This window comes from Triticum urartu, chromosome 5 (assembly GCF_003073215.2).
Source record: "Triticum urartu cultivar G1812 chromosome 5, Tu2.1, whole genome shotgun sequence".
NCBI lineage: Eukaryota > Viridiplantae > Streptophyta > Magnoliopsida > Poales > Poaceae > Triticum > Triticum urartu.
Window position 1 is genome coordinate 3523188 of NC_053026.1, and position 60948 is coordinate 3584135.

The window sequence follows — 60948 nt, forward strand, 5'->3', positions numbered from 1 at the left end:
AGTTTTAAGTAAGACTCTAAAAATAAAAGATTCACCCATGTGATCTGTCCCCCTCCCCCCACCCACGCACACACAAAGAAGAAGAGAAAAAGTCATATGGCGAGTTTTTTTTTGAGTGGGAAAGCCTCTCGTATGATTTATTGCTTTGTCAACAGGGTTACATCGTGTAAAACATAAGGCAATAAAAAGGATGGTGGATCAACTCTAATTGATTATCATAAGCATGTTTTGCAAGATGATGAGCCACATGATTAGCTTCCCTGGGACAAAACTCAAAAGAGATACCATCAATCGTCTGGGCTTTCGCAAAGCATTCCACCAAGGTTGCAGTATATGGACTGAACATATCAACCTCACCCTTGCATGCATATTTATCAATTCCAGCGAGTCGGATTCAATGAGAATATTTTTGCAACCCAACCTCTCGAGCAGCTCCAGCCCCTTCAACATTGCCAAAGCTTCTGCTGAGGTGGCATCAAGAGTAGAGCATTACTTTCATCTTTCTGTACCGCCTAATGAGCATTGATGTTGAGCGTATATACCGTGAGCATGAAAATGACGGAGTATGTTCACCGTTTGTTCGTTTGATCATCTTTGATTTATCTTAACTATTTTTTCTATGTATGTTACGGTGGTCGCCCTCAGATAAGTATGCCAAATTAGTGTGATGACACAAGGAAACACCTAAAATTTGTCGCAGAATCTGGATAGTCTAATCTCAGCATGAACTGCGAGGAGACCAAACAGTCGCGAGAATCATGCGGAGGCTAGCACAAAGGGATCACCCCCTTATGTGCTGCCATGCAAACCCTACACGCCCCGACCTGGACTACCTTGTGTATCACCCTCCTGTTTTAGGTGGTGCTAAGCGCCAACCAGCTGCAGGCAGAAAATACTAAGCCGTCTTCATACCCGTTTGATGCGCGCATGTATGACTCTTTGATCTCCTTTTACCTCGGCACTCTTGCCTCTTGTGGCACTGCTCCAGTCACGTGGCGCGCGCTACACCAGCGTCCCCTTCCCTTGCAACATTCACGCATGAACCATCCCACACTGATCACCTAGCACCACGCTCACGGCATCAGCCACCACGCCGTCCCATAGTCGTAGCACCGTCTGCAGCATCGCCACACTCATCGCATCATCACCTTGCAGTAGCAGCTTCACTCGTCCCCATCGCAGGAACAACTCCACCGCTTCCCTTGCAACATCGCCTTTGCCTTGTCATCGGCAGCCATCGTAGCTGCAACTCATCTGCTCCCTCACATCACCAGCAATGGTCATCGCAGCACCGCCTTACCACATCCCGATGACCGTCGATGGATCTCCAACGAATGCTGTCTTGCATGACCATCATAGATAACCTCCAGTGGCTTTGTAGCAATGTTCTCAAGGCGATGATTGAGAACATAAGAATTTTGGTGCATATTTTCTCTTGATTATAGTGATCATCTACGTCATTGCATATACTCCACAATTTCAACAGTTGCTAATTTGAGCAAACAAAAGATTCAGCAACCTTAAGCATAGGTCACACTAACTAAATCAAGCAAGTTCACCTCACACTTACTAACTAAAAAGATCTAGTAGACCTAAACATACCTCTGAGAAAAGACGGTCGTTCTAAACAAAGATTACTAGTATGCATAATTAAGCATAACTGCTGCCACACCGCCCTATTCCTTGCCTGATGAGATATTAACGACTTCTTTGGTCGGTGGGTCCTCTATGCTGAGCCCATTCTCGTCTCCAAGCACTACGTTGTTGTAATGCTTGAAGTAGTGGCGGTACCGTTGGTACTCCTACTCCAAATCCTCGATGACCCACTACAGGTCCTCGTGAGGAGCCACCCCCACACATCGTCCTGACACTCGGTCTCGAGGGAGGTGATGAAGGCTTCCAAAAACTATGACTCCTCGATCTCCATGTTGCGCTTGTCGATTTGTGGGGCCGGGAGAGACTTCTCCCTCGATTCCATCTGTGAGCACTGTCGTTCGGCTCCACCGATGTGCACTGTACACCAGAAGACATTAGTCCTTGGGCTTGTATGTAGGACATATCTGGTTCGCTGAGCCAGGGTGCCACACATTGCACACTGGAGGGTGGTGGGCGTGGATCGCAGTAGTGGTGGTGAGGATGAACATGCCAAAATGAAGGAGGGGACGGTGGCGATGGCAATGGTGGTGTAGCGGCCGAGGTAGCTAGGTATCACTAACGTAGGGGCCAAAGACGGTGGCGAGATTGCTTGAGCTAGAGAAGATGTTGAGGAGGGCGGTGGCGCTGACACTCGGCATGTGGTACACCGTCCTCAGGTACACAAACATTTTGGACAGTGTTTCGATCGTCCCTAGCTTCTCGGACGTCTTGTTCCCTGTGACAACAAATCCATATTCGCTTTGTTTTACCAGTTCAACATTAAATCCAACGAAATGGATGGTATTCATGTTTTGTGAAATTCAGTTGCCCCTTTCCAAATCGTTTCTATTCTCCATCTCATTGAAAATTAGACACATCAGCGCCTGTAGCTCAGTGGATAGAGCGTCCGTTTCCTAAGCGGAAGGCCGTAGGTTCGACCCCTACCTGGCGCGGTAATTTTTTACTCTAAATTCCAACAAAGCTCATCCGCTGCCGCCAGTCCTCCATAGGTCCATTTTGTGAAGGAGCCGCCCAGAAAAATGCAGCTAGCTGTAGCTGGATGCACATTATGGAGGGAGCCGGCATTTTCGGTTGTCGATTAATGAATCGACTCAATTCTAGTTCTTACCCATTGGTTTAACTTTTTCACATAAATTACCCCAATTGCATCTAGAGTACCCATTCTTTTTTGTTTGCGGGTGATCCAGAGTACCCATTCAGGAAGGTTTTCCGAGTTTTTACCCTATTTAATGAAAAGTTTTCTCAGTTCTTGCCCCATTTAGCGATCTATCATATGATTCTTAGCCGTCAGAAACACGCGGCATGCCACGTCATAATTTTCCATATCTTGTCTTATAGCCAAACACAATTTTTCTGTTCTATAATGGTCGTCGGGTATACACACACCGCTTCGACTTGATGTGCTTTTTTCTTCATCACGCAACCCTTTGTTTATTGGTTCCACCTCATTCTTCATCATATTTGTTGTGAGATGTTGCATCGACAATTTTTCTAGCAAACTATTGGGGGAGGGGGCTACAGTAGAGACTCTTTGACTCTCTCATAAAAACGAGGACGATGTCTCTACACATACACTGCACATGGTTGAAACAAAACCAGCCATGCATAATATTTTTGCAAAGGTGTGATTCGCTTAATAAAAATAAATAAAATAAAGATAAAAATAAAAATAATACGCAACGGAGTCTAGGCCACGCCAAGTGTCCAAAGTCACAAGTCACAGGAAAATTCAAGCTAGCGCACACGCTTAATTAGGTCCAATGCATGCGCGTGCTCTCTCTCTCTACGCGCATGCTCCTAGCATTTCTAAAGTAATGGGAGGCTCCCCCATATATGTTGGTCCCATCCTCACACTCCTAGCGGTATGGTAATAAAATTGACGATGTCCAGCACTAGGGGTATTCCAGGACGCCGAAAGTCGGCTCGAGGCCCCCTGGGCCATTGCATGGCCTAGGCCCACAACCTGGCCTCGGAACCCTCTAAAAGGAAGGCGCCAACTATACTTGATGTTCAAGACAAGGAGGTCCGATGTGAGGAGGACTTTCTGACCGCCTTAGAACTGACGAGTACTCTCTAAACCTACGACCTCGGTATCCTCTATAAGTCAAGGTCGGGCCAGTCGATGGAGACATTATTCGTCATCCCTCGGTGTAGCTGTGATCGCTGAGATCATCCTTGTACTCTGTGCACCCCATCTAGTCAATACAACACGAGCATGAGTGGGCCTTAACCTAGCTAAATTTGTCTCATGTTTTCCCTCTGGGCTTTCCGGCATGTCTCATCACCCTACCGAGGGGTATGCTGGATTTAACACCGACAGTGGTGCACTAGGCACAGGTCGTGCTTGCGAAAACCGAGATGTTGAGGCATATCTCTCTCGATGCGGTTTTGGTGATTGCTGACAACATGTTTGCGGACTAATCGTGTGCTTTGAGCATATCAGATATTCATCCTTAGCACGAGACGATTTCTTCCCCTCGGAGTGTCATTCAAGACGGTGTAGCTCTTTCGTTTCTCTTTCGGTGGTCTAGTTGCGTAGAGGGCACCGTACTATCAAGAGGGGGTCCGCTGTGGTATTGCTTGGGTGGAATCAACACATACACTTCCGCTTCTCTCCCTCCGGGCCCTTCCGCTTCAATGGAGAGATCTTTTCTCTACTTGTGTGTCTTGTCTGGGTCCCAGCGGTAGTACCGCTGAGGGGTCACAAGCGGCAGTACCGCTCCGCAGCGGTAGTACCGCCGGTGACTCCGCAGCTGTACTACCGCTGGCTTGCCATGTTCCTACCGCCTCGACTCGAGGGCTCTTTTTCTCGTGTCGGGTTTTGCGGCAATAGAGGCGGTAGTACCGCTTCTCAGCGGTAGTACCGCCCCTACCACCGCGGTAGTACCGCTCTGGGTCCAGATCCCTGCTTCTCTCCTTTGTGCGGCAGCACCGCTAGGTGGAACGGCAGTACCGCTGGATCAGCGGTAGTACCGCCCACCCAAGCGGTACTACCGCCCACCCAAGCGGTACTACCGCCCTCTGCGGGGCTGTTTAGTGGGGCAACGGTTGGATTTTTGCCCCCACTATAAAAGGGGGGTCCCCTTCTTCCCCCGTTGACCTACCTCTTCCCTCTCAAGCTCCATTAATGCTCCAAGCTCCATTTTCGCCCGATCTATCTCTCTAGCCAATCAAATTTGTTGATTTGCTCGAGAGTGGTTGAGAAGGCCCCGATCTACACTTCCACCAAGATATTTTCGATTCCCCCACCTATCCCTAGCGGATCTTGTTACTCTTGGGTGTTTGAGCACCCTAGACGGTTGAGGTCACCACGGAGCCACAGTCCATTGTGGTGAAGCTTTGTGGTATTGTTGGGAGCCTCCGATTCAAGTTGTGGAGATTGCCCCAACCTTGTTTGTAAAGGTCCGGTCGCCGCCTTCAAGGGCACCAATAGTGGAATCACGACATCTCGCATTGTGTGAGGGCGTGAGGAGAATACGGTGGCCCTAGTGGCTTCTTGGGGAGCATTGTGCCTCCACACCGCTCTAACGGAGACGTACTTCCCCTCAAAAGGAAGGAACTTCGGTAACACATCCTCGTCTTCACCGGATCCACTCTTGGTTATTTCTTACCTTTACCTGTGCAAGCTCTTTAGTGTTACTTCTCTTGCTTGCTTGTTTGTTTGTTGTTATTGCATCATATAGGTTGCTCACCTAGTTGCACATCTGGACAACCTACTTTGATGCAAAGTTTAATTTGGTGAAGAAAAGTTAAAAATTGTTAGTTGCCTATTCACCCTCCTCTAGTCAACCATATCGATCCTTTCAATTGGTATCAGAGCCTCGTCTCTTTATTAAGGACTTTACCGTCTAAAGAGTATGGTTGATACCGTAGATGGTGTGGAGGAACACTTCGGTGTGAATCCGATCTCGTCTACGGGCGATGGGGAAACCTCGGTCTCTCGTGAGGAGTTCAATGTGGCCTTGGAGACATTGAAAACCTCCATGACGACCGAGGTTGAAAGCATGTTTACTAAATTCCTTGAAGGGCTTAAACTATCCACCGCACCGTTGAAAGTGGGTAATCCCACCGACAAGGTGACGGATGCTACCTCCGATAAGGGGGAAGCTAGTAGTGAAAAGGCTCCTTCTAGTGGTAAGAATGGCACCGGCATCTTTGCTCATGTGGAACCACCACTTGTTTATGGTGGACCGGTTCCTTCCACTCATTTGAATCATGCCGGTCCTCCCCCTAAGATTGTGAAAAATGAGGACTTTGATTCTTGGGTTTACCGCTTTAAACATCATTTAAATCATGTGAACACTAATCTTTGGAGAATCATTGAAGAAGGTTTCTATCCGCATGATCCAAGCAACTTCACTCCTCGAGAAGCCGTGGATAATCAATTCAATGAGAATGCTCTCTTCATCATTCAAGATGCAATTCCACCCGAAGATCTACCTCATCTTCGGCCCTTCGCCTTGGCCAAAGACGCATGGCTTTGTGTTGTCTCACTCTACCGGGGAAGCGCAAGCATTCAACGCTCCAACTATGAAGTGGTGCAAGATGAGGCCGATGAGTTTGCAATGAAAGAAGATGAAGAACCTCGTGAGCTTTATCGGAGAGTAACCAAACTCGCGGTCTCACTCCGAGATCACGGGAGCAAGGACACGGATGACAAAGCGCAAATTCCTCAAGGCAATGATGCCTTACCACAAGGCCATGTCCTCCGTCATTCGTCAAAGGCCGGACTTCCACACTTTGACCTCAAGCAAAGTGTTGGATGAGTTTGTGGCCATGAACATTTTGGACAAGACCGCCGACAATGCAGTGCTTCGTTCTCAAAGGGCAAAGAAGCCCAACCTTGCTTTGAAGGCCAAGCTCTGCGTTGAAGAAGAAGAAGAGGAAGAAGAGGAGAGCAACCCCGAAGATACAAAGTATGCATATCATGAACACATGGCACTTGCTTCAAGGCAATTTTGGAGTAAGAAAAACTCAAGGCCAAACTTTAACAAAAGCAACTCAAGTGGCACGAAGAGCAAGCAACGTGTAAGGACTTGCTACAATTGTGGTAATCTCTGTTGGAAAAGGCAGTGCCTAGGAGGCGCTTAGGCATGCCTAGGCGCTAGGAAGTGGCCAAACGCCTCGCCTAGGGCATAAATGGAGGTCTAGACAGGGCAAGCAAGGAATTATCTACCCTAGTAAGAAATCATGCCACATACCGCACTAATATGCAAAACGGGTTATATTCCAATGGCAGTAGATGGTAATCAACTTATTTATATGCCCTAAACTAATATCAACACCCATATAATAATCACAAAGACACTATGAGTAAAAATTATATTACCGCCTAGGCCACGCCTAGGGCGCTTGGGCATTGCCTAGGCACTAGGCGAAGGCCAACCACCTCGCTTACGCCTACCGCTTTTTCCAACCTTGGTGGTAATGTGAGTCATTTTGTTGCGGAGTGCCCGTATGAGAAGAGGGAAGACAATGGTGGCAAGCTCATCCGAAAGGACAAGGCCAAGTCATTCCCCAACAAGAGCAACTTCACCAAGACGACTCCTCCCAAGGCATTGGTGGTACAAGAAGAGTACAATGAGGATGATGACGATGATGAAGATGGCGAGTCGGTTGCCATGGCCTCAGTTGCCATTGCGATGACTCCACGGGTGTCTATCTTCGACTCACCCAATGAGAGCATCACCGCCAAGTGCCTCATGGCTAAAGCCACCAACAAGGTAACCTCCAACATCAAAACTACCATCATTAATCATCCTTCTTTGACGGATAGCATTGATGAAAATGAGGGAGCTAATGTGGAAGTGAATGAGTTTGATGCCTTTATGGGCAAACTTAAGGGTAAATCCAAGAAGCACTTTGTTGCTCTCTTGGAACAACTTGGTGAAGCCAATGACATGATCGAGGCTCACGAAGATACCATCTCTAAGATGGAAGGGCATAGTCGTGACTATGCCGATGAGATCTTGAATCTTTCCAATGCTCTTGAGGAAGATCGTGGTCTTCGTTTGGCTCTTGAGGAGTCACACAACGTTGATCATGCTAAGTTAAAGAAATATTTTGATCATGTTCTCATTGTTTCTCGTGTGCTAAACTCCGAGAAGGCCGAACTTGAGGTTGATCTTGCTAGACTCAAAGAGGAGTTTGATCTACTTGACAAGGCTCACAAGGTCTTGAAGGGTGCTCATGCTAGCCTCAAAGAGTCTCATGACCAACTTCAAGTAAAGCTAACCAAGGAAAAAGCCACTTTTCCTCGTATGATGTTAATTGATAATGCAAATGCTACTAACCCGTGTTGTGAGCATGTGCATCTTGTTGAGGAGAACGCTAAGCTAAAGGTGCAACTTGAGAAAGGTCTTACGACTTGCATACAAGGCAAGAAGAATCTCAACGGCCTCTTGACCAACCAAAAGGGAGTTGTGGCCAAGGAAGGGGTTGGGTACGTGCCCGAGTCCAAGAACAAGAAGAAGAATGACAAGACCAACCGACCTCCTCCTCTCATGCAAACCTTTGTGAAGGAGGGAGAGAGTGCTTCCAAGGAGAATAAGAACAATGCGAAGGGTGGCGGTGTCAAAAAGGGCAATGCCACCCCTTCCATCAAAGCCGACTACTTTAATCCTTCTTATGTGTTATGTCGTGCTAGTGATGGGCATGTCTATGCCAAATTTGTTGGTTCTCCTCATGAGTATATTGAATGGTCTATTTGGGTTCCAAAGACCCTTGTTACTAACATCAAAGGACCCATTACAAAATGGGTACCTAAAATCAAGCATTGATCTCTTGTAGGTGTTTACTTCCGGTGGGGGATCATGGTTGCTCGATAGCAGAGCTACAAATCATATGACCGGAAGCAAGGACTTGATGGTGGACGTGCACAAGATTCCATCTATGCCCACCAATGTCGAGTGGGGTGACACCTCATCTTCTAAGGTATTGGGACTTGGCAAGGTAGTCATCTCTCATGATCTCACGATCGAGAAGGTCATGCTTAGTTGAGTCCCTTGCGTACAATTTACTTTTCGTCCGTCAACTTGCAATCATGGGCTTTGCCACTTTCTTTGATATTGATACCGTGGCCCTCTTGTGGAGCAAGACTCTTAAAGTAGCCTTTGTTGGGCATGTCGAGAACGGTCTATATGTGATTAACTTTTTGGAGCGACCCACTAAGACCGTGACATGCCTAATGGCTAAAGTTGATGTGGGATGGCTTTGGCATCGCCGTCTAGCCCATGTCAATATGAGATCTTTGCAAAGTCTTCTCAAGGGGGACCATGTCCGTGGACTAACGAATGTTAGTTTTGCTAAAGATCGTGCTTGCAGTGCTTGTATCGAGGGAAAGCTACATGAGAAGGCTCACCCTCCCACGACTATCATTTACTCAAAGAGGCCTTTGGAGCTCCTTCACTTGGATCTCTTTGGGCCTCCATCCTTCGATAGTCTTGGGGGTAGGAAGTATTGCTTGGTGATTGTGGATGACTACTCAAGATACACTTAGGTGTATTTCTTCAAGAGGAAGAGCGAGACCCAACAAACCGTCATTGACTTTGCAAATGAAGCACAACGTCAACACAATGCAAAGATCTTGACAATAAGAAGTGACAACGGCACCGAGTTCAAGAACTACACCTTGGATGAGTTTCTTAGTGATGAGGGGATCAAGCATCAATATTCCGCACCTTACACCCCTCAACAAAACGGTGTTACGGAGAGGAAGAACCGGACATTGATGGATGCGGCAAGGACCATGATGGCGGAGTTCAAGTCTCCATACAACTTTTGGGCCGAAGCCATCAACATCGCGTGTCATGCATCCAATTGGATCTACCTCCGCAAGGTCTTGAACAAGACTCCATATGAGATACCCACTGGTAACAAGCCCAACCTCAAGTACTTTCGGGTGTTCGGGTGTAAGTGTTTCATTCTCAAGAAAGGTGTTCGGTTGTCTAAATTTGAGGCTAGAGCTTATGAGGGCATATTTGTTGGTTATGCTACAAACTCTCATGCTTACCGTGTCCTCAATAAATCCACGGGACTTATTGAGGAGACATGTAACGTGGAGTTTGATGAGAATAACGGCTCCCAAGTGGAGCAAAGTGGCACTTGTGATGTAGGTGATGAAATTCCTCCTCAAGCCATAAGAAGAATGGGTGTTGGTTTTATCCTACCCATTGAGGAACCCCTTGTGGCCTAAGGAGAAGGACAATGCTCCACTCAAGTGGAGCCATCACCAACCCAAGGCCCAAACGCTTCCGAAGAACAACGTGAAGGCCCTCATCCTCAAGAACAAGACCAAGGGCAAGATCATGCTCAAGACGGTGTTGACACACCAAGTGATGCCCAAGGTCAAGTTCTCTCCTCCGAGCAAGTTCAAGAACAAGAACAAGCTCAAGACGACGCTCACGATGATCAAGTGACCACTCCTCGTCTCACCCCCGAGGAGGAATTGGAGCGTCGTGCCGCCAAGGTTGCTTCCAAGCTCTCCACCAAGGATCATCTCATGACGAATGTGCTTGGAAGCTTAAGAAAGGGGGTAAGCACTCGTAGACAATTAGCAAACTATTGTGAACATCATGCGTTTCTCTCTTGTGTCGAACCCCACCAGGTCTATGAGGCGCTCAAAGATCCGGATTGGCTCAATGCCATGCATGAAGAACTCAACAACTTCGAGCACAACAAAGTGTGGAGATTGGTGCCAAGACCGACGGGGAAGCACAATGTCATTGGAACCAAGTGGATATTTAAGAACAAGCAAGATGCCCATGGGATTATCATTTGCAACAAGGCTCGTTTGGTAGCACAAGGCTACTCCCAAGTCGAGGGTATCGACTACGGTGAAACCTTTGCTCCCGTTGCTTGTCTTGAATCCATTCGCATGTAGATTGCATATGCTTATCATCATAACTTTAAGTTACAACAAATGGATGTGAAGAGTGCTTTTCTTAATGGTCCTATTAATGAATTGGTTTATGTCAAGCAACCTCCCGGGTTCGAGGATCCCTACTTTCCCGATCATGTGTATCAACTCGATAAGGCACTCTATGGCCTTAAACAAGCCCCACGTGCGTGGTATGACCACCTTACCGAGTTGTTACAAGACCGTGGTTTTGAAGTTGGGCTAATCGACCCCACTCTTTTTACTAAGAAGGTCAAAGGGGAGTTGTTTGTGTGCCAATTATATATTGATGATATTATCTTTGGTTCCCCTAACAAAGCTTTCAATGAGGAATTTGCCTCTCTCATGACCTCAAAGTTCGAGATGTCTTCCATAGGAGAGTTGAAGTTCTTTCTAGGGTTCGAAGTGAAGCAAAGAAGAGAAGGAACCTTCATCAACCAAGCCAAATACACTCAAGACATGCTCAAGAGATTCAAGCTAAGTGATGTCAAGCCGGCTTCCACTCCAATGCCCACCAAGTGCCAACTTGACATAGATCCCAATGGTAAAGCGGTGGATCAAAAGGTATATCGCTCCATGATTGGATCCTTGCTTTACCTTTGTGCATCTAGACCGGATATCATGTTGAGTGTGGGAATTTGTGCACGGTTTCAAGCCGCACCTAAGGAAAGCCACTATGTGGTGGTCAAACGAATCTTTTGATATTTGGCTCATACCCCAAACTTTGGCTTATGGTACCCAAGAGGAGCAAACTTCAAGCTTGTAGGGTATTCAGATTCCGATTGGGCGGGAGACAAAGTGGATAGGAAGTCCACTTCCGGAGGGTGCCAATTCCTTGGTTGCTCTTTGGTAAGTTGGTCTTTTAAAAAGCAAAGTTGTGTGTCTCTCTCGTCCACCGAAGCGGAGTATGTAGCGGCCGGTAGTTGTTGTGCACAACTCTTATGGATGAGGCAAACTTTAAAGGATTACGGTGTCATTTGTGACAAAGTTCCTCTTTGGTGTGACAATGAAAATGCCATCAAGATCTCTCTAAATCCGGTTCAACACTTCAAGACGAAGCATATTGAGATTCGGTATCACTTCATCCGGGATCACATTAGGAGAGGAGAGATCGAGCTCAACTATGTCAACACTCATGATAACCTTGCAGATATTTTCACGAAGCCCTTGGATGAAGCAAGATTTCGCGAGTTAAGGCATGAGCTAAATATCATTGATTCGAGCAATGTGACTTGAACCTTTGCACACCCCACCACACTCAGTTTGTTGTCTAGTTTAGATGTAGGCATGGACATAGGGGGAGTGTTGTTCTCTCAATGAACTCTCCCTCCCCCCATTATGCATAAATTGATCAAGTCTTTCACATTAGCCATTGTTGATGGTTCTTGTGCTTCAAAGACGAGTGTTGGTCATGGGCCCAAGGTTAAAATCTTCGCGGCGCCATACCTCTTGACTCAAACATAGGTGGCCTCAGCCACCGCCCTCTCTTTAAGAGGTGTGTCTTGGCCTCTTGCTAGTGTGTTCTCTCTTCTTCTTGCCTTTTGTTTTTCTTTCGAGCTAAGCCGTGTTGTTTAGTTGTCGTGGCGTGCGGGGCGGTACTACCGCTGGTGGTGCGCGGTACTACTGCTTATAAGCGGTACTACCGCCCCCCAGCGCGGTACTACCGCTGAGGGGCGGGACCAGGGGGTTATATCGGGGCAGGGGGAGGTTTCTTCTCCCCCATACCCATTCGCTTCGCCCCCTCGTTCCTCTTCCTCTCTCCAGCCACGCATCCCCACGGGAGGGCTCTGGCGGATCTTCGTCTCCGGGGCGTCCCTCTCCATTTCCTTCGGTGGAGTCGATCCCCACCTCGTTCTCTTGCCATGGATGCCGGTATTGCCCCCGTTCCTTCTCTCCTTTTGTCTCGTTTTTAGATCTTGCGTCTTAGGGGCAATGGTGGTTGCATCTCTAGATTTTTGGCTAAATCTAGGCTTGAGTAGGTTGGAGAAGGCAACTAGACTATCTAGATTAGGTTTGATAGGAATATTTTTGAATTTGGCAGGCCGGTAGTGCCGGATCTGACCACGGTAGTAGGGAACTGCTGTTTCCCCGCTTCGAGCGGTACTACCGCTCTCTTCGGAGCGGTACTGCCGCGTGCATGTCGCGGTACTACCGCTGCCTGCCAAGTTCCATCATGTTCCTGCCATACCTTGATCCTTTTGTTGTGTTTGTTGGCTTATGCTTGTTCTTTCTGGGTTTTTTGCGTGTTCTTGTGTTTGGTTCCAGGTGATGATCATCATGAGCAGCAGGTCCGCCGTGTCAACCCTGGGTGTGCAACGTCAAAGCGCTACCGCACCTCTGAGCCAGCACGTGGTTCCTCTAGCAATCAACCGCCACCAGCAGGCGCATCCGCAAGTGCTCCTCCACCACCTCAGCAGTCGAAGAGATCCGCCAACAAGCCAAAGGGAAAGACTGTGACTGAGATGACTGCCAAGGAGTTTTGGGAAAAGCGTCGTCGCAACCCCTATGAGGCGGACCAAGATCCCACTTTGGTCAACCGCCCGTTCTGGAACCGCTTTCAGTTTGCCGTCTATTTTGATGTGATCAAGTCCAAGAAGAATATCTATGTTGATGTTCGCTCCATCGACACTGATGCCATGGAGAAGGACCCTGAGTACTTTGGCGAAGCCCTTCAGATGTGTACTCAGCTGAACATTCTCAGGATCATGCAGTTCAACAAGGATTTCGATGCAGATTTGGTGGCTCAATTCTTTGCTACCGTTCATCTTGGAACTGATGCCGACAGGACTCTGACTTGGATGACCAATGGCAAGTTGCTTTCCGTCAAGTGGAAGGCCTTCATGGAGTTACTTGATGTGGAAGATCAAGGGCTTGAGACTCCAGTAGGCTTTCGCCCTCACCGCAATGCTACATCCACTCACAAGCAAGCCCTTTGGCCCTACTGCACCGTGAAGGTTCACCCAGTGACTAAGAACGAAACCTATGAGCTGTCTACATTTCTGGACATTCTTCATCGTGTCTTCCGTGAGACTCTCTTCCCTCGCATCGGGAATCTGGATCAGGTCCACTCCTATCTCGTGGACATGCTTCTTTTCTGCCAGCATGAGAAGGAAGCAAACACTGGAGAGAGCCTGGACATTTCTCATGTTATGTGGTCTGAACTTCTCTCTGCCGTTTCTGAGCGCAAGTGCCCGATATATGGTCCATTCATCATGAGGCTCATTGAGAAGGCCTGGGCACGTGTTTATCCCAGAGTGATGTTGGAAACTGGAGACTTGGTTTCTCATGAGATCAAGCATCTGAGGAAGAAGGACAATTGGGGCACCCCAGCACCTAAACCCGGGGGTCCATCTACTGCTGCTGCTGCCATGGAGGCTGAGGGTGAGGCTGAAACTGATGATCACGAGGAGGACTTTGGGCCCGCTAGTGCAGAACCTTCTTGGGCAAAGAAGCTTAAACGCAAGATTAAGAAGCTTTTCTGCATGGAGTCTCATGGTTAGTATATGACTCATGTGGCTGAGAAGCAGGCCAGGGTGCGCCACAAGGAGCTCATGCGTCACCTGGGTGCGACCGTTGTCAGCGGTTCTGAGGGACAGATCACTCAAGAGGAGGAATGGATTCACCAGCATTGCCCTTGGACTGATTCAGACGCCGAGCAGTTTCCGACCAACGACGGAGATGCAGATGATCACGATGAGATGTGATGTTCGAGATCCTCATCTTGCCATCACCTGGAGCCGTAGCAATGCTCTTTGCCCTTTTGGTGTCTCGATGCCAAAGGGGGGGAGAGTTTAGGGATTTGGGTTGTTGATGTGTTGCGAGCGTGTCTTTGTGTCTTGTGTTTTCTCGTGTGTTTTCTAGTTGTCTTTGCTTGGTTTGGTTTGGTGCCAGTGAGACCTAAGTTCTAGACATATGGTGTGAGACATATGCTCCCTATCGCTACCTTATTACTTATGTCTTTCAGTACTGTAGTATCTTATGAGTTGCATGCTTATCCTGTTTTATACCCTTCTCTCATATATCCTGTGCTTAGAATTGTTGGACTATAAAATATAGGGGGAGTGTTGATCCGAATGTGTGTGTCTTGCATTCCAAAGGCTCCACTAACTAGGTGCACACATTCAGGGGGAGCCCGTCTATATTTTGTAGTTCTAAGTATTCTTACTTTTATATCTTTTCCTTGTGCAAATCCCTAGTTGTCATCAATCCACCAAAAAGGGGGAGATTGTTGAGGCATATCTCTCTCGATGTGGTTTTGGTGATTGATGACCACGTGTTTGTGGACTAATTGTGTGCTTTGAGCATATCAGAGATTCATCCTTGGCACGAGATGATTTCTTCCCCTCGGAGTGTCATTCAAGATGGTGTAGCTCTTTCGTTTCTCTTTCGGTGGTCTAGTTGCGTAGAGGGCACCGTACTATCAAGAGGGGGGTCCGTTGTGGGATTTCTTGGGTGGAATCAACACGTACACTTCCGCTTCTCTCCCTCCGAGCCCTTCCGCTTCGATGGAGATATCTTTTCTCTACTTGTGTGTCTTGTCTGGGTCCCAGCAGTAGTACCGTGCTACCCAGCGGTAGTACCGCTGAGGGGTCACAAGCGGCAGTACCGCTCCGCAGCGGAAGTACCACCGGTGACTCCGCATCTGTACTATCGCTGGCTTGCCAGATTCCTACCGCCTCGACTCGAGGGCTCTTTTTCTCGTGTCGGGTTTTGCGGCACTAGTTGTGGCAGTAGAGGCGGTAGTACCGCTTCTCAGCGGTAGTACCGCCCCTACCACCGCGGTAGTACCGCTCTGGGTCCAGGTCCCTGCTTCTCTCCTTTGCGCGGCAGTACCGCTAGGTGGAACGTCAGTACTACTGGATCAGCGGTAGTACCGCCCACCCAAGCGGTACTACCGCCCTCTGCGGGGCTGTTTAGTGGGGCAACGGTTGGATTGTTGCCCCCACTATAAAAGGGGGTCCCCTTCTTCCTCGTTGACCTACTTCTTCCCTCTCAAGCTCCATTAATGCTCCAAGCTCCATTTTCGCCCGATCTATCTCTCTAGCCAATCAAACTTGTTGATTTGCTCGGGAGTGGTTGAGAAGGCCCCGATCTACACTTCCATCAAGAGATTTTCGATTCCCCCACCTATCCCTAGCGGATCTTGTTACTCTTGGGTGTTTGAGCACCCTAGACTGTTGAGGTCACCATGGAGCCACAGTCCATTGTGGTGAAGCTTCGTGGTATTGTTGGGAGCCTCTGATTAAGTTGTGGAGATTGCCCCAACCTTATTTGTAAAGGTCCGGTCGCCGCCTTCAAGGGCACCAATAGTGGAATCATGGCATCTCGCATTGTGTGAGGGCGTGAGGAGAATACGGTGGCCCTAGTGGCTTCTTGGGGAGCATTGTGCCTCCACACCGCTCTAACGGAGATGTACTTCCCCTCAAAAGGAAGGAACTTCGGTAACACATCCTCGTCTTCACCGGATCCACTCTTGGTTATTTCTTACCTTTACTTGTGCAACCTCTTTAGTGTTACTTCTCTTGCTTGCTTGCTTGTTTGTTGTTATTGCGTCATATAGGTTGCTCACCTAGTTGCACATCTAGACAACCTACTTTGATGCAAAGTTTAATTTGGTAAAGAAAAGTTAAAAATTGTTAGTTGCCTATTCACCCCCCCCCCTCTAGTCAACCACATCGATCCTTTCACGAGATTCAAATGGGATCTAACTTCAACCATGCCATCTTCCCTCACCTCCAGATCTTTGCATTTGAGCGATGAATTTCATCCCCAACTCGGCGAGGAAGATCTGAGGCATTGACACCTACAGTCCAGGCCATCTTCTCTTCTTCAGGGAGTTGGAATTCATCGTTGATTCAAGCGGCGAGCTCTCCCTCTACAACTCGACGCCACGTGGAGCACATGAGCTGATTTTCGTCAACCCACCCACTGCCCACTTCGTATTCAATGTGGAATCTCTTTACGACGTCCTCGAGGAGGGTGAAGTGGAGGAAGAGGAGAGCGACAACAGTTCTCCAGCGGCCATCCCGACCCACTCCCAGCCTTAGCGGGCAACTTCTTGCTACATGGTTGATAATCTCAACAGCGAAGGGGATAATGCCAATGTCGAGAATGTAGTCGTCGCCGCCATAGGCAAGGATGATCTAGCCCTGCTCGCCACAACCATGATGGGCAATGACGAAACTTCTAAGAAATTCGAACAAAACCAAAAAAAAGATGCAATGCCTACACTTGTGCCAGGAGCGGAAGCGCGAACGCCTTCTCCGAGAGCAGGCCTAGGTTTTGGCTCCCATGGAGCCGATCTGAAACCACAATGAGGGCCATGTACCAACTGAAAATGACATGCCTTTGACCGCACTAACTAAGAACTAATCAAAATTATGTGCTCACCTTTTATTTGTAAATTCATTGCTTAATTAATAACTAGTAGCAAACGTTACTTATTGAACATAACATAACTCAACAAAGTACATGCTTGTTCCTTGCAATAGTGACACATCAGTGAACCATCAGCCCTCCATCCATCAATCCCTCCAAAGGCCGGAAAATCATGGACCACCTATACCTGGGTTCAGGCATCCAGCCAAACCTTTCCCAGCAAAAAAATTCTCGCGCCAGCTACCGTACAAAATCCTCTCTCGCTTCACCAAACAATATGGGGAAATGGACGGAACTGAAATTTTACCGAGGATCATGTTGAGTATTCTGCCTAGTGTCCAAAAGACGATGCTTCGTAAATTAGTTCTGTACCGAGTGTCCATAGAATGACATGTTAATAACACACATGGATTTACTACTCAGGATCTCACAATTCGATTATAGAAGGATACATGGAGAGAGAGAGAGAGAGAGAGAGTTCATAGGAAGAAGGTAGATGATGTCAGGGAAAGAGCTTTCTAATGGTTCCACCACCTCGCATGGTCCCTAACGAGCCAATGGGAGAAGGAAAATAGTTCAAAATAAAAGAATGAGTGTATGACAACACATAGAGCTTCTCAATACACGAGGGGCATTCCACTCATTTTTTGGATTTTGCATGGCTCACATTTATAAGCCAGGCCCAATGACGTGCTGATCCGGTGGAATGAGAGTAGGACAATGTTCGAAAAATGTTAAATGTGTATAGAAAAAATGTTTCTCATGGATACAGATAATGTATACAAACAATATACAATGTGTATGAAAAAAAATGTTGATCACATATTTGAAACATATTAATCAAGCATTTGAAAAAAATCAAGTATTTGAAAAATGTTAATCAAGAATTTAAAAACATTAAGTGTGTATAATAAAAAATGGTTTCCATGTATACGAATAATGTATACAAAACATATACAATGTGTATGAAAAAACGTTGATCATGTATTTAAAAAATGTTAAACGTGCATAAAAACTATTCCTGACGTATACAAAAAAAATGTACAACATACATTAAATAAATTAACATAAAAACATATATATATTTTTAAAATTTTAATTCTGTATTTAAAAAATGTTCACCATGTATTTGTAAACTGTTGACCATGTATTCAAAAAACTGTTGAAAACTTGTATTTTAAGGGAAAATATACACCGTGTATTAAAAAAATGTTCAACGTGTGGCAACAAAAATGTTTCACATGTACACTAAAAATATATGTTGTGTACTGAGAAAAGTAGTCATGTGTTGAATAAAAAATAATTGATGAAAACCGACAAAGAAACAAAGAAGAAAATAAGAGAATAAAAAAAGGAAAATAAAAACAGATGAAAACCATTGCAAAAAGAGAGAAAATGGTAAAAACCGAGAATGAACAAAGAGAGACAAAAAGAAGCAAAGAAAACAAAACCAAAACCAATGCCAAATAATGAAAACCGAGAAAGAAAAAAACAAAAAAAACCAATGAAAACGAACTAGAAACAAACAAAAGAAAAGAAAAAATGAAGACAAAAGAAAGGAAAAAAAGCTAGCAAAAACCGAGAAGGATACAATGAAATGCAGAGAAAATAGAAACAAAAATAATAAACTTCAAGAAAGAAACAAAGAAAACCAGTGAGAAGAAAAGGAAAAGAATTTTAAAACCCTAAAAACCGATGAAGAAAATAAAGATAATCATAAAAGGAAAACAACAGAAATAAAACCGATAAAACTAGAGAGTCTGGTGACGACCCAACAGAGTAACAACTACATGAAATAAAAAAAAAGCGCGACTATGACAATTGAACGAACACATCAAGCAACTACCTAGGCAAAGTAGACAAGCTACCCATACAAAGTTGCCATGTATAGCTTTATAACTAATAAACAAATTCGCCTGTTTTATACACGATCGTTTTTTAGCCATGAGCCACGAGTCTATGTGTTTTGAGAAAAAAGGGGAAATGAAAATCATGCGCTACTATTGAACTAGATGGTGTTCTATGTAGAAATAGCAAAGTTCTTACATTTATATTTGCAAAGGATTTTATTGCTTATTTTTGTCATACATATAACAAGTTATTTCACCAACTCGGTACATTAAGCATGTGGACCTTTGATCATTGGGCTGTGTGGGCTTACAGAGCTATGCATTTTTTATCATATTCTAGGGCGACAGCCCCACAATACTGGGCACCTCATTGTCCCGCTTCACGAGGGAACCTTCACCAGGCACGAGATGGGCCGGCCTAGCCACACGAGACGACACAACCTCGTTTTTTGCATGTTTTTTATGTTTGTTTATTTCTTTCTGTTCTACTTTTGTTTATACTTCCCAACAAATAAATATATTACCAAAATCACTTTACCTAAAACATTTGAAAAAATGTTATCCAAGCATTTGAAAATGTTAAATGTGTATAGAGAAAATCTTTCTCATGTATACAAAACAAACATAATGTGTATGAAAAAAGTTGATCATGTATTTAAAAAATGTTTATCAAGTATTTGAAAAATCTTAAAAAGTATTTGGAAAATGTTAATCAAGTGTTTGAAAAATGTTCAATGTGTATAGAAAAATGCTGACAATGTACTAAAAATGTTAAACAAGTATTTAAATTTTTTAATAAATACTTTGAAAAATAATTAAATGTGTATAGAAAAAAGGTTGACCATGTATTCAAAAATTCTTTATCGTGTATTTGAAAAATGATAATCAAAAATTTGAAAACGTTAAATGTGTATAGAAAAATATTGACCATGTATTAAAGAAATGTTAATATTGTATTTTCTAAAATGTAATCAAGCTATTGAAAAATACTAAACGTGTGTATATAAAAATGTTAACCGTTTATTTAAAAATTGTTAACCTTGTATTGTAAAAGTGTTAAACATGTATTAGATACATACAAAAAATGTACAATGTGTATGGAAAAAAGTAGACCGAAAAAAAATATAAGTTTTCAAAAAATGTGAATTATGCATTTCAAAATCTTAAGCATGCATATAAAAAAAATCGATTGATATGAATAGTGTAGAATTTGTACCAAAAAAGTTCACATGTGTTGAATAACAAAGAAACCTATGAAAAACGACAAAGAAACTAAGAAAACCGAAGATATCCAATAAAACCACAAATAAAAAAAATAAAAAAATCGAAAAAAAGAAAATGAAAATGAAAGAAAACCAATGCAAAAGAATGGGAGTAGAGAAAGCCGAGAAAGAAACACGAAAAAAACAGATGAAAACAAGGAAAGAAACAAATGAAAAACAAAGAAAGCAAGAAAAGAAAACAAACAGTGCAAACGGAAAAACAAACAAATAAAAACGAATAAAAAAAGGAAAAACTAGTGAAAACCATGAAGAAAAGGAAGAAAAACAGAAAAATAAAAATCCGACCAAGAAAATATAAAACCAAAACATACAAAAATAAAAAAGTACCAAATCTGAAAAACGTTAATGAAGCATTTGAAAACGTTAAATGTCAAAAATAAAGCGGTCAGTAAAAAAAGGGGCCGGCCCAGCTACAATAAGAAGAAAGATTCGCGAACATTCTTAAAAATTCCAAAGGTAGTCGGCTTTCATTGGAAAACCGACTCAAAACCAATCGGTCCAACATCCTCTCGGTGCAAAACGGACCAACAGTAAGGGAAACTAATAACAGGGCCGGCCCAGAGCACCCATGCCAGGTGCACATTTTGGTGGCTGACGAGGGACTTGCCCATCGGGGAGGCCTACGATGACATGCGGCACAGCTAAAGGCCTAGGCCCATGCAGATCGATTACAAAACATGGGACGGCCGACGAGGGTCACTTTCAAGTGCAAGTCAGGCCTCCGGTCAGGCAACTTTCCTCTACTCGTGCGAGGATCTTCAGTCGGTTCCGAGGATCTTCAGTCGCCCACGATCTCCGCTACACATTAAACACATGTGTTACCCAATGAAAGCATTGCTCGTTAAGACTAGTCATAATTTATTAGCTCATAGACTCATTTTGTCTTGGAAAGCGCTATGTTACATTAACATATTATGTTATCACGAGCATCTCTTTTCTTGTTAAATACTTGCCACATAAATAAAATTGTCTTGGAATGTGTTAAATTACTACCTAAGTTACCCCCACTATGGCTAGCCTAAGACTAGCCATAGTGGGAGTAACTTTAACAGTAACATCGAGTCCAACTCAGCAAATTTGCTTATGTGGCAATGAGTTAATGAGGAGAGAGGTAGTTGTAGTAACTTAGCTAGTTACTGTAATATCACATGTCCCAATGCAATATGAGTCTATAACTTAATAAATGGATCATTGCATGTTACCACACTTAAGTTACTACCCACTATGAAAGTAGTAACATAGTCTAGGGATACGTGTATGTTACTAGTGTGTGTTACTCTCCATTGTGGCTAGTCTAAGATTAGTCATAAGTTAGGTAGTAACATAGCGCATTTCAAGAAAATTTTACTTATATGGCATGTACTTAATGAGGAGAGAGGTGCTTAGAGTAACATAACATGTTACTAGTCGAGTAATGCTGCGAAAACAATAGACATAAGGTATTATGTTGTGAAAGATAAAATCCAAGATCACACTATAAGTCTCGTTTTTGAAGTCTCTCGTTATTAAAAACTTGGTGAAAGAAAAGCACGGTATAAATGTTTTGTATGGAAGAAGGCATGAGAGCAATATAAATATTGTTATTAAATAAGAGTAAGCCATTTGGCATTTGGCAAGCACTGATGGAGAGGAGTCGGCAGCGGTTGCTTTGATTCAGGTGTTGAAGGTGATATATTTGAAGCCCATGGCATTAGTTTTTGTCAGACGACCAGTAATGATTTATGTCTAGGAAATCTGAACATATGGATAGCATGCAGATATGCCGGTCACAAAACCTGCCTAAAACAGTTGTAAGGCACGATGAATGGATAGATTATTACCAATAATGTCTACATTCTTTTTATTGAACAAAGTAATATGTGTGCACAATTCGAAATAGTAGACATGTAAGTGATCACAAGTATCATGGTATCAGTTCAAGAAAGTGTGCATGTTGTAATCATATTAAACCTGCAACCAGCAAAAAGAATGTGTTAAAATGGGCTTCGGAATCACAATGAAACGCCATTTAGCAATGTCTCTCATTTCATCTGGAGTATGCTAGTTACAGAACACACCCGCTTCATTTATTCAGAGTTGTAATTTTCCTCAAGTATGCTATTGGAGGATCTCCAAAAGTAAATCACAGAAAAGCGCTTATATCATATAAAATTTACTGGGTGCTATTAAGAATTTTGGGAACTTGTTTTAGATGGAAATTAAGAAAATTTGTTACCTGAATTTCAGAATTACCATCTGCCACACCTTGGAGAATGTACGTATTTGAGGCGAATCAATATGGTGGCTCTCCAAATAATGCTTACTGTATCAAGAAAAAAGGAGTTTGCTCAATCATTTGCAATAGAATTCTGTTAACAGTGGATCCTAGCAAAGAAAGAATCCAACAAATCAGTGTATATTATCTGTACTTAAACCTCTATCAAACTCTTTAATCCAGTATTGCTAGAATAATTCCATAAGCACGTATTGAAAAAAGCATAAGAGCACATGCGGCAGAGGGGAGGAGGACGGGTAAAAGGAGCAAACCTATGGGAACAATCGGGTTGCCTTGCAGCCACTCAATTCTAACATGCCGCATGCATCAGAATGCTCTTAATAATTTGTTGCCTATCCGAATCGATGTAGCCTCGCTTGTTTCGACGGGTGGGCTACCTCCCTGGCCTGTCCATCTGCCATCGGCATGTGGTTCAAGATGGCAACAAGCTCCGAAACTCGTGTCCCTGTGGTTTTTACCCTATTAGGGGACGGGAACGAGCATCTTTCTAACCCCACGGGTTACTAATGGGTACATTATAAAACCCAACATGTTTGACGGGTTTAAACCCGTTTGAGTAGTACCGGACCCAAAACCCGACATACCCGTCTCAGAGTACGTCCATGTACTGATCCAAGCTCGAGGCCCACCTTGTTGAACCATGTATGGCTGAAATTTGCTCATGTTTGTTGCTGAAATATACTCCTTTTAGCTACTGTTATTGTTGAAATGCTGATGAAACATACTATTGTATTGTACTAAAATATGCTCCTTTTTCATGCTGAAATATACTATGTTTGATGCTGAAATACTATCCCTTTGTTGCTACTATTTACCTTAGAGCATCTCTAGCCGTTGCCCCCCCAGGGGGATTGAAAAATCGCCGCCTGGGGGAGAGCCGGCACTAAAATCGGCTTGGTGGCGATTCGGTTCCCAGTCGCCGCCCCCAGGCGCTGATATCGGCCCAATTTTGACGCAAATTTGCCCGTTTTTCAGCCCACTTTCGGTGCAAAATCGGCCCGCTATCGGCACAAATCAGCACATATTCGTCATGCTTCAGCGCAAATTCAACGGAAGTTATTTTTTATCACATAGTTCATCATAGAAAATTAATAGAAATCAAATAGTTCAACCAATAGTTCAATACAAACTATATAGTTCAACAAATAAAAACTGATATTTCATGACACGTCGAGCTAGGCATTGCCCTTGAGCCTCCATAGGTGCTCCACAATATCCTGCTGCGGTTGTTGATGCACCTGTGGGTCTCGGATCTCCTGACGCATATTGAGAAAGGGATTCCAGGTTGCCGGTAGCTGGTGATCAACTTGGGCAAGAGGACCCTGCCTGTAATATGGTTCATGTCAAACACTGGCTCTCCCTGCTCGCTCTCAATGATCATGTTGTGCAAGATGACACAGCAAGTCATGATCTCCCACATTTGATATTTCGACCAGGTCTGAGCGGGGTACCGTACAATAGAAAATCGAGATTGGAGCACACCAAATGCCCGCTCGACATCCTTCCTGCAAGCCTCCTGAACCTTCGCAAAGTGGGAGTTCTTGCCTTCTAGCATAAGGTTTGAGATAGTCTTCACAAATGTAGACCATCTCAGATAGATGCCATCTGCTAGGTAGTATCCCTTGTTGTAGTGCTGCCCATTGACCTCGAAATTCACTAGAGGAGAATGACATTCAACAAGCTTGGCAAAGACAGGGGAGCACTGCAGCACGTTGATGTCATTGTGAGTTCCTGGCATACCAAAGGAGTGCCAAATCCAGAGGTCCTATATGGCCACTGCCTCAAGTACCACACTGCAACCGCCTTTGGCGCCTTTGTACATCCCCTGCCAAGCAAATGGACAGTTTTTCCATTTCCAATGCATGCAGTCGATGCTTCCAAGCATCCCAGGAAATCCTCTTGCTGCATTCTGTGCTAGGATCCGAGCGGTGTCTTCAGCATTATTGGGTGATCGCAAGTATTGCGGTCCAAACACTGCCACCATCCTCATAGAAATACTCAATGGTCGTGGACTCGTCCATGCGCCCATAGTCGTCGAGTGAATCACCAGGAGCTTCGTATGCAACCATCCTCATAGATGTCGTGCACTTCTGGATTGAGGTGAATCCAAGTTTGCCGATGCAATCCTTCTTGCACTTGAAGTAGTTGTCGAACTCCCGGATGGAATTCACAATCCCGAGAAAAAGCTTTTGGCTCATCCGATAACGGCGCCAAAACACTTTGTCATTGTGCAGTGGAGCGTCCGCGAAGTAGTTAGAGTAGAGCATGCAATAGTCTTCCAGACAATGACAGATCTTTGCTTTAAGTTGCACCGGCGCCGCTAGCTGATACGTCCATTTTGCATCATGCTTTTATATCGATATTTATTGCATTGTGGGCTGTTATTACACATTATGTCACAATATTTATGCCTATTCTCTCTTATTTTACAAGGTTTACATAAAGAGGGAGAATGCCGGCAGCTGGGATTCTGGGCTGGAAAAGGAGCAAATATTAGAGACCTATTCTACACAGCTCCAAAAGTCCTAAAACTTTACGGAAGACATTTTCAGAATATATAATAAATACTGAGCGCAAGAAGTTCACCAAGGGGGCCACACCCTGCCCACGAGGGTGGGGGCGCCACACCCTGCCCACCAAGGGGGCCACGCCTCGTGTTCACAAAGCATATTCATGTTCAGATCCTATATGCATATTAATACCCCTCTGATTATGAACATGAATATGCTTTGTGAGTAGTTACGTTAGTTCCCGAGGACATGGGAGAAGTCTTGCTATTAGTAGTCATGTGAATTTGGTATTCGTTCGATATTTTGATGAGATGTATGTTGTCTCTCCTCTATTGGTGTTATGTGAACGTCGACTGCATGACACTTCACCATTATTTGGGCCTAGAGGAAGGCATTGGGAAGTAATAAGTAGATGCTGGGTTGCTAGAGTGACAGAAGCTTAAACCCTAGTTTATGCGTTGCTTCGTAAGGGGCTGATTTGGATCCATATGTTTCATGCTATGGTTAGGTTTACCTTAATACTCTTGTTGTAGTTGCGGATGCTTGCAATAGAGGTTAATCATAAGTGGGATGCTTGTCCAAGTAAGGACAATACCCAAGCACCGGTCCACCCACATACCAAATTATCAAAGTACCGAACGCGAATCATATGAGCGTGATGAAAACTAGCTCGACGATATTCCCATGTGTCCTCGGGAGCGCTTTTCTCTATATAAGAGTTTGTCCAGGCTTGTTCTTTGCTCCAAAAAGGATTGGGCCACCTTACTCCACTTTAAACCATGAGTAGGGCAATTACGTATCATTAGTTTCATTCTCTCCCAAGCTTGTGCAACATGTTCATGATCAAGTTGCTTAAAATTCATAATATCGTTTCCAAGAGAGATGATCTTAGCGGGAGGAAAATACTTAGAGATAAAAGCATCTTTGCACTTGTTCCATGAATCAATACTATTTTTAGGCAAAGACGAAAACCAAGCTTTAGCACGATCTCTAAGCGAAGAAGGAAATAGCTTCAATTTAACAATATCATTATCCACATCTTTCTTCTTTTGCATATCACACAAATCAACGAAGCTATTTAGATGGGTAGCGGCATCTTCACTAGGAAGGCCTGAAAACGGATCTTTCATAACAAGATTCAGCAAAGCAGTATTAATTTCACAAGATTCAGCATCGGTAAGAGGAGCAATCGGAGTGCTAATAAAATCATTGTTGTTGGTATTGGTGAAGTCACACAATTTAGTGTTATCTTGAGCCATCATGACAAACAAGCAAACTAACACACAAGCAAACAAAAAGCAAGCGGGCAAAAAGAGGCAAATAGAGAAAGAGAGGGAGGATAGAGAGAGAGAGGGCGAATAAAACGGCAAGGGTGAAGTGGGGGAGAGGAAAACGAGAGGCAAATGGAAAATAATGTAATGCGAGAGATAAGGGTATGTGATGGGTACTTGGTATATTGACTTTTGCGTAGACCTCCCCGACAACGGCGCCAGAAATCCTTCTTGCTACCTCTTGAGCACTGCGTTGGTTTTCCCCGAAGAGGAAGGGATGATGCAGCAAAGTAGCGTAAGTATTTCCCTCAGTTTTTGAGAACCAAGATATCAATCCAGTAGGAGGCTACACGCGAGTCCCTCGCACCTGCACAAAACAAATAAATCCTTGCAACCAACGCGATAAGGGGTTGTCAATCCCTACACGGCCACTTACGAGAGTGAGATCTTATAGATATGATAAGATAATATTTTTGGTATTTTTGTGATAAAGATGCAAAGTAAGATAAAAGCAAAGTAAAAAGCAAAGGAAATAACTAACTATTGGGAGATTAATATGATGAAGATAGACCCGGGGGCCATAGGTTTCACTAGTGGCTTCTCTCGAGAGCATAAGTATTCTACGGTGGGTGAACAAATTACTGTTGAGCAATTGACAGAATTGAGCATAGTTATGAGAATATCTAGGTATGATCATTTATATAGGCATCACGTCCGAGACAAGTAGACCGACTCCTACCTGCATCTACTACTATTACTCCACTCATCGACCGCTATCCAGCATGCATCTAGAGTATTAAGTTTATGAAAACAGAGTAACGCCTTAAGCAAGATGACATGATGTAGAGGGATAAACTCATGCAATATGATGAAACCCCCATCTTGTTATCCTCGATGGCAACAATACAATACGTGCCTTGCTGCCCCTACTGTCACTGGGAAAGGACACCGCAAGATTGAACACAAAGCTAAGCACTTCTCCCATTGCAAGAAAGATCAATCTAGTAGGCCAAATCAAACTGATAATTCGAAGAGACTTGCAAAGATAACCAATCATACATAAAATAATTCAGAGAAGATTCAAATATTGTTCATAGATAGACTTGATCATAAACCCGCAATTCATCGGTCTCAACAAACACACCACAAAAAGAAGATTACATCGAATAGATCTCCACAAGAGAGGGGGAGAACATTGTATTGAGATCCAAAAAGAGAGAAGAAGCCATCTAGCTACTAACTATGGACCCATAGGTCTGAGGTGAACTACTCACACTTCATCGGAGGGGCTATGGTGTTGATGTAGAAGCCCTTCGTGATCGATGCCCCCTCCGGCGGAGCTCCGGAACAGGCCCCAAGATGGAATCTTGTGGATACAGAAAGTTGCAGCGGTGGAATTAGGGTTTTGGCTCCGTATCTGATAGTTTGGGGGTACGTAGGTATATATAGGAGGAAGGAGTACGTCGGTGGAGCAACAGGGGGCCCACGAGGGTGGAGGGCGCGCCTGGGGGGGGGGGGGGGGGGCGCGCCCCCTATCTCGTGGCCTCCTCTTTCGTGTCTTGACGTAGGGTCCAAGTCTCCTGGGTTTTGTTCATTGAGAAAATCACGTTCCCGAAGGTTTCATTCCGTTTGGACTCCATTTGATATTCCTTTTCTTCGAAACCCTAAGCAGGCAAAAAACAACAATTCTGGGCTGGGCCTCCGGTTAATAGGTTAGTCCCAAAAATAATATAAAAGTGGATAATAAAGCCCAATAATGTCCAAAACAGTAGATAATATAGCACGGAGCAATCAAAAATTATAGATACGTTGGAGACGTATCAGTACCCGGAGATGTTATTAAGAAGAAGGTCTTCCCTTTATCTTTGAAGGAAGATGCATTGACATGGTATAGGCTATGTGATGATACTGGGTCATGGAACTACAAACAATTGAAATTGGAATTTCATCAGAAGTTTTATCCTATGCATCTTGTTCATCGTGATCGCAATTATATATATAATTTCTGGTATATTCATGCCCCAATCACGAGCTCTTGAGAGAAATGATTATTCAAAATTTATATGCTCGGCTTTCTGATAACAATCGCACCATGCTCGATACTTCTTGTGCTGGCTCTTTTATGACGAAGACTATTGAATTCAAATGGGATTTATTGGAAAGAATTAAACACAACTCTGAAGATTGGGACCTCGACGAAGGTAAGGAGTCAGGTATGACACCTAAATTTGATTGTGTTAAATATTTTATGGATACCGATGTTTTTCGTAAATTTAGCACTAAATATGGACTTGACTCTGAGATAGTAGCTTCTTTCTATGAATCCTTTGCTACTCATGTTGATCTCCCTAGGGATAAGTGGTTTAAATATCATCCTCCCATAGAAGTAAAAGTAGATGCACCTATTAAAGTTGAAGAAAAGACCATCACTTATAATGATCCTATTGTTCCTACTTCTTATGTTGAGAAACCACCTTTTCCTGTTAGGATAAAAGATCATGCTAAAGCTTCAACTGTGGTTCGTAAAAGCAATATTAGAACTTATACACCTCCTGAGCAAATTAAAGTTGAACCTAATATTGCTATTTTTAAAGATCTCTTGTCTGATAATATTGATGGGCATGTTATTCATTTCCGTGATGAGACTGCTAGAATTGCTAAACCTTGTGCTAAAGATAAACCTAGATCTTTGGTAGGCATGCCTGTTATTTCTGTTAAAATAGGAGATCATTGTTATCATGGCTTATGTGATATGGGTGCCAGTGCTAGTGCTATACCTCATGACTTATACAAAGAAATTATGCATGATATTGCACCTGCTGAGATAGAAGATATTGATGTCACAATTAAACTTGCCAATAGAGATACTATTTCACCAATTGGAATTGTTAGAGATGTTGAAGTCTTGTGTGGGAAAACTAAATATCCTGCTGATTTTCTTGTCCTTGGTTCCCCACAAGATAGCTTTTGTCCCAGTATATTTGGTAGACCCTTCTTGAACACTGTTAATGCTAAGATAGACTGCGAAAAGGATGTTGTTACTATTGGTTTAGGTGATATGTCTCATGAGTTTAATTTCTTTAAATTTCGTAGACAACACCGTGAAGAGGAATTGCCTAGTGAAGATGAAATTATTGGTCTTGCTTCTATTGCCGTACCTCCTAGTGATCCTTTAGAACAATATTTGCTAGACCATGAAAATGATATGTTTATGAATGAAAGAAGGGAAATAGATGAAGTATTCTTTAAACAGGAACCCATCCTGAAACACAATTTGCCTGTTGAATTCCTAGGGGATCCTCCTCCACCCAAGGGTGATCCCGTGTTTGAGCTTAAACCGTTACCTGATACTCTTAAATATGCTTATCTTGATAAGAAAAAGATATATCCTGTTATTATTAGTGCTAAACTTTCAGAGCATGAAGAAGAGAGATTATTGAAAACTCTGAAGAAGCACCATGCTGCTATTGGATATACTCTCGATGATCTTAAGGGCATTAATTAGTCTCACTCTATGTCAACACAAAATAAATTTGGAGGAAGATGCCAAACCAGTTCGTGATCATCAACGACGGCTGAATCCTAAGATGAAGGAAGTGGTAAGAAAGGAAATACTAAAGCTTCTTGAGGCAGGTATAATTTATCCCGTTGCTGATAGTCAGTGGGTAAGTCATGTCCATTGTGTCCCTAAGAAGGGAGGTAGTAATGTCGTTCCTAATGATAAAGATGAGTTGATCCCGCAAAGAATTATTACATATTATAGGATGGTAATTGATTTTCGCAAATTAAATAAAGCTACTAAAAAGGATCATTACCCCTTACCTTTTATCGATCAAATGCTAGAAAGATTATCCAAACATACTCATTTTTGCTTTCTAGATGGTTATTCTGGTTTCTTTCAAATACCTGTGTCAGCCAATGATCAATAAGAGACTACTTTCACTTGCCCTTTTGGTACTTTTGCTTATAGACGTATGCCTTTTGGTTTATGTAATGCACCTGCTACCTTTCAAAGATGCATGATGGCTATATTCTCTGATTTTTGTGAAAAGATTTGTGAGGTGTTCATGGACGATTTTTCCGTCTATGGATCCTCTTTTGATGATTGCTTAAGCAACCTTGACCGAGTTTTGTAGAGATGTGAAGAAACTAATCTTGTCTTGAATTGGGAAATGTGCCACTTTATGGTTAATGAAGGTATTGTCTTGGGGCATAAAGTTTCTGAAAGAGGTATTGAAGTTGATAAAGCCAAAGTTGATGCTATTGAAAAGATGCCATGTCCCAAGGACATCAAAGGTATAAGAAGTTTCCTTGGTCATGCCGGTTTTTATAGGCGGTTCATTAAGGACTTCTCAAAAATTTCTTGGCCTCTGACTAATTTATTACAAAAAGATATACCATTTGTTTTTGATGATGATTGTGTAGAAGCATTTGAAATACTTAAGAAAGCATTGATCTCTGCACCTATTGTTCAGCCACCTGATTGGAATTTACCCTTTGAAATTATGTGTGATGCTAGTGATTATGTTGTAGGTGCTGTTCTAGGGCAAAGAGTTGATAAGAAATTAAATGTTATTCAATATGCTAGTAAAACTCTAGACAATGCTCAGAGAAATTATGCTACTACTGAAAACGAATTCTTAGCAGATGTATTTGCTTGTGATAAGTTCAGACCTTATATTGTTGATTCTAAAGTAACTATCCACACTGATCATGCTGCTATTAAATATCTCATGGAAAAGAAAGTTGCTAAACCTAGACTTATTAGATGGGTTCTCTTTCTACAAGAATTTGATTTGCATATTATTGATAGAAAGGGAGCTGAGAACCCCGTTGCAGACAACTTGTCTAGGTTAGAAAATGTGCTTGATGACCCACTACCTATTGATGATAGCTTTCCTGATGAACAACTAAATGTCATAAATGCTTCTCATACTGCTCCATGGTATGCTGATTATGCTAATTACATTGTTGCTAAATTTATACCACCTAGATTCACATACCAGCAAAAGAAAATGTTCTTTTATGATTTGAGACATTACTTTTGGGATGACCCACATCTTTATAGAGAAGGAGTAAATGATGTTATTAGACGTTGTGTACCTGAGCATGAACAGGAACAGATCCTACGCAAGTGTCACTCCGAGGCTTATGGAGGACGCCATGCTGGAGATAGAACTGCAGATAAGGTATTGCAATCCGGTTTTTATTGGCCTACTCTCTTCAAGGATGCACGTAAGTTTGTCTTATCTTGTGATGAATATCAAAGAATTGGTAATATTAGTAGACGTCAAGAAATGCCTATGAATTATTCGCTTGTTATTGAACCATTTGATGTTTGGGGCTTTGATTATATGGGACCTTTTCCTGCCTCTAATGGATATACACATATTTTAGTTGCTGTTGATTACGTTACTAAGTGGGTAGAAGCTATTCCAACTAGTAGTGCTGATCATAACACTTCCATTAAAATGATTAAAGAAGTTATTTTTCCAAGGTTTGGAGTCCCTAGATATTTAATGACTGATGGTGGTTCACATTTTATTCATGGTGCTTTCCGTAAAATGCTTGCTAAATATGATGTTAATCATAGAATTGCATCTCCTTATCACCCACAGTCTAGTGGTCAAGTAGAATTGAGCAACAGAGAAATCAAATTAATTTTGCAAAAGACTGTTAATAGATCTAGAAAGAATTGGTCCAAGAAACTTGATGATGCATTATGAGCCTATAGAACTGCATATAAAATCCTATGGGTATGTCTCCGTATAAAATGGTTTATGGAAAAGCATGTCACTTACCTCTCGAACTAGAACATAAGGCTTATTGGGCTATTAAAGAGCTCAATTATGATTTCAAACTTGCCGGTGAGAAGAGGTTATTTGACATTAGCTCACTTGATGAATGGAGAACCCAAGCCTATGAGAATGCCAAATTATTTAAAGAAAAAGTTAAAATATGGCATGAAAAAAGAATACAAAAGCGTGAGTTTAATGTAGGTGATTATGTATTGCTATACAACTCTCGTTTAAGATTTTTTGCAGGAAAACTTCTCTCTAAATGGGAAGGTCCTTACGTTATCGAGGAGGTCTGTCGTTCCGGTGCCATAAAAATCAACAAATTCGAAGACACAAATCCGAAGGTGGTGAACGGTCAAAGAATTAAACATTATATCTCAGGTAATCCTATAAATGTTCAAACCAATGTTATTGAAACCGTAACCCTGGAGGAATACATAAGGGCACTTTCCGGAACGTTTCAGACTCCGAAAAGGAATAGGTATGTGGTACGGTAAGTAAACCGACTCCAAAACAGTTCTAATGGCAATTTTCTTCCGTTTTGGAATATCTAGAAAAATAGAAAAATAAGAAGCAGTCCGGGAAGGACACGAGGGCTCCACGAGGGCGGAGGGCGCGCACTACCCCCTGGGCGCGCCCCCCTACCTCGTGGGCACCTCGTGTGCTCTCCGGACTCCGTTTTCTTACACGACACGTATTTTGGTCAGTAAAAATTCATTATATAACCTCCCGAAGGTTTTGACCACCGCATCACGCAAAAATCTCCTGTCTTTGTTTCGAGCTGTTTTTCTGACAGATCCAGGTCATCATGTCGTCTTCAAGTGCCCCCAAGGACCAGTTCTTCAAGAAGGTCATCAAGCCCTACCTCATAGAAGTGCCGCAATACCCTCAAACCATTGAGATGCGTGAGGGGTTGTTGCACATCCGCGATGCTGAGGGACCAAGGAAGACCGGAAGCACGGAGGCAAGGCTCGAGGCATTGGAGCAAGAAGTTTTCAAGTGTCAGGAGATGGTGGAGCGTGGACTTGATTCCAATCACATTATGATCACGGAGTTCACCAACAACCACAAGCTGGACGTCAGGGACATTGGGGAGGCCATATGAAGGAAATATGCCCTAGAGGCAATAATAAAGTTATTATTTATTTCCTTATATCATGATAAATGTTTATTATTCATGCTAGAATTGTATTAACCGGAAACATAATACATGTGTGAATACATAGACAAACAGAGTGTCACTAGTATGCCTCTACTTGACTAGCTCGTTGATCAAAGATGGTTATGTTTCCTAATCATAAACATGAGTTGTCATTTGATTAACGAGATCACATCATCAGGAGAATGATGTGATTGACTTGACCCATTCCGTTAGCTTAGCACTTGATCGTTTAGTTTGTTGCTATTGCTTTATTCATGACTTATACATGTTCCTATGACTATGAGATTATGCAACTCCCGTTTACAAAGGTGCTCTACAGGTGTCTCCGAAGGTACTTGTTGGGTTGGCGTATTTCGAGATTAGGATTTGTCACTCCGATTGTCGGAGAGGTATCTCTGGGCCCTCTCGGTAATGCACATCACTTAAAGCCTTGCAAGCATTGCAACTAATGAGTTAGTTGCGGGATGATGTGTTACGGAACGAGTAAAGAGACTTGCCGGTAACGAGATTGAACTAGGTATTGAGATACCGACGATCGAATCTCGGGCAAGTAACATACCGATGACAAAGGGAACAACGTATGTTGTTATGCGGTCTGACCGATAAAGATCTTCGTAGAATATGTGGGAGCCAATATGAGCATCCAAGTTCCGCTATTGGTTATTGACCGGAGACGTGTCTCGGTCATGTCTACATTGTTCTCGAACCCGTAGGGTCCGCACGCTTAAGGTTTCGATGACAGTTATATTATGAGTTTATGAGTTTTGATGTACCTAAGGAGTTCGGAGTCCCAGATGAGATCGGGGACATGACGAGGAGTCTCGAAATGGTCGAGACATAAAGATCGATATATTGGATGACTATATTCGGATATCGGAAAGGTTCCGAGTGATTCGGGTATTTTTCGGAGTACCGGAGAGTTACGGGAATACGTATTGGGCCTTATTGGGCCATACGGGAAAGAAGGAAAAGGGCCCCAAGGGTGGCCGCACCCCTCCCCTTGGTCTGGTCCGAATTGGACTAGGGAAGGGGGGCACCCCCTTCCTTCCTTCTCCTTTTCCCTTCCTCTTTTCCTATTCCATATGGGAGGTGGAATCCTACTAGGACTAGGGAGTCCTAGTAGGACTCCACACTTGGCGCGCCCCCTCCTAGGGCCGGCCTCCTCCTCCCTTGCTCCTTTATATACGGGTGCAGGGGGGCACCCCAAAGACACAACAATTGATCATTGATCTCTTAGCCGTGTGCGGTGCCCCCTTCCATCATAATCCTCGATAATATTGTAGCGGTGCTTAGGCGAAGCCCTGCGACAGTAGAACATCAAGATCGTCACCATGCCGTCGTGCTGACGGAACTCTTCCCCGACATTCTGCTGGATCGGAGTCCGGGGATCGTCATCGAGCTGAACGTGTGCTAGAACTCGGAGGTGCCGTAGTTTCAGTGCTTGATCGGTCGGGCCGTGAAGACGTACGACTACATCAACCGCGTTGTGCTAACGCTTCCGCTTCCGGTCTACGAGGGTATGTAGACAACACTCGCCCCTCTCGTTGCTATTCATCACCATGATCTTGCGTGTGCGTAGGAAATTTTTTGAAATTACTACGTTCCCCAACAGTGGCATCCGAGCCTAGGTTTTATGCGTAGATGTTGTGCACGAGTAGAACACAAGTGAGTTGTGGGCGATATAAGTCATACTGCTTACTGAAGGAAATATGCCCTAGAGGCAATAATAAAGTTGTTATTTATTTCCTTATAATCATGATAAATGTCTATTATTCATGCTAGAATTGTATTAACCGGAAACATAGTACATGTGTGAATACATAGACAAACAAAGTGTCACTAGTATGCCTCTACTTGACTAGCTCGTTAATCAAAGATGGTTATGTTTCCTGACCATGAACAATGAGTTGTTATTTGATTAACGAGGTCACATCATTAGTTGAATGATCTGATTGACATGACCCATTCCATTAGCTTAGCACCCGATCGTTTAGTATGTTGCTATTGCTTTCTTCATGACTTATACATGTTCCTATGACTATGAGATTATGCAACTCCCGTTTACCGGAGGAACACTTTGGGTGCTACCAAACGTCACAACGTAACTGGGTGATTATAAAGGAGCATTACAGGTGTCTCCAAAGGTAGATGTTGGGTTGGCGTATTTCGAGATTAGGATTTGTCACTCCGATTGTCGGAGAGGTATCTCTGGGCCCTCTCGGTAATACACATCACGTAAGCCTTGCAAGCATTACAACTAATATGTTAGTTGTGAGATGATGTATTACGGAACGAGTGAAGAGACTTGCCGGTAACGAGATTGAACTAGGTATTGGATACCGACGATCGAATCTCGGGCAAGTAACATACCGATGACAAAGGGAACAACGTATGTTGTTATGCGGTCTGACCGATAAAGATCTTCGTAGAATATGTAGGAGCCAATATGGGCATCTAGGTCCCGCTATTGGTTATTGATCGGAGACGTGTCTCGGTCATGTCTACATTGTTCTCGAACCCGTAGGGTCCGCACGCTTAAGGTTACGATGACAGTTATATTATGAGTTTATGCATTTTGATGTACCGAAGGTTGTTCAGAGTCCCGGATGTGATCACGGACATGACGAGGAGTCTCGAAATGGTCGAGACGTAAAGATTGATATATTGGAAGCCTATATTTGGATATCGGAAGTGTTCCGGGTGAAATCGGGATTTTACCGGAGTACCGGGAGGGTTACCGGAACCCCCCGGGAGCTATATGGACCATAGTGAGCCTTAGTGGAAAAGAGAAGGGGCTGCCCTAGATGGGCTGCGCGCCTCCCCCCTTCCCCTAGTCCTATTAGGACTAGGAGAGGTGGCCGGCCCCCTCCTCCTCTTTTCCCCCTCCGCGAATCCTATTCCAACTAGGATTGGGGGGGGGGGAATCCTACTCCCAGAGGGAGTAGGACTCTCCTGGCGCATCAAGCTTGGCCGGCCAGCCTCCCCCCCTCTACTCCTTTATATACAGAGGCAGGGGGCACCTCTAGACACAGAAGTTGATCCACGTGATCTATTCCTTAGCCGTGTGCGGTGCCCCCTGCCACCATATTCCTCGATAATACTGTAGCGGAGTTTAGGCGAAGCCCTGCTGCTGTAGTTCATCAAGATCGTCACCACGCCGTCGTGCTGACGGAACTCTTCCCCGACACTTTGCTGGATCAGAGTCCGGGGATCGTCATCGAGCTGAACGTGTGCTCGAACTCGGAGGTGCCGTAGTTTCGGTGCTTGATCGGTTGGATCGTGAAGACGTACGACTACTTCCTCTACGTTGTGTCATCGCTTCCGCAGTCGGTCTGCGTTGGGTACGTAGACAACACTCTCCCCCTCATTGCTATGCATCACATGATCTTGCGTGTGGGTAGGAAATTTTTTTGAAATTACTACGAAACCCAACACTTACCATCATGTCATACTTTGGTTCGGCGGTATTGTTGGATGAAGCGGCCCGGACCGACATTACGCGTACGCTTACGCGAGACTGGTTCTACTGACGTGCTTTGCACGCAGGTGGCTAGCGGGTGTCAGTTTCTCCAACTTTAGTTGAACCAAGTGTGGCTACGCCCGGTCCTTGCGAAGGTTAAAACAACACCAACTTGACAAACTATCGTTGTGGTTTTGATGCGTAGGTAAGAACAGTTCTTGCTAAGCCCGTAGCAGCCACGTAAAACTTGCAACAACAAAGTAGAGGACGTCTAACTTGTTTTTGCAGGGCATGTTGTGATGTGATATGGTCAAGACATGATGCTAAATTTTATTGTATGAGATGATCATGTTTTGTAACCGAGTTATCGGCAACTGGCAGGAGCCATATGGTTGTCGCTTTATTGTATGCAATGCAATTGCGCTGTAATGCTTTACTTTATCACTAAGCGGTAGCGATATTCGTGGAAGCATAAGATTGGCGAGACGACAATGATGCTACGATGGTGATCAAGGTGTCGCGCCGGTGACGATGGTGATCATGACGGTGCTTCGAAGATGGAGATCACAAGCACAAGATGATGATGGCCATATCATATCACTTATATTGATTGCATGTGATGTTTATCTTTTATGCATCTTATCTTGCTTTGATTCACAGTAGCATTATAAGATGATCCCTCACTAAATTATCAAAGTATAAGTGTTCTCCCTGAGTATGCACCATTGTGAAAGTTCTTCGTGCTGAGACACCACGTGATGATCGGGTGTAATAGGCTCTACGTTCAAATACAACGGGTGCAAAACAGTTGCACACGCGGAATACTCAGGTTTAACTTGACGAGCCTAGCATATAACAGATATGGCCTCGGAACACGGAGACCGAAAGTTCGAGCGTGAATCATATAGTAGATATGATCAACATAGTGATGTTCACCATTGAAACTACTCCATCTCACGTGATGATCGGACATGGTTTAGTTGATATGGATCACGTGATTAGTTAGAAGATTAGAGGGATGTCTGTCTAAGTGGGAGTTCTTAAGTAATATGATTAATTGAACATTAATTTATCATGAACTTAGTCCTGATAGTATTAGCATATCTATGTCGTAGACCAATAGCTCGCGATGTTGCTCCCAGTTTATTGTGTTCCTAGAGAAAAATTATGTTGAAAAATGTTAGTAGCAATGATGCGGATTGGATCTGTGATCTGAGGATTATCCTCATTGCTGCACAGAAGAATTATGTCTTTGATGCACCGCTAGGTGACATACATATTGCAGGAGTAGATGCAGACGTTATGAACGTTTGGCTAGCTCAATATGATGACTACTTGATAGTTTAGTGCACCATGCTTAACGGCTTAGAATCGGGACTTCAAAGACGTTTTGAATGTCATGGACCATATGAGATGTTCCAGGAGTTGAAGTTAATATTACAAGCAAATACCCGAGTTGAGAGATATGAAGTCTCCAACAAGTTCTATAGCTAAAAAGATGGAGGAGAATAGCTCAAGCAGTGAGCATGTGCTCAGATTGTCTGGGTACTACAATCGCTTGAATCAAGTGGGAATTAATCTTCCAGATAAGATAGTGATTGATAGAATTCTCTAGTCACCATCACCAAGTTAGTAGAACTTCGTGATGAACTATGATATGCAAGGGATAACGGAAACGATTCCCAAGCTCTTCGTAATGCTGAAATCAACGAAGGTAGAAATCAAGAAAAATATCAAGTGTTGATGGTAGACAAGACCACCAGTTTCAAGAAAAAGGCAAAGGGAAGAAGGGGAACTTCAAGAAGAACGGCAAGCAAGTTGCTGCTCAAGTGAAGAAGCCCAAGTCTGGTCCTAATCCTGAGACTAAGTGCTTCTACTATAAAGGGACTGGTCACTAGAAGCGGAACTGCCCCAAGTATTTGGCGGATAAGAAGGATGGCAAAGTGAACAAAGGTATATTTGATATACAGATTATTGATGTGTATTTTACTAGTGTTCGTATCAACAACTCGGTATTTGATACTGGTTCAGTTGCTAAGAGTAGTAACTCGAAACGGGAGTTGCAGAATGAACAGAGACTAGTTAAGGGTGAAGTGACGATGTGTGTTGGAAGTGGTTCCAAGATTGATATGATCATCATCGCACACTCCCTATACTTTCGGGATTAGTGTTGAACCTAAATAAGTGTTATTTGGTGTTTGCGTTGAGCATGAATATGATTTGATCATGTTTATTGCAATACGGTTATTCATTTAAGTAAGAGAATAAATTGTTGTTCTATTTACATGAATAAAACCTTATATGGTTACACACCCAATGAAAATGGTTCGTTGGATCTCGATCGTAGTGATACACATATTCATAATATTGAAACCAAAAGATGCAAAGTTAATAATGATAGTGCAACTTATTTGTGGCACTGCCGTTTAGGTCATATTGGTGTAAAGCGCATGAAGAAACTCCATGCTGATGGACTTTTGGAATCACTTGATTATGAATCACTTGATGCTTGCGAACCATGCCTCATGGGAAAGATGACTAAGACTCCGTTCTCCGGAACAATGAAGCGAGCAACAGATTTGTTGGAAATCATACATACTGATGTATGTGGTCTGATGAATATTGAGGCTCACGGTATGTATCATTATTTTCTAATCTTCACAGATGATTTCAGCAGATATGAGTATATCTACTTGATGAAACATAAGTCTGAAACATTTGAAAAGTTCAAAGAACTTCAGAGTGAAGTGGAAAGTCATTGTGACAAGAAAATAAAGTTTCTACGATCTGATCGCCGAGACAAATATTTGAGCTACGAGTTTGGTCTTCAATTAAAACAATGTGGAATAGTTTCACAAAATCATGCCACCTGGAACACCACAGTGTAATGGTGTGCCCGAACATCGTAACCGTACTTTATTAGATATGGTGCGATCTATGATGTCTCTTACCGATTTACCACTATCGTTTTGGGGTTATGCATTAGAGATAGCTACATTCACATTAAATAGGGCACCATCTAAATCCATTGAGACGACACCGTATGAACTATGGTTTGGCAAGAAACCTAAGCTGTCGTTTCTTAAAGTTTGAGGTTGCAATGCTTATGTGAAAAAGTTTCAACCTGATAAGCTCAAACCCAAATCAGAGAAGTGCGTCTTCATAGGATACCCAAAAGAAAATGTTGGGTACACCTTCTATCACAGATCCGAAGGCAAGATATTCGTTGCTGAGAATGGATCCTTTCTAGAGAAGGAGTTTCTCTCGAAAGAAGTGAGTGGGAGGAAAGTAGAACTTGATGAGGTAACTGTACCTGCTCCCTTATTGGAAAGTAGTTCATCACAGAAATATGTTCCTGTGACTACTACACCAATTAGTGAGGAAGCTAATGATGATGATCATGTAACTTCAGATCAAGTTACTACCGAACCTCGTAGGTAAACCAGAGTGAGAGCCGCACCAGAGTGGTACGGTAATCCTATTCTGGGGGTCATGTTACTTGACCATGACGAGACCTACGAACTATGAGGAAGCGATGATGAGCCCGGATTCTGCGAAATGGCTTGAGGCCATGAAATCTGAGATGAGATCCATGTATGAGAACAAAGTATGGACTTTGATTGACTTGCCCAATGATCGGCAAGCCATTGAGATTAAATGGATCTTCAAGAGGAAGACGGACGCTGGTAGTAGTGTTACTATCTACAAAGCTAGAATTGTCGCAAAAAGGTTTTCGACAAGTTCAAGGTGTTGACTACGATGAGAGTTTCTCACTCGTATCTATGCTTAAGTCTGTCCGAATCATGTTAGCAATTGCCGCATTTTATGAAATCTGGCAAATGGATAAACAAAACTGCATTCCTTAATGGATTTATTAAAGAAGAGTTGTATATGATGCAACCAGAAGGTTTTGTCAATCCTAAAGGTACTAACAAAATATGCAAGCTCCAGCGATCCATCTATGGACTAGTGCAAGCATCTCGGAGTTGGAATATATGCTTTGATAAGTTGATCAAAGCATATAGTTTTATACAGACTTGCGGTGAAGCCTAGATTTACAAGAAAGTGAGTGGGAGCACTACAGCAGTTCTGATAAGTATATGTGAAAGACATATTGTTGATCGGAGATAATGTAGAATTATTCTGCAAAGAATAAAGGAATGTTTGAAAGGAGTTTTTCAAAGAAAGACCTCGGTGAAGCTGCTTACATATTGGGCATCAAGATCTATAGAGATAGATCAAGACGCTTGATAAGTTTTTCAATGAGTACATACCTTGACAAGATTTTGAAGTAGTTCAAAATGGAACAGTCAAAGAAGGAGTTCTTGCCTGTGTTACAAGGTGTGAAGTTGAGTAAGACTCAAAACCCGACCACGGCAGAAGATAGAGAGAGAATGAAAGTCATTCCCTATGCCTCAGCCATAGGTTCTATAAAGTATGTCATGCTATGTACCAGACCTATTGTATACCCTGCCCTGAGTTTGGCAAGGGAGTACAATAGTGATCTAGGAGTAGATCACTGGACATTGGTCAAAATTATCCTTAATGGAATAAGGATATGTTTCTCGATTATGGAGGTGACAAAAGGTTCATCGTAAAGGTTACGTCGATGCAAGTTTTGACACTGATCCAGATGACTCTAAGTCTCAATCTGAATACATATTGAAAGTGGGAGCAATTAGCTAGAGTAGCTCCATGCAGAGCATTGTTGACATAGAAATTTGCAAAATACTTATGGATCTGAATGTGGCAGACCCGTTAACTAAACTTCTCTCACAAGAAAAACATGATCACACCTCAGTATTCTTTGGGTGTTAATCACATAGCGATGTGAACTAGATTATTGACTCTAGTAAACCCTTTGGGTGTTGATCACATGTCGATGTGAACTATGTGTGTTAATCACATGGTGATGTGAACTATTGATGTTAAATCACATGGCGATGTGAACTAGATTATTGACTCTAGTGCAAGTGGGAGACTGAAGGAAATATGCCCTAGATGCAATAATAAAGTTATTATTTATTTCCTTATAACATGATAAATGTTTATTATTCATGCTAGAATTGTATTAACCGGAAACATAATACATGTGTGAATACATAGACAAACAGAGTGTCACTAGTATGCCTCTACTTAACTAGCTCGTTGATCAAAGATGGTTATGTTTCCTAACCATAGACATGAGTTGTCATTTGATTAACGAGATCACATCATTAGGAGAATGATGTGATTGACTTGACCCATTTCGTTAGCTTAGCACTTGATCGTTTAGTTTGTTGCTATTGCTTTCTTCATGACTTATACATGTTCCTATGACTATGAGATTATGCAACTCCCGTTTACCGGAGGAACACTTTGTGTGCTACCAAACGTTACAACGTAACTGGGTGATTATAAAGGTGCTCTACAGGTGTCTCCAAAGGTACTTGTTGGGTTGGCGTATTTCGAGATTAGGATTTGTCACTCTGATTGTTGGAGAGGTATCTCTGGGCCCTCTCGGTAATGCACATCACTTAAAGCCTTGCAAGCATTGCAACTAATGAGTTAGTTGTGGGATGATGTGTTACGGAACGAGTAAAGAGACTTGCCGGTAACGAGATTGAACTAGGTATTGAGATACCGATGATCGAATCTCGGGCAAGTAACATACCGATGACAAAGGGAACAACGTATGTTGTTATGCGGTCTGACCGATAAAGATCTTCGTAGAATATGTGGGAGCCAATATGAGCATCCAGGTTCCGCTATTGGTTATTGACCGGAGACGTGTCTCGGTCATGTCTATATTGTTCTCGAACCCATAGGGTCCGCACGCTTAAGGTTTCAATGACAGTTATATTATGAGTTTATGAGTTTTGATGTACCGAAGGAGTTCGGAGTCCCGGATGAGATCGGGGACATGACGAGGAGTCTCGAAATGGTCGATACGTAAAGATCGATATATTGGACGACTATATTCAGACGTCGGAAAGGTTCCGAGTGATTCGGGTATTTTTTGGAGTACCGGAGAGTTACGGGAATACGTATTGGGCCTTATTGGGCCATACGGGAAAGAAGAAAAAGGGCCTCAAGGGTGGCCGCACCCCTCCCCTTGGTCTGGTCCGAATTGGACTAGGGAAGGGGGGCGCCCCCTTCCTTCCTTCTCCTTTTCCCTTCCTCTTTTCCTATTCCATATGGGAGGTGGAATCCTACTGGGACTAGGGAGTCCTAGTAGGACTCCACACTTGGCGCGCCCCCTCCTAGGCCGGCCTCCTCCTCCCTTGCTTCTTTATATACGGGTGCGGGGGGCACCCCAAAGACACAACAATTGATCATTGATCTCTTAGCCGTGTGCGGTGCCCCCTTCCACCATAATCCTCGATAATATTGTAGCAATGCTTAGGCGAAGCCCTGCGACGGTAGAACATCAAGATCGTCACCACATCGTCGTGCTGATGGAACTCTTCCCCAACATTCTGCTGGATCAGAGTCCGGGGATCGTCATCGAGCTGAACGTGTGCTAGAACTCGGAGGTGCCGTAGTTTCGGTGCTTGATCGGTCGGGCCGTGAAGACGTACGACTACATCAACCGCGTTGTGCTAACGCTTCCGCTTTCGGTCTACGAGGGTACGTCGACAACACTCTCCCCTCTCATTGCTATGCATCACCATGATCTTGCATGTGCGTAGGAATTTTTTTGAAATTACTACGTTCCCCAACACCATCTTCAAGCTTCATGAGAAAATCGAGCACCTCCAAGCCCAGATCTATGACCTGCAAAATCAAAACTATGAGTATGAATATAGATTCAAGAGGATGAGTTTGGCTGTAGATTTGAGGTTTTAGGAGACTCGATCATCCTTCTATGATGGTGAGCCTATGCCTTGGAAGAAGGACGACAAGGCTACGCCATCAACAAACCGTCAACTTCTTCACCAATAAAGGAGACATAATCACATGGGTATGGGCACTCCCCTTGGCAACTGCCAAGCTTGGGGGAGTGCCCCGATATCGTATCACCATCACTTTTATCTTTACCATTTTTCTTAGTTTGATCCTTTTGGTAATATCTTAATCTAGTAGTATAAAGCTTTTAGTATGATCTAGTTGTGAGTTTTGCTTTATGATCCTTCTATGTAATCGAGTCCGTGAGCTATATAATAAAGATTAGTGTTGAGTCAAGGGCTTGATTATTTTGCCATGATCTTGAGTGAATAAAAGAAAAGAGAAAGAATAAAAGTAATAGAAGAGATCATATGGATCTTATGGAGAGTAATGAGCTCACATAGAAAGAGTATGATGATTAAAAGTTGCTGAGAGTTGACAAACATAGTTTTGGTCATCGTTGCAATTAATAGGTAGTAATAAAGAAAGAGAGGTCTTCACATATAAATATACTATCTTGGACATCTTTTATGATTGTGAGCACTCATTAAAATATGACATGCTAAAGAATTGGCGTTGGACAAGGAAGACAACGTAATGGGTTATGTTTTCCTACATCTGAGATAAATTATATTGTCATGGATCATCCAACATGATTGAGCTTGCCTTCCCCCCTCACGCTAGCCAAATTCATCGCACCAAGTAGAGATACTACTTGTGCTTCCAAACACCCTTAAACCAGTTTTGCCATGAGAGTCCACCATACCTACCTATGGATTGAGTAAGGTCCTCCAAGTAAGTTGTCATCGGTGTAAGCAATAAAAATTGCTCTCTAAATATGTACGACTTATTAGTGTGGGAGAAAATGAGCTTTATACGATCGTGTGATATGGAAGAAATAAAAGCGACAGACTGCATAATAAAGGTCCATATCACAAGTGGCAATATAAAGTGATGCTCTTTCACATTAAGATTTTGTGCATCCAACCATAAAAGCGCATGACAAACTGTGTTTCCCTCTGCGAAGGGCCTATCTTTTACTTTTATCTCCTGCCTTACATAAGAATCATGGTGATCTTCACCCTTCCTTTTTACATTTTATCTTTTGGCAAGCACAACATGTTGGAAAGATCCTTGTATATATGGCTAACTGGATGTGAGTTTTCATGAACTATTATTGTTGACATTACCCTTGAGGTAAAACATTGGGAGACAAAACTATAAGCCCCTATCTTTCTCTGTGTCCGACTAAAACTCCATACCCATAAGTATTGCGCGAGTGTTAGCAATTGTGAAAGACTATATGATAGTTGAGTATGTGGACTTGCTGAAAAGCTCTTATATTGACTCTTTCCTATGTTATGATAAATTGCAATTGCTCCAATGACTGAGATAATAGTTTGTTAGTTTTCAATGAAGTTTATGATTCATACTTGAAATTGTGACTGAATTGTTACTTTAGCATAAGAGATCATATGACAAGAATTATATAAGTTGCTATTCTAAGAATGATCATGATGCCCTCATGTCCGTATTTTATTTTATCGACACCTCTATCTCTAAACATGTGGACATATTTTTCGATTTCGGCTTTCGCTTGAGGACAAGCGAGGTCTAAGCTTGGGGGAGTTGATACGTCCATTTTGCATCATGCTTTTATATCAATATTTATTGCATTATGGGATGTTATTACACATTATGTCAGAATACTTATGCATATTCTCTCTTATTTTACAAGGTTTACATAAAGAGGGAGAATGCCGGCAGCTGGGATTCTGGGCTGGAAAAGGAGCAAATATTAGAGACCTATTCTGCACAGCTCCAAAAGTCCTGAAACTTCACGGAAGACATTTTCAGAATATATAATAAATACTAAGCGCAAGAAGTTCACTAGGGGGGCCACACCCTGCCCACGAGGGTGGGGGGCACGCCCTACCCCGCTGGGCGCCCCCCTACCTCATGGGCCCCCTGGTGGCCCTCCGATGGCCATCTTCTGCTATATGGAGTCTTTCGATGAGAAAAAAAATCATAAGCCATCTTCCCGGACGAGACTCCGCCGCCACGAGGCGGAACCTTGGCGGAACCAATCTAGGGCTCTGGCGGAGCTGTTCTGCTGGGGAAACTTCCCCCCGGGGGGGGGGGGGTCATCACCATCGTTATCACCAATGCTCCTCTCATCGGGAGAGGGCAATCTCCATCAACATCTTCACCAGCACCATCTCCTCTCAAAACCCTAGTTCATCTCTTGTATCCAATTCTTGTCTCCAAGTCCGGGATTGGTACATGTGGGTTGCTAGTAGTGTTAATTACTCCTTGTAGTTGATGCTAGTTGGTTTATTTGGTGGAAGATCATATGTTCAGATCCTATATGCATATTAATACCCCTCTGATTATGAACATGAATATGCTTTGTGAGTAGTTACGTTTGTTCCTGAGGACATGGGAGAAGTCTTGCTATTAGTAGTCATGTGAATTTGGTATTCGTTAGATATTTTGATGAGATGTATGTTATCTCTCCTCTAGTGGTGTTATGTGAACGTCGACTACATGACACTTCACCATTATTTGGGCCTAGAGGAAGGCATTGGGAAGTAATAAGTAGATGATGGGTTGCTAGAGTGACGGAAGCTTAAACCCTTGTTTATGCGTTGCTTCGTAAGGGGCTGATTTGGATCCATATGTTTCATGCTATGGTTAGGTTTACCTTAATACTTTTGTTGTAGTTGCGGATGCTTGCAATAGAGGTTAATCATAAGTGGGATGCTTGTCCAAGTAAGGACAATACCCAAGCACCGGTCCACCCACATGCCAAATTATCAAAGTACCGAACGCGAATCATATGAACGTGATGAAACCTAGCTTGACGATATTCCCATGTGTCCTCGGGAGCGCTTTACATTATATAAGAACTTGTCCAGGCTTGTCCTTTGCTACAAAAAGGATTGACCCACCTTGCTGCACTTTATTTACTTTTGTTACTTGTTGCTCGTTACCAATTATCTTATCATAAAACTACCTGTTACCTATAATTTCAGTGCTTGCAGAGAATACCTTGCTGAAAACCGATTATCATTTCCTTTTGCTCCTCGTTGGGTTCGACACTCTTACTTATCGAAAGGACTACGATAGAACCCCTATACTTGTGGGTCATCACCAGCTCGCCGCGACTTTGCATTGCTCGCGAGCAGGCCGGCCTGGCCGGCGAGGACCATGAGATGCTCTTCGTCCTGGACGTCGGCATCGGCTTCCTCCTCCAGCAGCGCCACAAGAGCCTCCTCCTCGTCCGAGTCCATCGCCGGGCAGACCAATCGTCAAACACCTGGCGGGCGTGGTGGGCGCACAGCCGCCGGTATCCCGCCCTGCGCGGCTGGAGCGCCGAAAAACTCGCCCAAGGAAGGTGGTGGAGAGGTTTCCACGGTGAAACCATCTCTCTTTTCCGGCGGAGAATGGCCTATCTAGCGGCGGTGGGCAGCACCGGGATCGGCAGGGTGGCGGCAGGGCGCGCGGGGGTGGGCGAATCTGGACGATTGTCTTGACTTTTGGCCTGACAGTGTGGCCCAGACGTGGGTTTCCCTTCCGCCGGAGCCCCTGAGCGCCCCCCCCCCCTCAGTGTGCTTGGTTCGGCCTGGGATCATTGGGCCCAAAACGGGCCGAGTCGGCGGATTTCGGCATCTTGGGGGCGCGACTGCGGGTTTTTTTCGGTGCCGGCGTGAAAAAAGTCGCCCTGGGGGGCCTGTTGGGGGCGCGGCTGGAGATGCTCTTATGTTGCTGCTGCAAATATACTATGTTTGTTGCTTAATATGCTGATTTTTCCTGCTGCTATTGTTGTAATATGCTCATTTTTTCTATCAAAAGCTGAGGTTTTCACTGACTACTCGCGGGGACGGGTCCCCGTGGGTTTTGTAAACCCGATGGGCTTAGGGGGCGGGCAAAAACTGCCCCCGTGCACGGGAACGGGGACGGGCTTGCGATTTTCTCGTGGGGACGGGTTTGGAAAAGCAAAACTCGATGGGTTTCGTCCCCGTTGTCATCTTGATGTGTGGTACACTTCCTTTCCAATTATTAAATTGCACGTAGAAATTGTTGATTTACTCCTTGTCTGAACGATAAGGATGAACCCAAGCGACCAGCCCCCTCCCCCCCCCCTCCCCTCCCCTTCACTCGCATCAGTCGCTTCCACTCATGCTCATCCCCTCGCGCTAGCCAGCGTAGGCTGGATCCCACTGCAGGTCGCCCGCTTCGCCTGAATCGAGCGGCCGCCGCATACTCTATCTTTCGACCAGCCCCCATTCGTTCTTGTGTCGAGCGATTTCTCTCTTCTCTCACATTTTTCTTTGAGGGGTGAGCGATTTTTTCTTGAGATATTCCATCAGAATTCTCTTTTATGTGGTTAGTCACTAGTAATTTAAAAATATAATACTGCCTCCATTCCTAATATAAGTCCTAATAGAGATTTTAATATGGATTACATATAGATGTATATAGACATAGTTTAGAGTGTAGATTCACTTATTTTGCACCGTATGTGGTCCATATTGGAACCTCTAAAAATACTTATATTTAGGAATGGATGGAGTAGATTAACTGTGATGTGAGTCAAAACAACTGTTTTTTCTTTGGTCATAATATTTGTTGCATGCACTTTATTATGTCTTTTTCTAGAGGTCAATTGATGACTTGTTGAACCTTGACATCATCTATCCCTTTGACCACAGTGTGGACCACCTGCTGGTATGCGGTCAAGATGTCTTAATGGAGAAGTTTTATTTCTCTTTGACTCTATATATACGATACGTCGTTCCTTCTCCTGTAACATTATATATCATTCCTTGGGCCTCGCCGGGTGTGGAATTCAAGAATGGACAAGCAGTCTGTCACAGCTTGTTTTGTGGTGATACTTGTGCTCTTAGGAAGCAGTATGAGTGCAGGTATGTGCTAGCTATTGTTTTTCTGAAGTAGGTTTCTTATGGAATAGGTTATTTTTTAGGAATAACCTATCAAAACATGTAGTAGTATATTTCAAGATCGTAATACCAGAAGTTTTCTTAAATATGATGTTGGCGCGCATTTTTTTATGTGTCCTTGAGGCATGCATATTATGTGTTACCAGTTATGCAATAGTGTAACATGGTATGTTGTTACAATTGATGTCTTGCTATTATTATAACATGGTATATCTAACCCTTAATTTATTTGGGATGCACAGAGATCTGTGAGAGAACGGGCAATATATTGACCATATGCACCAATTCTATCTGCGCGCGGCTCTGTCATCTGGATGCAGAGGCATCTAAGAGAAAACTCGCGCATTACTCGTGCGCTGGGACGGTCTTCAGCTTTTGCAACTGCAAAGTTTGCACCATTTTATAGAAGTTGGATAGACATTTACTATGCCAAGTGCACTTGAAGTGTTGATTTAATAATTGGGCACTTTGTATCCTGGAGTCGCATAGTTATGTTTGGAAGTGATAATAATATGTCTAGTCTCAGCGAAAGGCGAAATTCATAGAGTTATTACTCCCTTCAATCCATATCGCTGTCCGTTTGAACGACTAGTAATATGGCTAGCAGCTCCAATGGCGAATTCCCTGTTCAGGTGAGGCCTTGGTTTTCGTACTCATACTCATGTGTGTTCCTGGCCGGATGCCGAGGTCAATTTGTCATCGGCCGTAACTCGTAAGTGGTTGTTGGCGGCCTTTTGCTTCCCCATATGGACCGACACATTTGACGCATGCATTAACTCAATCAAGTCAGCACTTTCTCAAAACAACGTCAAACATTAACTCATTCAAATCAAATCTTCAGAAAATTTCAACTAAAATGCAAACGTTTCTTTCCTTCCACTACTCATATCCAAATCAAATCATATCATATCAACCTATTATTATGTGCTCGGCGTACTATCAGAATCGGCACAGGCCTATACGCAAGCTCATAGTATTGCCTCCATTCAGGTTAAATCTTCCACACCGACTCTTTTTATCCTGCCAGTTTAGTTAAAGTGGTTTTTAGCCCACTAATCTACTTAATCCTTTTTTATCTGCCAAATTTAGTAACATTGTTACGAAAAGGAATCGATCATGGTGATCTCTAATCTCTACTATTAAAAAAAGATGTGTATGTAGTCGTTCGGCCATTAATGTGAAAATAATATGAAACCGAGCACCGAATCAATTTGGAAATTAAGAAATTAATCCACCAAACAGTGAATTATTTGTGCAATTAATTAGTTCCATTTAAATTAAGATTTTACTGCACCGAATCCATCTAAAAATCAAGTAATTAGTGCACTGAATTAATCACATGGCAATTCGAGAGCCGAATCGATTTGAAAATAAGACCACTATTAAAATTAATTAGTAAGACAAGTTAATTACCTGTGCAATTAATTAGTTCCATTTAAATAGGGATTTTTCTTTGTCGAATCAGTTTGAAAGTTGAGTCATTAATGTGATTACTTAAGGTCGAGGGCTCTAATCGTGTCTTTGAGGACATTCGGTAACACGCCACCATTATTCAAATATTGTTTTATCCTGTAGGAAAACACAGGTATTTAGCTACTAATCATAGAAATGATCCATTGATTAGTTTGTAAGAGAACAAGCACTTCAAAAAAAATCAACAATAGTTGTTGCAGAGGAATAAACGAATCTTAATCTAGAAGATGAGTATCCTACAACAGAAAATCTTGACATCAACACGGATGATAAAAATGTTATTGTCCATGATATCAGGTTTAATTTATCTGCTAGAGAATATGTTACTCCCTTCATTCCTAAATATAAGACCTTTTAGATATTTCACTATGGACTATATACGGACTCTGTATATAGTCCATAGTGAAATCTCTAAAAGGTCTTATATTTAGGAAGGGAGATAGTAGTATAGAAGCAGAACCATTTTTCCTATAGGTCCGTCTAGATCTTAGTCGAGTGAGACTTCGGTCAGATGACATCGTCCAACAATAGCCCAGCCCATCTTTAATTTCTCATTTAATCTGCTACTTTTCTACTATTGTTGGGCCGGCTCTGCTATTGCGTCTAATGCATTTGTCATTTTCTCGGTTGCTCTGTGCTTTTTGGTCTGCGTTTTTTTACTCTATCGAGAGTTTCTGGAGATGCTGCTAGTTTGGCACACTGGCCGGGCCAGTAGTAAGTTTGGATGATTTTTCTTCCATCCATTTTTTGTTGTTTTTGTTTGTTTTTTCTGTTTTTTCTGTTGTCTGTTAAATGTTTATTTCCTTTGAAAAATTAGTTATCGGCTCATTATAAAAAAGAAAATGGAAGCATTTTATTTACATTTATCATAATGTTTTGGAAAAAGTGCTCTTTTATTCTTAAAATTATTCAACATGTGTTGAAAAATTTGTTCCTAAAAACCATCATGTTTCTTAAAAAAAATTCACCATGTGTTTTGAAAAGAAAAAAAATACAAAAACAACAAAAACTAAGCATAAAAATATGATGATGATAATAATAATAGTTGTAATAAAAGTAGTAATTGTGTGGATGATACTTGCAATTCCACGCTAGTGGCAGACATGGGATCCCTCCATCAGCAGGAAATGTATCCGAGTTGTAGCCAGGGACGACACTTGCAGTTGCTTGACTAGTAGTAGACATTCAATTATCCCCCTCCCTCAAACAAAACACCGCCGAGATGTAGTCGCGTTGAAGACATGCAGTTGCAGTCGGGGGCTACACTTGCAGTTGCATGCCTAGTGGCAGATATGCAACTACGCCCTCCCGAACAAAAACACCACAGAGTTGCAGTCACGTTGAAGACTTGCAGTTGTTGTCGAGCGCAACACTTGCAGTTGCATGTGTAGTACAAGACATGCAATTGTTTTCCACCCTCTGACAAAAATAACACTAAGTTGCAATCGCATTGAAGACATGCAGTTGCAGTCGAAGGCGACGCTTGCAGTTGCGTGCCTAGTGCCAGATATGCAACTCCCCCCTTCGAAAAAACACTAGTAAGTTGCAATCGCGTTGAAGACACACAGTTGCAGTCGGAGGCGCCCCTTGCAGTTGCACGCCTAGTGCCAGACATGCAACTTCCTCCTCGACAAAACACTAGTAAGTTGAAGACATACAATTGCAGTCGGGACGACACTTGCAGTTGACTAGCAAGAAAATACTCTTAAAAGGGGGGAGATAAATTGCACGCGGATGACAGACATATAATAGTGTGTGTGGCTGATGCGCATGGAACTCCGTATGATCGATGGATGTGACCGATGACAATACTCTTGAAAAGAAAAGAAAAAGTTGCACACCGATGGTTGACATGTAATTACGCACAAAAACAAAAAACATGTGGTAGTATTTATGAAAAAACAAAAGCTAATAGAAAACAGAAAAAGAAATGGGAAAAGGAAAAATGGGAGCAAAGCAAGCAAACAATCCAGTGCGAAGTCAGCAGAAAGCAACGACAGAAACGCAAAAGACAAAGAAAAAAGCCCGCCAGAACACCCGCCTAGCACAAAAGCAACGCACGCGCGCTACAAAAAGGCCCAACAAAACAAAGAAACGGGCTGGTCGCCTTATACAGGCTGAAACAAGGACAAACACACCTAGCGCAAATCTTAAAGCGAACAAAACATCCAATGGCTCACTCGTCCACTGACACGAGATTTTTTTTTAACACGACTGAGACGAGATTTAGCAGCTCCGTTTTCCTATGGATACTTTTGGAAAAAACCTAGCGTAATCTATATCTATATTACTATGAAACGAGCAAACTATTTTTATTCTTCAAGCCACCCCACAAGTGTATCTATGCCTTCTTTTCTCGCAAGAAAAAAGTAAGCCGCCCCACAAGTGTATCTATACCTTTTTTTCTTGCAAGAAAAATGTATCCATATCTTCTATATACTACTCCTTCTATTCCGTAATATAAAGAGAAAATTCCTTATTTGACACTGTCTTAAAATTTGGTTCCTTATTTGACACTGGAAATGTTTTTCTTTCCTATTTGACACTAGTCCTAAATTTTATTCCCTATACGACACTTTCGTTCATTTTGAGTCTAAATGACACTTGAAAAGATGATTTTGCCCCTCATGTGGTATGTGTGCGCGCGTGCGTGTGCTGTTGCGTGTGTGGGTGCACGCGCACATGTGTGCTGCCGCTGCATGTGTGTGTGCATGTGTGCTGCTGCTGCATGTGTGTGTGCAGGTGTGCTGCTGCGTGTGTGTTTGCTACTGCGTGTGTACGTGCGCGTGTGTGTGTTGTTGCGTGCCTATGTGTTGCATGTGTGTGTGCTGCTGCGTGTGTGTATGTGGGTGTGTGCTGCGTGCGTGTGTGTTGCTGCGTGTGTGTGTGTGCACGCGCGCGTGCGTGTGTGTGCGCGTGCGTGTGTGTTGGTGCATGTGTATGTGTTGATGCGTGTGTGCTTCTGCTTTCGCACTGTGCGTGTGTGCGCTATTGCCCTCCACACACATACCACATGAGGGGCAAAAGAGTCTTTTCAGGTGTCATTTAGGCTTAAAATGGACGAAAATGTTATATAGGGAATAAAATTTAAAATTTGTGTCAAATAAAGAAGAAAAACTTTTTCAGTGTCAAATAAGGAAGCAGATTTTAAGATAGTGTCAAATAAGAAATTTTCTCTAATATAAAAGCGTTTTTAACACGAGTGTGATGTCTAAAACGCTTTATATTATGGACGGAAGGAGTACTATTAAACAAACAAACTATTCTTTTTTTCCTTCAAGACACCCACCAGTGTACCTAGCCTGATTAGCACTGCTAAATTAGACTCCTGAATAAAATCTAATGGTTATGATTAATTTAATCTTGAGTCATCAAATGTACAATTAGCAATTTAAATAGTATACGACGGAACGACTCCGCCCGTAGAGGAATATTCCGTCCCACTAATCCACGAATCGATCTTCTTCTGTAATCCCAAAAATGCTATACCTACATAACCAGTTACGTAAAGCTAAGTTTCTTTCCATCTGAACTAACCATCCCCCCCCCCCCCCCCCCCCCTGATTTTCAGGGGGTGGGCCTGGGCCTTTTTGCCTTCCAATGAAATTAGGCAGCTCAGATTGTAAGTAGGTTTCGTAACGATTGTTATGTAGGTGTAGCAAAGCTCCTGTAATCCCTCCATGTCAATTTCACCCCTGCCAAAAATTCCTCCTACGGAGGCACGCGCACCGCCTCTACGCAACGCCTTCTTGGACCCGGGAAATCGGAGATTGCCGCTCCGCCGGACTCCGGAGCTCGCCGGAGGCACCTATCGGTTCTCGAGGTCTTCAAACGGAGCCGGAACAACACAGGCACCGATGGCCACTAGACATAGCCAGTGACTGCCTCAATGGCGCTCGAGGCCTCCAGCGTCGTGGACGACTTCAAGGCCTACGAGCGCGGCACCGGCATCACCATCTTTGTTCCCACCATGAAGCCTTCGCGGGACTCCCTCCCACCACCGACCGCCTCCAATCCCTCCCGCTGGCCGCAAGGCCATCGTGCTGCACTCCTACTACCAGCTCGGGAGAACGTATCTGGTGAAACGAGCAAACTGGTGCACCAGATGCTCCAGCGATACATGGGCCGTTGGATTCAAAATAGAGGGACAGGATTCAGTGAGATGATGGGACTGCTGGCACATTTGCAGAACAGTCCTTGCAGTGCAGTTAAATGCAGCGATTTGACCTCACCATATCCAGATCGTGTTCTTCCCCTTGCCAGATTCTGTACCAGTGCAGCCGCCTGGTGCTATTGTTAAGGTCCAGCGAGCTCAAGAACTGATCTCAGATCTTCACCAAAATCAGTATTCTCTCTCTCTCTCTCCCTCTTCTGTACCACTCCAACAGGCAAAATAGGTTAGTAAATTTCGCTTGATCTCTCTCAATCATGTACCAATGGAGCGTCGTCTCACTGAAATCCAGATGGGTGATCTGATTTGTTGAAAGCAGTGCCTTGATTTCGTCTTTCGCAGCAGCGCCTCGTTGTGAGGGCATACTCAATCTACCACTAACGCCGCCGGTGGCACTATCCAACTACAGCAGCTCAAGGATCTAGATCTAGGTCTGTATGCTTCTTCTCAAAAGGCATCTTTTTATTGATTAAGATTTGGAATAGTGCGCTGTCAGCACAATATTTAGGTATGAGCTACGAGTATATTTCTACGATCTTCATGCAAATTACAAGGGATGCACTCCCTGTTTGGATCCTTTATTCGTAAACAATATTAAACAGAACTTGTACTTTACAATGTTCAACTGAACTTCGTGAAAGCATTAACAAGTTCATCTTCCTGATTTTATTATCTACAGTAGTTCATCTTTTGGACAAAACTGGTTTTTTTCAGTCTCCTATATACAATGTATACTAAACCATGACTTGCAGAATGTCGGTGTTCCTTACAATCCATTGCAAAACCTCATATATTGTTCCCTATAATTTGTTTGAAAAAACATGATATAGTAGTGAACTGACCTTTTTATTCTATAAATGTGATACTTTGGGATCCCTGTTTTATCTGGTAGCAAATTTTTAGTAAAAGACAATCCAATGTTAGTTTCGCATAGAGGATAGAGCTGCCTATGATTGCTTATGTGATTGCTATGAGATTCATAACCTATGTTAGTTTCAATGGATTTGCAAGATGGGGTGTCACTCCAAAGTTTGGCTTGGCTCATTACTATGTTGGAAGGTCATTATGGAGTCTTATTGCCTGGAGCTGGTAAATCTGTTGAAGATGCGGACCGCAAACAGGGCTGCAATTCTTCATGTTCTTATGCAAATCAGAAGCTGCTTTTGACATTGACAAGGCAGGTAGCCAAAGTTGTTGCATCCAAGAATTATGCATAAAACAATGCATCGCCATTTCCTGCTCTTGGTTGCATATGTGGCATGTCCCTGGTTTGGAAGCACACCCTTGTACCTTATTATCATCTTATTTAGGTTGCGAAATTGATTCCTTCAGTGGATAGAATTTCATGCTCACTTTATTTGCATGCCACTGTACTGGAGGATTTGTTTTAGAAACTATATGACTAGATATTGGTACTGATTTTAATTTGAGGTAATATCACAGCAACTTATTTCATATAATATTTAGGTACACTTTCACTTTATTGTTTTCATCTAATATGTTGGGGCTATTTTTGACAAAAAAGATATGAGATTATCATATTTTTTCAGAAATCTGAATGCAAACTTGTTGTACCTCTTTTTCTTCTGTTTTTCGTTTTGAGTTATTGTCCCTTCCTCCATCTCGCTATCCTTTGCTTCCCAATAACGACTGTTTATACTATATAGCTGCAGTGAAGAATGACATATCAAGATTACTTACATACATATTGTCAGGCCACATAAGCCTCTTCCGCGACCACTCATTGGCAGGTAAATATTTCTATATCATGTTTTTTATGGTTGCTCCAGAACTGACTATTCGGTGATTATTCAGATTCAGGACCATCTTTCATGCTCCAACAATAGTTTGCCTTTGATCTTCAAATCGATTAGTTGAAGGCATGACCGGATAATCTTCAGAGTAGGAGTCATCTTCATATGTCTCCTAGTTGGCAGCTCATGAAACTGATAATGTCACCTCCCATACTAGTACAGATCATGTCTGGTTGTCTCAGACTCCGATTTTTCTGGAACCATGTAATCAGCAAGAAAGTACACTTGGTAACAAAATTTAGTATGCGGCTTGTTTGTAGTTTAGAAGGGCGGTTGCTGTACAATTGATGTGTATGCTTGTGATGTCTCAATGTAAAAGATGTGATGTTCTTCCATAGAAGCTTCTAAAGATCTTTGGTTTAGTTGCAAAACAACATCTGCTTCTCTGATACTTTTTTTAGGAAAGAGGCCACATCTGCTTCTCTGCTTATCTGATACAGTACTTCTTAATATTGTTGAGCATTCCAACTGCGTGAAGAATCAATTTGATTTTTTTTGTAATTTTTGCTAAAGTCAGCAATGGGCAATCACACAACAGTTAGATTAGCTGATACAAGAGCACAACTTGTCAAATTCCTCAGCTTGTTTAAAACAGAAGCTCGGTAGTACAGAGCGACCTGGAGTAGTAGCACAGAACAGAGGAAAAGCGAGGTAGACGAACTAGCCTTGGGAGGTCCATCCGATATATTAAGCTAGATTTGAAGGTCTGTTTTGCAAATGTACCAACAGCTCCCCTTACAGATGCATCTTGCCCCTTGATTTCGAATCTAATGGCCCATAACCTGGTGGTGCACCTGGTGCATGAGTCCGTCCGTTTCACAGGATACGTTCTCCCAGCTCGGCTCCCCCTCGAGTCCATCGTGGATCCCGTCCAGCCCACCCTTGCCATCCAGTGCACCGAGGCCGTCCTCTTCAAGCTCAACATCACACGATTCAGCGGCTCCGGCGCCATCGATCCCGGCGTCATGCTCGACCACCCGCACGGTGTTTGAGTCATCCCTAAAATTTTGATTACAGAGACTGGCTGGATCCTCGCTGTTAGTTTTTTTTCAAATAAGCAAGAAATTCAGCGTGCTTTGAAGCCTGAGGGAATCGCCAATGTTATGCACACTTGTCCGGCACGTAGTAGTATGTATTTGTACCTGTATGCATTGGTCAATTTTCATACTTCGAGTCGCATAATGATCCTTTTCTTTTTGACTTAAGGAATAGTCTAGACCTCAGAAACTAATCCCATCAAGCATATCTCCAAGATGCTTTAAGTTTTTGGAAAAGTTAGCTGGCGACCAATCGCTGAGAGAAGGGTGGCAAGCAAACCCTTTTTTATGGCAGTTTTAATTCTGATACGAGATCGACCGATGGAAGTTTAGAAACGAAAATTGGCTTCTCTAACAGAAACCGCCATCATCACTCCGAAAAAACTGCCACCGAAATTGTTCTAAATGCTTCTCTAACAGCAAACCCTTTTTTGCCTTTTCTTTTATTGTTTATGTTTTTATTTTTCCTTCTTTATATTAATTCAGGATTTCCCAAAATTCCGAATTTCAAAAAATTGTGAGTTTTGAAAAAATATGTTTGCAAAATCATAAAATGTTTGTGAATTCAAGAAATGTTCACCAAATCATAAAAAATTCACGGATTAAAAAAACTGTGTGATTTTAAAAAATTGTCCGCATATTATAAAAGAATTCAGTATTTTCAAAATATATTTGGAAAATAAAAATGTTCTTGGTTTTGAAAAATTATCGTGTATTCAAAACATATTCGTGATTTTCAAAAAATTCCATGAAATTTTATAACATGTACACAAAAATTCAAAAAAAACATCAATTTTGGATCTTGTTCCCCAATTTCAAAAATAGCTCATCGATTCAAAAAATGTTCGCTGATACCAAAACTGTTCATGAATTCGAAAGTTGTTCATTCATTTCACAAAATGTTCTTCTAAACAAAACAAATGTTTGTGAGTTTCAAAATGTGTTCCCAAATTTTTAAACAATATGCTTGTTGATTCAAAAATATGTTTGCCGATTGAAAATATTCCTAGAAATGTTCACGAATTCTTAAAATTTTCACAATTTCATAAAATGTTCAAGACTTTGTACAAAATGTTCGTGAATATGAAAAAAAAATTACGATTTCAAAAAGATATTGAATTCCAGAAATGTTTACGATTTCCAAAAAATATTCAGGAATTTTAAAGGTGTTCACAAAATGGAAAAGGTAAATTGAAAAAAACGAACTTAAAAAATAAACAAAAAAGAAAATTTTAAAGGAAAAGGGAAACGTTTGCGATTTCAAAAAATGTTCATGATTACAAAAAGTATTTAATTCCAAAAATGTTTACGATTTCAAAAACTATTCATGAATTTCAAAGGCGTTCGCAAAATGAAATCTAAAATTTGAAAATGAAAAGGGAAGGGACAAATACAAAGAAAAGAAAACCAAACTTGAAAAAAAAACCTTAAACGAAAAAAGAAAATTTAAAAGAAAATGTGAAATAATAAAAATAAAAGCGAGGCAAAAAAGGTTCATTTCCCAAAACCGGTGTACACTAAACTGCTGATGTGAGGTTTATGTAGACCAGTGGCTTAATGTTGATTTCCATATTGTTTGAAATTGTGCTCATAGAGATTTTTTTAAAAATATCATGTGGTCTATTTTAGTAGTTTTCCATGAGATTGCTCTAGATATGTAATAACCCGGATTTTTAGGGTTATTATTATTTTTTGTTCTGAAGTTAAGATGAATAATTAAATCTGTATTATTTCTTTAAACAAATGATTGAGCACTGTTTCAAAGAAATATAATAGACATGTATTTTTCTCCCTGCAATAATAGATGGAATATCCACACAATCAGATAGGGTGTGCATTTGTGCACGTGAGACTAGCATCCATGCACTCACATGGTGGTGTTTGTATGTGGTAGTAGGTGGTAGTATAATCTAGATAATTAAGAGAGTTAACATGGAATTAGACTAGATGGATTTGGGTCAGGTAGAAATGATACTTGGTAGATATTTCCTAATACGAGTGCTCCAAGTCAACTAGGTACATGCATGTAATCATGAGGAAGAGGCAACGTGGCTTGGTTCTAGAGGATATGCATGCATATGTCAGGTGTTTAGAAAACTCTAGTGAATCAACTACACGTACAGGAGAGGAATGGAAGCAAACGTGGGTAGATGCATGCATCGGCTGCATCGCTAGAAACCCAAGTTTCCTACGTGGGCTGCAACGTGGCCAAGTACTAGAGGAACGTAGAAATAGAAAATAGAAGTCAGCTTTTACGTGTCCTATACGTGGCCATTTCTTAGTGCTTAAGTGAGAGCCATGCCAAGATATTTTAGACTTGCACGGGTGCTTGCCTCATATAAATAGCTGCGGGTCACGCTGCTCAAAGCACAGCTCTGAGAGAAAGACATAGACACTGGAGGAGAGAGCCTGAGAAAAAGAAAGACACCGGAAAGATAAAGAAGAGAGATGAAGAATTCATGCATGCATCCATATTTGGAGAAGAATACAGCGTTTAGGTGCTGCTGGAGGGAAGAGCCGAGCCATACATCAGAAGAAATATGAGTATATGTGTGTTCGTCAGATTTTATACAAAGATGATGGAGTTTCATCTTCTGGCAGAATATTATTCTAAAGGAGAAATCATATTATCTGAGGCAAGTAGCTGCTTTGCTAAACTTCTTGGTCTCGCATTATTGTTGTCTTCCTTGATTATCTGATAATATTATTGCACCTTGATCTTTGTTGATCCTCTGTTGATCCTTGAGAGAGGAATGTGTTGTCTTCATAATCCATTTGTTGATGGAACCAGAGTATTTTGGAGGAACTCATGAAAAGTCCTGAGTGTATTGTCTTTGACTGATAAGATTCAAACGCATATCCATCTATATTGGTGTCACGACGGCAAACGTATTGTACCGGTCACAGTTCAGGTATGGGACTGTCTGAGTTCTCCGCTAAGAACGGCACTCGTTCGGAAGCGTGTTGATGATGGATCCGTAGGAGCGATCGACACTAGTAAGTCGAGTGGTCGGTTCTTGGAGGAATAAAGAGCTCTGCTCTTCTCGAACCTGTGTGATTCTAGTCGAGGCTGTCGACGTCAGAGTACCCCTCTTAAGAGCGTAAATGTGTGAAATTTCACCCATGTGACTCTCGGGTTGGGAAGCTTGCAGCCATGTGTGACGCCAATAATTTCTTGGTCTATTTTCATTATATCTGGTTATGTTGTTCTTTTACCTATTTCCAATGAAATTGGCCCCAGCAATTTGTCACGCTATTTATGCTCCTTTAGATACAGTCAACCTGTTGTTACTGTATCAATATCCTTAAATTCTACTCTTGTTGAATAGTAAAGTATCTACTTGCTGAGTATGACTTGTCGTATTTACCCTTGCTTTCTCTGTTTTTTTATATGCAGACGATGTAACATAAGCATGTTTAGAAGATGTCGTCATCTAAAATTAGGCTGGACCGGTGGGTGGGAAGCGACTATAGGCTGATTTATTTGAGATGTTGTAAATGTAAAGAATCTGTAAAAGCAAATTTATGAACCTTTGTGATCCATTGTTGGTTAATGCCTGCTTAATCACGCCTTGCGTGACTATAGTCTTCCTGGGCTATAGGCGCGCGGCGGCTGTCTCGCCTAGGCCCGGTCTTGGGGCGTGACAAGATAGCTCAAGAATTTGGGCGGCTAAGTCTATGTCTAGGATTTACTTAGTTTCTGGAAAGAATTTATATATCTTGGCGTTGGGAATAATTCGTTGTCGACAAGATCAGTTTTACGTGGACACCGCGGCCATCAACAGCAAGGGTGAGAAAAAAAATATAAGTGACAACATGATGGGCCATCGTGTTAAAATAGAGGACGCTCATATGTCGGGGTATCGAGCCATACTTATTTGGTTAGGATATAATATTTTTGTCTCCCGTTACAACGCACAGGCATGTTTGTTAGTATAATAGAATAACTACGATGTGAGTGAGAACCGCGGGTTTTTCTTTGGTCTTAATATTTTTTTTTGCATGCATTTTATTATGTCTTTTTTAGAGGTCTATAGAAGGCTTGTTGGACCATATCCATTTGACATCATCTGTCCCTTTAGC

At 42.7% G+C, this 60948-nt stretch overlaps 1 protein-coding gene, 1 long non-coding RNA gene and 1 other non-coding gene across 7 annotated transcripts; all 3 read left to right on the forward strand.

Moving 5' to 3' along the window:
• Positions 1 to 2515: 2515 nt before the first annotated feature.
• On the forward strand, positions 2516 to 2588 carry TRNAR-CCU. Its single transcript has one exon. It is a non-coding gene; the product is annotated as a tRNA-Arg (tRNA).
• Positions 2589 to 48233: 45645 nt separating this feature from the next.
• LOC125555399 lies at positions 48234 to 48993 on the forward strand. Its single transcript, XM_048718371.1, has 2 exons — positions 48234 to 48334; positions 48613 to 48993. Exons 1-2 carry the CDS (start codon positions 48265 to 48267, stop codon positions 48774 to 48776), a joined length of 234 nt encoding a protein of 77 aa, XP_048574328.1. The 5' UTR covers positions 48234 to 48264; the 3' UTR covers positions 48777 to 48993.
• Positions 48994 to 53981: 4988 nt separating this feature from the next.
• On the forward strand, positions 53982 to 56133 carry LOC125555401. 5 transcript variants are annotated; one of them, XR_007304693.1, is made up of 5 exons: positions 53982 to 54240; positions 54334 to 54445; positions 55026 to 55195; positions 55682 to 55765; positions 55830 to 56129. It is a non-coding gene; the product is annotated as an uncharacterized LOC125555401 (long non-coding RNA). The 5 variants fall into 5 exon arrangements; XR_007304692.1 differs by having other exon boundaries at positions 54027 to 54445; positions 55830 to 56127; XR_007304690.1 differs by having other exon boundaries at positions 54037 to 54240; positions 54334 to 55195; positions 55830 to 56133.
• Positions 56134 to 60948: the final 4815 nt, after the last annotated feature.

Excerpts from the sequence above, each read along its gene's own strand:
- LOC125555399 (XM_048718371.1), top strand. The coding sequence starts at position 48,265 with ATGGACAAGCAGTCTGTCACAGCTTGTTTTGTGGTGATACTTGTGCTC. Across the intron at positions 48,335-48,612 it reads AGGAAGCAGTATGAGTGCAG|AGATCTGTGAGAGAACGGGC; the intron begins GTATGTGCTAGC and ends TGGGATGCACAG.